Raw genomic sequence first — 72,089 nt, 5'->3', positions numbered from 1 at the left:
ATTTTCAATTACTTTCTATTGGGATGTTGCATGGGCCTAGATGAGAAGTCTTGCCATTGTTACTTGATGATTCTGATAACTGAGACCTGGGATCCTAGGACATGTGTGTCCTGCAAAAGAATAATACCTTTTAGACATCATATCAGCAAAATTTGCGTATAATCAGAAATATGGAGAAAAACATTTTGGAACCAGTGAGTTAAAATAATAAACAGAGCAGCAGAGTAAATTCCCTTATAGATTAGAGGAAAACAAATTTTTTTTTACAATGTGAATTCTGAAGACCAAGAACACTTAGAACCTATCACAAGTTTATACAGAAGACATTGCATTGATACTTTTCATATTCTGATATATATTCTAAACCTAATTATTTATATTCCAGTCTATTAATTGTAATTTATATGTATTTGTCAAATTATCAATTATTTCTGGTAAGTTTCACAGTGTGAAATAAAATATCAGCATGTATAAGTATAAAATATATAACTATATAAAATATAAGAAAAAGGCACATGTTTTGCAATGTTCTGATATGGTTAGGGTATCAAAAGCAACTGTGTTTTAATGTATTATTCCATTATTTCTACCTCAGTGTTTGGTAGAGCTGGACCTAAAGCTTTATCATTTGTAGATTTACAGCCTAGAGACAAGAGGAAACACTGTGATTAAAACATTACCAATTTAAGGCCTAATATGGAGGAGAAACATATAGACTTCTCTTTTAACTATGAAAATATTTGGTGAATGAAAGGCAGTAGTGTAGATTCCTGCCTGGTAGTATGGTAGATTAGCCATGACATTAGGTAATCATACATATGAAAAAATTTTCACCTTCTTGGCTTTAGCTACTTTTGAAATGTTAGGTATAAAAAACAATTATATTTTGATAAAGTACCTTCTAGTCTAAACGATTCTATTTTAACTGTTCATCTCTCTATGATCCCTTTTAACTAAGATTAGTTTTGTTCCAATAAGAAAATCTATGCTGTCAGGGTAAGATATTCTGGTTGGTCTGTTGCTACATGGAAGAAGAGTAAAGGGTCAGGTAGACATTTTTGCCAGTAAGACCTCATTTAGGAAATTTTAAGCTACAGAAGTTTAGAAGTAGCTCTTAAGCAAGGTTTAATTTGAATCCATTAGCTCCACAAAGCTAACTAAGTTGATAAATAATTACTTGTAAAGCCATCACCTTTGGACCTAGCTATAAAGACTTCAAAGTATGATCAAATTTAAAATGAAAAATACTTAAAATTGTCATTGACAAAAAATTGCAAATGTGAGCATTTGACCAAAAAATATAAGTTTTTTCCAATCTACCCAGAATTTTAGAGAAGTAAGATCAATAGCATTTTTAGGAACAATAAGGTTTCCTAGTTACAAACAGTCAACCAAGGATATATGCCTGTATAAAGACTGCATCATTAACTACTTAAATTTACAGGATACTACATGCTTCAGCAGCACGTTTACCCAAATTACAATATAGAGATTAACATGGCAATTGCACAAGGATGATATGAAAATTTAAGTATTCCATATTTGTCATTCTTCAGATGCAAGAAATTAAAAACAGTTATTAAAAATTAATTACACAGAGGTTGGGAAGATGGCGACGGGGCAGTAGGGAAACGCCACAGCTCTCTCCAACCAAAAAGAGAGTTCGAGTTCCAACCTTTAATCTCCCCAAGAGACCGACAACAACAAAAAGACGAACACTCAGAGAAAAACCAGAGGTGGAAAATAACAAAAAAAGAAAGAGAGGAAAAGAAGAATTTCAGAACAGAGAAGAGCGAAGACCCCTCCCCCAACCTTTACTGGCCGCGCGGCAGTGCGCCAAGCCGCCAGCCAGCCGGCCCGGCAGGGGCTGCCGGAGCCACAGAGACACAGGGGGCTGCTTGCAGATCACCAGGTACCGGATTGCAGAACAGCGGATCGCCAGGAACAGAGAAACCTACCAGCCGGGAGTCTCCAGGAGGATCCCACCCCACCCATCACTCTCCACCGAAGCGGAGAGGCTCCATCCCGCCAAAGCCGCCCGGCACCAGCAGCGCCACAAAGGGACCTGTCCGCAGACCACCCGCCCAATGGCGATCGCAACGACCCGGCGGGGGGCCGCCCAACCCAGCCCGCAACCACCCCAACTGAACTCGGACTGCAACAACAACTGACGGACTGCAACAACAACTGACGACCTACAGGGACAGCAAGCTCACCTCAAAAGCCAGCAGCCACGCAGGGGAGAGCCCCAGTGGGAGCAAAGCAGGAATGGAAGACAAAAACTACATCCAAGGGTTGCTGGAGGCAATGACTCAAGAAATAAAGCGAGAAATGGATCAGAAATTGAAAGAGCACAAGGATGAACTATCAAAAGATATACAGGATATCAAACAAAAATTGGATGCAAAAATAGAAGCTGCACAAACCTCAGTAAGAAGTGAGATAAACGCCAAATTAGAGGTAATGCATACTGATATCACCTCATTGAGAGGTGAGATCAGTACTCTGAGAACCAACATTGAATCCATAAAGGGATCCATTTCCACCATGCAAACCACAATAGAAGCCACGGTCAACAGAGTGAATGAAATGGAAGGTAGAGTGTCAGATACAGAAGACAGAATACACCAACTGGACCAAAAAGTGACAGATATGGAAAAATCACTCAAATTAAACCAAAGGGAAATTCAAGAGCAAGCAGATAATGCTAAAAAATTTAACCTTCGCATAATCGGAGTGGACGAAGGTGAGGAATTCCAGAGCAAGGGAATGCAACACCTATTTAACAAGATAGTCAATGAAAATTTTCCCCACCTCAAAAATGACCATCTTAACTACATCACAAAAGCTTATCGAACCCCCAACAAGCAAGATCCCAGGAGAAACACTTCTAGGCACATAATAGTAACAATGATGGATCTGAATAATAAGGAAACAATCCTGCATGCAGCAAAAATGAAGAAGGAGCTATACTACAACGGGAAAAAAATTAGAATCACTGCAGATCTCTCCACACAAACAATGAATGCAAGAAAAGCCTGGGAAAGCACCATACGAGCCCTGAGAGCCAATAACTGCCAACCCAGACTGATATACCCGGCAAAGCTAGCATTCACATTCGATGGAGAACTGAAAACTTTTAATAGCAAAGAAAAACTAAATGAATACATAAACATTAAGCCAGCATTACAAAGAATTCTAAGAGGGGGGACACAACCTGAAGAAAGCAACCAGGAACTGGGACCTGCCCCAAACAGGCATTACTCAAAGTCTAACTGAGCAAGCACAGGAGGAAAGGAAAGAAGAAAAACTTAGGAAAACGGAATGGCAGGGACAACAATGCATCTCTCTATACTTTCTCTTAATATAAATGGGCTGAATTCGCCAATTAAAAGAAAACGAACTGAGGACTGGATCAGAAAACAAGACCCATCCATCTGTTGCCTTCAGGAGACCCACCTCTCAGCCAAACATACAAACAAACTCAGAGTGAAGGGGTGGAAAAGGATCTACCAATCAAATTCCCCCAATAAGAAAGCAGGTGTAGCTATCATGATATCTGACAAAATAAACTTTTCATTAAAATCAGTACAGAAAGACAAGGACGGACATTACATATTAATAAAGGGAACAATCCAAGAGGAGGATATAACCATCATCAACTTATATGCCCCAAATATCGGTGCACCCAGATATGTTAAACAAATGCTCTCAAACTTACAGAATAAAATAGATCCCAATACGATAATACTAGGAGACTTTAACACGCCACTCTCACCAAAGGACAGGTCTACCAACCAGAGGATTGGCAAAGAAGCTACCGAATTAAGTGAGGCCATACTTCAAGCGGAATTAACTGACATCTACCGAGTATTTCACCCTAAAACAACACAGTACACATTCTTCTCAGCAGCTCATGGAACTTTCTCCAAAATAGACCATATCATAGTTCATTCAAGGAACTTAAGCAAATACAAAGGGATCGACATAATCCCCTGTATCCTATCTGACCACAGTGGAATCAAGCTAGCTCTCAATAACAAAGCATACCGCAGAAATTTCTCTAATACATGGAAATTGAACAGCACACTCCTTAACAAGGCCTGGGTAACAGAAGAGATCAGAGAAGAAATAAAGCATTTCCTAGAACTCAATGAAAATGAAAACACCTCACAAAGAAACTTGTGGGACACAGCAAAAGCAGTCCTGAGGGGCAAATTTATTGCCCTCAGTGCCCACATCAAGAGAATGGAGACAGACCAAGTAAATAATCTCATGTTGCAACTAAAACAGCTAGAAAAACAAGAAAAAATGGGACCTAAAGCTACTAGACGAAGCCAGATAACCAAATTGAGAGCAGAGATTAACCAATTAGAAAATCAGAAAACCATAACCAAAATAAACCAAACAAAAAGCTGGTTCTTTGAAAAAATAAACAAAATTGATGGCCCGTTGGCAAGATTAATTAAAAAAAGAAGAGAGGAAACCCATATTAATAGGATTAGGGATGCCACGGGAAACATCACAACACGTACCCAAGATATCCAAACAATTCTAACAGACTACTTTCAAAAGCTATACTCTCTAAAGGAAGAAAATCTGGCGGAAATGGATGCATTTTTAGAGAAATACAAGTTACCCAAACTGAGCAAAGAAGAAGTTAACCAATTAAATAAGCCAATATCCTATAATGAGATACAGGAAGCTATCAAAAGTCTTCCAACAAAAAAAAGCCCAGGACCAGATGGATTCACAGCAGAATTCTATAAGACCTTTAAAGAAGAACTAATACCCATACTCCTCAAGCTCTTCAGAGAAACAGAGAAGGAGGGAGCTATCCCAAACTCATTCTACGAAGCCAATATCACACTCATCCCCAAACCAGGCAAAGACCCAACCAAAAAGGAGAATTACAGGCCAATCTCCTTGATGAACACAGATGCAAAGATCCTTAACAAGATTCTAGCTAACAGAATCCAGAAACACATAAAAAAAATAATACACTATGATCAGGTAGGCTTCATCCCAGAGACACAGGGATGGTTTAACATACGTAAGTCAATAAATGTAATCCAGCATATCAACAGAGCCAAGGTCAAGAATCACATGATTATCGCCACAGATGCAGAAAAGGCCTTTGATAAAATTCAACATTCATTCATGCTAAAAGCTCTGGAGAAAATAGGAATAGAAGGAACATTTCTAAAAACAATAAAAGCCATTTATGACAGACCAATAGCCAATATTATACTTAATGGGGAAAAGCTACAACCAATCCTCCTAAAAACAGGAACAAGGCAAGGATGTCCACTGTCTCCACTCCTCTTCAACATAGTCCTAGAACCCTTAGCCAGGGCAATAAGGCAAGAAAAAGACATTAAAGGGATCCGCATAGGGAAAGAAGAAGTGAAACTATCCCTTTTTGCAGACGACATGATACTATACCTCCACGATCCCAAAAACTCCATCCCCAAACTTTTAGAAATCATAAGTCACTTCGGCAAAATAGCAGGATACAAAATAAACCCACAAAAATCAGTTGCCTTCCTATACACTGATAACGCACAGGAAGAGAGGGAAATAAAGGGAGCAACCCCATTCACAATAACCTCCCAAAAAATAAAATATTTAGGAATTAACCTAACCAAAGATGTAAAAGAACTATTTAATGAGAACTATAAAAAGTTAAAGAAAGAAATTGCAGAAGACACTAGGAAATGGAAAGACCTCCCATGCTCCTGGATAGGCCGACTTAATATAGTAAAGATGGTGATACTTCCAAAATTAATATACAAATTCAATGCAATTCCTATTAAAATCCCAATGACGTACATCACTGAAATACAGAAAACAGTCCAAAAATTTATATGGAACAACAAAAGACCTAGAATAGCCAAAACAATTCTAGGGGATAAAGACAATATGGGAGGGCTATCCATGCCGAACTTCAAACTCTACTACAGAGCTATAATCACAAAGACAGCATGGTACTGGCACAAAAACAGACCCGAAGACCAATGGAACAGAATAGAAGATCCAGATATAAATCCACAGGCCTACAGCCAGCTGATATTCGACAAAGGAGCCAAAGACATACAATGGAAGAAACACAGCCTCTTCAACCGCTGGTGCTGGGAAAACTGGGCAGCCACATGCAGAAAACTAAAAGTGGACCCCAGCCTATCACCATGCACCAACATCAACTCAAAATGGATTAAAGACCTTAACATTAAACCTGAATCTCTGAAACTACTGCAGGACAGAGTAGGAGAGACACTTGAACTAATAGGCACAGGAAGGAACTTCCTGAACAGAGTCCCAGGGTCACAACAAGTTGGAGAGAGACTCGACAAATGGGACTACCTTAAAATAAAAAGCTTCTGCACAGCTAAATCTATCGCAACTAAGCTAGAAAGACAACCAACTAATTGGGAAAAAATATTTACCAGCAATATATCAGACAAGGGGTTAACATCCTGTATATACAGGGAACTCAAGAAACTAATCCCTCCCAAACCTAACAAACCAATTACTAAATGGGCAAGGGAACTAAAGAGGGACTTCTCAAATGAAGAAATAAAAATGGCAAAGAAACACATGAGGAAATGTTCATCATCCCTAGTGGTGAAGGAAATGCAAATAAAGACAACCCTGAGATACCACCTTACCCCAGTCAGAATGTCCCACATCCACAAATCAGCCAACGACAAATGCTGGAGGGGATGTGGAGAAAGAGGAACCCTATTACACTGCTGGTGGGAATGTACACTTATACAACCACTTTGGAAAGCAGTCTGGAGGGTCCTTAGAAAGCTAAAGATTGACCTCCCTTACGACCCAGTCATACCACTTCTAGGCATCTACCCTGAACAACAGGAACCAATATACAAGGACACGTGCACCTCCATGTTTATTGCAGCACTGTTCGCAATAGCTAGGATATGGAAACAACCTAGGTGCCCCACCACAGATGAATGGATCCAAAAATTGTGGTATCTATACACAATGGAATATTATGCAGCCATTAGAAATGACAAAATAATGGCATTTGCAGGGAAATGGATGGAGCTAGAAGGAATCATGTTGAGCGAGGTAAGCCAAGAACGAAGAGACAAACGGTACATGGTCTCCCTCATAAGTGGATGCTAAATCCAAAAGGTTAGTGATACGACAAAACTAACAGGACTTAAGAAACAAAGAACTCCCGCTCATCTGGTTGAACCACTACTAAATATCCTCATGCTGCTGATCACAAATATGGTATATAACATGTGAACACTGTTATATATTACAGACTGTGGTAGACAATTTGCTCCAGGGAAGTTAGAATGAACTTGTGACTTTGAAATTATGTAATCATTTAATCACAATCAAAAAAAAAAAAAAAAAAAAAGAACCTCGGGGAAGGGAGGGAGGGAGGGGATGGTAGGGGGAAAACAATGGAGGGGGTAACAATGTTCAAGAGGAAGTGTACTCATAACCTCACTCATGTAACTGTGACCCTCTGTATAGTAGCTTTACAATAAAAAAATAAAATAAAAAAAAAAAAAAAAAAAAAAAAAACAGAAGGGGTGGGCCAAAGGGGATGAAAAGTGATAACACAGATCAAGATGTATTATGTACACATACTGCTTAGCTAACTGGCTAAAATAATTCAATATATATCCTACAAAATTAAGAAAAGTGAGGGAAGAGGTGGGTTGGGAGGGCAGGGTGAGAAAAAAAAAAATTAATTACAAAAATACAAATGTAACAATAAATGAAATTCATTGAACTGAAAGTTAGTTTGACATCAGTGTACTAAATCCTCAACTTAGAAAAACCTTTACATAGCATAATCTTTACAAAACTTTTCAAATTAGATATCATTGTCATTTTATCCCAAAGAAATAAAATACTATAAGGACCTAGGAAAAAAAGGAATCTTAAACTGTTTCTATATGGAATGCTATCTGAAATAGCACATTTAATCGTGAACCTATATATTATAAAACAATGTAGAATTCAAAGTATTATATCCAGGAACAAATGAAACACATTATGGACATTATACAAACAAAATACAGATTATTTTAAAATATAATTTTTTCATACAAGCACCAGAAATATCTTTAGTTTTTGTACTACTCATTTCAACAGATAAGTTAAAATGATTTCTGATTTAAATAATCACAAACCCAGCAGAAATCATTATAGATGTATACAAACAAATCTTGAATACATTTTGACATCAAAGTCAGGCAATTCACTTGAAAAATACGATGTAATCCATGAATTTTTAAAGTAAGATATTGCAGTTGCTTTGTATTGTGAAAATATTTTGTATGGACACAAAGATGGATTGGCATTTTTGAAATTTAAGAAACTTAACCAAACCATTATGACTTAGGAGAACAATTTTTACAGCCTTCCACAACTTCAAAGAGGTAGTGATACATATTTATCCTTTTGGCAATATCAAATGCAGTTTCTTCCAAGTTCTACAGACCTGGTTTCATATATGGTTCAATAGAAGGAGATCCAGCATATCTTTGCTATTTCTATTCCAAGCAGCAAGATGCAAGGGGGTCAAGAGGACTTTAGTTTGGGCATTGGTATCTGCATCATGATGAACTAAGAAGGAAGCCACTCTGGTATTATTCCACATATCAGCACTGTGCAGGGGTGTCCAGCCATTCACAGTTATTGCATGAATATCTGCCTTGAGCCACCAACACATGGACAATGTCAAAGTGTCCACTTAGGCTTCCCGATGAAGAGAGGTATACTCATCATCATCCCTAGTATTCACATGAATGTCCTTTTTGGAAAGTAGTCTCTGTACTGTAGTAAGCCAATTATTTTCAGCAGCCCACAGAAAAATTTGCTTGAATACTTCTCCATTTTTTTTACAAATGATATCATTCCTCACTTTTTCATCTTGTTCCTTGTCTTCATCAGAATTGCCTAACCAGAGACAATGAGTACCAGTGAGAATGGGGTGTATATGTATTCCCCAATAGTTCACGTTGGTTGAACTGGTCAGAAAAATCCAGTGAATTTTCTACATCTGTTATTTCACCATGATTTTTTTTCACTTTTTCCATTTTTACTATTCGAAATTATTCTAACTGGTGAGTAGGGAATTGATAGAGAGCAGAGGAAAGGTTTTCCTCCATATTCAAAGGTACAGACTGAAAATGAGGACCAGTGGTGTCTTCATGTGCAGCTATTCTAGGAATGAGAAAATATGAAATAATGCCTTCTATGTAAATGATTTGGGAAATGGCAGAGCAGAAAGTGAAATGATGCAACCAAAAATATAAAAGCAAAATAAATTAGGATAATTATGGATCAGTCATATTATCTATGAGAACCATGAAAGGGAGAGAGGAAGTGAAAGACAGATGTGCAATCACCTAGCTAGCCACAAAATCCATGCCTCTGATCAATTTATAGAGCAAACAATTTTATTTTTTAAAAATAGAATTTATGTATTTATTGAAATTAGTACAGAAATTTTAATAGCCTACATAAAGAGATATAGCTTTTACCAAATTACAGACAAGAATCTAAATCCCTGATAATTCTAGTAACAGATCTGACTGAAATCAGTTGTATCACACTTTTCCTGTAGAGTGAAGGAATAGGTCCAGGGTAGGAAAGCAGCCAGAGAAGGCAGGCCAATTGTCTCTGTGACAAAACTTTGTGGAAAATGGTATCAAGGATTAATTACTGGTGATCCACTTGCACTGGAAGTGTGAATCTGAAATATTGTTTGCTTATTCTGAACTATTGCTTTTATCATTATATGTTCCAAGAAGAAAAGGTGAGATGTAATTGATAGCAAAGGATTAGTAATACACTTTGACTTCTCATTAACCACATGAAAATCACATGAAGACAATAGAGAGGCCTACTTTTTTAGATGAATACAAGTGTCTTTAAAAACAAGGTAATTAAGCATTCCTACAAAGGACTTCTATTTTACTACTGCATTATACAGATGTTGGGTAACAAATAATGGATCTATTAGAAAGCTCTTAAAACTTGTATGTTCAATAGTGAGTTATCTTATATTATATCATGGTATTTTTGTTTATGGTTTTAAGAAGAAATTCACTAGCTTAAATTTCTGACAGGACAATGTCATCACTGTACAACTTGCTTCTATACTCTAAGTTTTAAATTACTATCTAAGTATGTGCATTAGATAGCTATAGAGGAAAATCTAGACGCCACACTGGTGGCTCATGTGTTTATCTTAGCTAATCAGAAAGATGAAATCTGAGGATTGTGGTTTGAAACCATACCAAGCAAAAAAAAAAAGGTCCATTAAATTCTGATTTGAAAGTAACCTGCAAAAGCTAGAAATGGAGCTGTTGGACAAGCAGTAAAATTCTAGGCTTGAGAAAACTAAAACAAAATAACAACAAATTCTGGGACAGAGCCAGGCCCTGAGTTCAAGCCTAGTATTAGCACCAAATAAATGAATGAATTCATTAATTAATTAAAATAAATTAAGTGGTCACGTGTGGTGAAGCAAGTAAAATGTAACACCCATGGTGACTGGATTGTGTATTACTTTGTAATAAAGCAAATTAACGTTTGTCCTAATCACTAATATTTTATTTGTACTAAACCCTGAATTTAGCATGTAAGCATATGTGTGTACATGTGCACACATGTGTGTATGTGTATATGTGTGCATGTGCTGTTGCAATGTTGCTTTCCAATGTGGACAGGGTGAGGCTGAAAAGAACTAACTGTGTTGCAATGTATTTATTTATCAGTGTTCTTTCATGTCATTTCTTTGGAGCCACCCTTCTGAACATTTTATTTGTCAAATAATAACATTATCATAATCAAAGCATATACAACATTTAGTTAGATAAAAGAGAGCACTTTCAGCTCTTATTATATGATAGGTAAGAAGATACAGATATAATTAGGTAATAAGTTATTGCTGTAAGATGACTGTCAGTACAAAATATGTATTTGACCTCTTAAATTGCTTATACTTTTAAGATATACTCATGGAGTGAGTTTGACTGACTTGACCAAACAGGCATTACTCTCTGGTTATTCTTGTGAAACACAAGGTGGATAAAGTCTTTCTGGATTTCTATTGAAAATAATTTTCTTTGTAACATCATATCTATTCTCACTAAGATAATCAATCCTGTATTTATTAGGTTTGAATATCCCATCATATTGACGGAAAATCAGTATTGTGGATATGATTGTTAGATATACCTTTCAAAAGCAAACAAACAAAAAGCATGTGTCACCTCCAGATTGTGGATGCATTTGAAGTTGTTTTGTACATGCAATGGGATCTTCACTAATGGCTCTTTTGTGGGAGTAACTATCACAATTCTAACAAATAAGGCTTTTCGAATATCTTTTCCAATATAAATAACAACCCAGAGTGAGTCTTGCAAATTCTGAAAAGCCTTTGAATATTTTAGTATTATTTCAGTTCATTGACTATAGAGTTAAAGACATTTCTGAAATAAATATTGTTAAGATCTGAAGATGTAAGTGGGTATATAGGCTTTTTTATGCATCATTTTATGAAAACCAAGTTTTTTTGAAAGTAAATGAATTAGAATAAAAGAATGTAAGTGAATTTGGATGCGGGTGAGCGAATTCTACTCAACCCAGCAAGAACTGACAAGAAGCAGACATCTTCATCCTGCAGTTCACAGACAAGGGACAACCCAGGAACCAAGACTCGGTGTGAGTAGAAGCCTGACATCCTCATTCCTTCTCAGGGAGCAAAAGAAGGAAGGCCACCCCTTCCGCCCACTACCAGAGATCTCCATCTTTGATACTAACAAAGGCCAGGCTGAGTTGGTAGCTCCAACTCAGGCCTTGGAAGAAAACAAGAGTCATTTAGCAGGTCACAGGAACCTAACCTGACCTGCTAGACTCAGCTCCACCCAGCGAAAAGTCACCCAGCCTGGGCCGAGCAAGCTCCGCCAGCCCAAGGAGTGGATTTCTTCACTGGATAAGCAGAGCCAGAGGCTGCCCCTCCCTACAGCAGCCTTGACAAACAATTGAAATTCAGTAAACTTAAACCCTGAGAAAGGCTCCAGGCTGGGCCCTGTGAGTGTCTCACAAGCTAGTCCCTCAGGGAAAAGCTACTGTTTGCTGAAAGGCCTCAACTCTATCCAGAACCTAGCCTCATTACAGCTTCTCCAAACTAGAGGAAACAGCCATCTCCCACTTTTGTGATACTCACAGCAGATCTCCCTGCCATTGAACCAGCATGGGAGGAGGAGTACAAAACCCTAGGTAAAGCAGAGCATTTTTCTGCCTGCTCAAACTACCGACTTTAGAAACCAAGCAAGCCACAGGAAAATCAAACACCACAAACAGACCAGACTCCAACTAGAGACTGGTTAATGACACAAGGGAGATACAGGATCCTCCCATCCCCCCCCAAAAAAATCAAAGAACTCTTTATTAGTTTTTTATAAAAAAAATTTCCAAAACCTTTTTTTAAATTTTTAATTTTTAACATTTTTAAAAAAAATTGTTTTCTATTAAAATTTTTTCTTCCTCTTGTAATTTTTATTTTCATGGTATAAGTGTGTGTGCTTTTTTACTTGTTTTTTTTTTCTTTTCTCTTTTTATAAATTTTTTTGTTTAGCTCTACTGACCTTTTGATCCTTTTTTTCTTTCCTTCTCATTCTTTTCACCTTTTCTTCTCTTTTGTTCTTCTTTACATGACTTAATTGCTATTCTGCTCATCCTCAGATATACCCATAGTCGATTATTAGACCTTATCACCCATTGTGTACACACTTAATCCAGGAATTTATTACTCAATTCAAAACCTTTTAGACTTAAATTCCTTAATACCAGTACTACTTCTTTATATCTATATAGTATTTTAAGCATTTCTATTTTTAACTTTTTCATATCTCCTTTCTATCCTACCCTTATCTTATCCTATACAAATTCTTCTTTGAATATTATTTTTGTATTTTGCATAATTTTTAAGTTTTTAAGTGTTTCTCTTTTTAATGTTTAATATTTGTTCTTCTATTTTTTCTTGTCTCATTTTTTCTTTCTTTTATCTTTTTTTCTCTCTCTCTACTAACATTCTATTCAACCTATTTCCCGCTTTGAGATTAGGACTTACTTAACTCACCCTCTGCCTTTCCACATCCCTGTATTCCTATTTTTACCCACATCTCTCCCTAACCCTGATAATTTCAGGTTTGCCAAATTCTTCTTTGCAGTTCGTAGCCCATTAATACATAGTTGTTAGATGTTGAATAGATATATCTGTTGAACTAGAGTGTATCTTCAGACTTTTAACGCTGCAACTACAGACTTTGTTTGATGATGCTTACTTTAAGACAGTGTTCTAACACAAAACTGGTGTTACTTTCATCCCAAATGGGCAGGACAAGCCATAAAAACACAAGAAAAATGGCAAGTCCGGGTATCCTACTCCCACTCATGATACTCAGGGGACAGAACAGATAATGAATAATCCATTGGACAGTTCCCAAAAAGCTCTACAAACACTACTGGTAAACATGGTAAATGAAAAGATTGAAAACCTGCAAAGGACTCTGTATGAGCATGATAGGGAGAGAGATGAGGCAAACCAAAGTTCAATAAAGGAATATCATGGGTGTGAAGAAGGTACTCAAAGATTGATATAAGAATTGTGTGAGCAGCTTGAGAACACTCAAAGAGAAATAAAGGAATGGCATGCGCAGGTTCAGACCAGTCAAAGAGATAGACAGGAATTGGTGGAGCTGGCTGAGAACAGACAAAGAAAAAGTCAGGAATAGCATGAGCAGGCTAAAAATACACAAAGAGAGCAACAGGAATCACGTAACTTGAGGAAGCTAATCAAAGAGTAATACAGAAATTGAGAGAGCAGGATGAGAATACAAAAAAATCACTAAAGGCAATCATGGAATCCATAAATAGAGAGCTGAAAGAACTCAGGAAGTCCACAAAGGGAATGCTGAATGCAAACCAACAGAAGGAATGGGAGTCCAAGGAAACCATAACCATAACCAATCAACTAGGTGATTTGAGAATAAACACTGAACACCAAATTAAGGAAGTAAAGAATTTCATACAAGATCTAAAACAAAACTCAAACAAAGAATTTGAAGCCATCAAAGCCAACCAACTAGAAAGAAAAGAAATAAAAAACAATATAGAAAGTCTTGACAGTAGGTTAGACCACGTAGAAGATCAAATCTCGGGGATTGAAGACAGCCTAGATATTATAGAAAAAGAACATACATCCATCCAAGACAAATCCAAGAAATATGATAGATCTATTCAACACTTGGAAGACACCATCAGAAGGCCTAATCTGAGGACAATGGGTGTAGAGGAGCACTTAGAGACCGAAGTCAATGGTCTAGGAAATTTGTTTTATAGCATTCTAGCAGAGAACTTCCCATATATGCAAAAAAGTTAGGACTATTCAGATACAAGAAGCTTTTAGAACTCCAAATAGGCCAGACAAGAACAGGACATCCTATTGTCACATTCTAATCCGCACTGGATCAATTCAGACCAAAGAAAACATCCTTAAATCTGTCAAGGAGAAAAGATCAATCACTTATAAAGGGAAACCAATTGAAATCACCTCAGATATCTCAGCAGAGACAATCAAAGCAAGAAGAGCCTGGAATGATGTATGCCATGCCCTAAAGACAAACAACTATCAACCAAGAATACTGTATCCAGCTCTATTCTCCTTCATAACCTAAGGTCACTAAACACCTTCCATAGCAAAGAAAAATTGAAACAATATATCTCTACCTAACCAGCCCTACAAAAGATTCTTAAAGATGTCCTACACATAGAAAACCAACAAGACCACAATAGAGGCCAAGAAACTGCACCCAAACTGAGAATCCAAGAACCATAGGAAGAACCCAGTTGCCGCAGCCCCCAAGAAAGTGGATAAAATGGCAGGAACTCTCAAATACCTCTCTGTCCTATCTCTACATTAACGAACTTAACTCTCCAATTAAGCGACATAGACTGTCTAGCTGGATTAAAAATCACGATCCTTCTATCTGCTGCCTTCAGGAGTCACATTTTGCCCATAAAAACAAACTCATTTTCAATGTGAAAGGGTAGAACAAAATCTACCAAGCAGATGACCTCCATAAACAGGCGGGAGTTGTAATCCTAATATCAGATAATATAGATTTCAAATTAAAATTAGTAAGAAGAGATAAAGAAGGTCGCTACATAATAATTAAGGGATCTCACCTTCACTAGGATATTAAAATTCTAAATATCTATTCAACAAACAACGGAGCACCCAAATTTATCCAAGAATCATTACTTTCGCTCAAATCCCACATAGATCCAAGGACATTAATTGTTGGGGACTTTAACACATCACTTTCCTCACCAGATAGATCAACTCGGCAAAAACTCAACAGAGAAACCGCAGATCTAAACAACTGCATAGATCAACTATATTTAACAGATATCTACCGAATATTTCACCCAACAGCTTCAGAATACATGTTTTTCTCAGCAGCACATGGAACATTTTCTAAAATACACCACATTTTAGGCCACAAAGCAAACTTGTCCAAATTCAGAAACATTGAAGTTATACCTTGCATTCTCTCTGGTCACAGGGGAATAAAATTAGAACTCAACACCAGAAGCCACCAAAGAAAGTCCGGTAACACCTGGAGGCTGAACAGCACACTGCTGAATCACTAGTGGGTTATGGAAGAGATTAGAAAGGAAATTCAAATGTTCATGATATTCAACAAAAATGAGCACACAAATTACCAGCTCCTCTGGCACACAGGAAAGACAGTACTCAGGGGCATGTTTATAGCTCTGAGTTCCTACATCAACAAATTGGAGAGATCTGAAACCAACAATTTATTGAGATATCTGAGCCTCCTTGAAAAAGAGCAGCAATATAAATCCCAAAATTAAATCAATTAAATGAATTAGAATCCAAAAACACATAGAAAAAGTCAATCAAACAAAGAGTTGGTTCTTCCAATAAAACAAAATTGATAGACCCTTAGCAAATATTATCAGAAAAAGAAGAGAACACACCCAAATAAATAAACTTAGAGATGAGAATTTAAACATTACTAGAGAAACAACCAAGATTCAGAACATTATAAGGGAATACTTCTCAAAACTTTATGCTAATAAGTTTGACAACGTGGCAGAAACGGACCTTTTCCTAATGAATATTGACATGCCAAAACTAAAACAAGATGAATTAAATCATCTTAACAGGCCCATATCAAGTATTGAAATAGAAACATCAATAAGAGACCTCCCATCTAAGAAAAGCCAAAGACCAGATGGTTTTACTGCAGAATTATACAAGGCATTCAAAGCAGAGCTCACACCAATTCTCCTCCAACTCTTCAATGAAATTGAAAGAGAAAGTTCACTACCGAATTCATTCTATGAAGCCATCATAGCCCTCATCCCAAAACCAGGCAGGGACTCATCAAAGAAAGAGAACTATAGACTCATTTCTTTGATGAACATTGGTGAAAACCTTCTCAACAAAATTTTGGCCAATCGACTTCAAAATTTCCTCCAAAAATCATACACTATGATCAAACAGGATTCATTTCAGGGAAGCAAAGCTGGTTCAATATACGCAAGTCTATTAATATAATTCATCACATCAATAAGAGAAATTATAAGAACCACATGGTTATTTCAATAGCTGCAGAAAAAGTATTTAACAAGATCCGACTCCCCTTTATGATGACGGTTCTCAAAAAATTAGGAATCCATGAAACATTCCTCAATAAAGGCTGTATATGACAAACCTACATCCAGCATTGTATTTAATGGTGAAAAACTAAAGCCATTTCCACTTAGCTCAGGAATGAGACAAGAATGTCCAATCACTCCACTGCTCTTCAATCTAGTATTAGAATGCCTAGCTACAGCAATGAGACAAGATTCAAACATAATATGGATCCAAATAGGGAAAGAAGAAATTAAATTCTCCTTCGTTGCAGATGACATGATCTTTTATTTAAAGAATCACACAGACTCCACTCCTAAATTACTCAAGCTGATTCAAAACTTTGGCAAATTAGCAGAGTATAAAATTAACTCTCAAAAATCAATGGATTTTCTTTTCTTTTCTTTTTTTTTGGAGTCCGGCATTGGGGTCTGAACTCTGGGCCTGGGCGCTGTCCCTCAGCTCTTCAGCTCAAGGCTAGCGCTCAACTACTTGAGCCACAGCGCCTCCTCCGGCTTTTTGCTTATGTGGTGCTGAGGAATCGAACCCAGGGCCTCAGGCATGCAAGGCAAGCACTTTACCACTGAGCCATCTTCCCAGCCCAATCAATGGCTTTTGTGTATGCCAACAATGGCAAAAGTGTGGCTGGAATTAGGAAAGCAAGTCCATTCTTAATAGGTCCACAAAAAAAATGGTATAGAATTGAAAAACCAGAAATGAACCTACAGAGCTATAGCTATCTAATCTTCGATAAGGGAGCTAAAAAAATAGAATGGAAGAACGACAGCCTCTTCAGTAAATAGTGCTGGCTAAATTGGTTAACTACTTGTAGAAAACTAAAGCTAGATCCTTATATATCACCCTGCACCAGAATCAACTGCGAATGGATCAAAGACCTCAGAGTCAAAGCAGACATTCTGAAATAGGACAAACCTATTCCAGACATTCTGGAATAGGACAAACCTTAGGTCTCCTAGGCACAGGCCAAAATTTTCTTAATAGAGACCCAGAAACAACACATCAAAGAAAGGTTGGACAAATGGGATTGCATGAAATTGCAGAGCTTCTGCATGGCAAAGGACATAGCTAGCAAGATCAATAGAAAGCTCACGGATTGGGAGAAGATCTTCACTAGCCATACAACATACAAGGGTCTCATATCTAAAATATAACTGGAACTCAAAAAAATTAAATTCCCCAACAACAAATTTTCAAAGGAACAACTGCCCAATAAATAAGTAGGCTAAAGACTTACAGAGAAATTTCTCTGAAGAGGAAAGAAGGATTGCCAATAGACAAATGAAGAAATGCTCAACCTCTCTCGCCACAAAAGTAATGCAAATCAAAACAACATTGAGATATCGCCTCACCCCAGTTAGAATGGCTATAATCAAGAACTCTAATGAACAGATGCTGGAGGGAATGTAGACAGAACGGAATATTACTGCATTGTTGTTGGGAGTGTAAACTTATTCAACCACTTTTGAATGTAGTATGGAGGTTCCTCAAAAGACTCCACATAGATCTCCACTATGACCCAGCAATCCCACTTTTGGGCATTTACCCAAATGTTCTCAAACAAGACCACACTAAAGCTACCAGCACGACTATGTTTATTGCAGCCTTATTTACCCTAGCTAAGATATGGAACCAACCCAGATGTCCCTCTGTAGATGAATGGATCAAGAAAATGTGGTATATATACCCAATAGAATTCTATGCCTCCATCAGAAAGAATGATATTGCCCCATTTGTTAGGAAATGGAAATACTTGGAAAAAATTACATTCAGTGAAGTAAGTCAGGCCCAAAGAAACTTAGGCCCCATGGTTACCCTTATTTGCAATAACTAGTATATGTCTGAGTCAAGTAGAAAAAGTCAAATAAGTTGATGTTATGGAAATGAACCCCAAGATATGTATTTCGATGTTTTCTTTTTCTTTCAGGTGATTGTTTCTACACATTTATAAGATTGTTTCTTTGTTTCTTTGTATGTCCCTCCCCCATAGTATAACCCCTGCTTTCACTGTATTTGAGGTTGGTATAATTTGTGGAGGGGAAGGAAAAAAACAAATCGTTTAAATAGGTATACAGGTGGATCTATTTCAACAATTAGATGTACAAGTTGTTAATTGGAAAAATGAACTTACAACTTTGGTGGGGGGTGAGGAAGATTGGGTGCGGGGACGGGGAGAAGATGGGAAGGGGAAACAAAGGAGGAGGCTACAATGCTTGATAGGAAATATACTCATTATCGTTCCCGTATAATTGTAATCCCTCTGTACAGTATTTTCACAGTAAAAATTAAAATTAAAATTTAAAAAAATTAGCTAATGATTATTATAGTATTGTATTCTGATTTATTACTTTACTTTGTAACAGTTTTTAAACTTTTTGCTTCTCTGCTGCAATTTATGTATTTAAATATTATCATCAAAGTATTTCCTTTGGGTACTTGGGGCAGATTTTACAAAGTTTTTAAACAATGGCATTTAAGAATTCTTTATTGGTATATTATTTGTTTCATTTTTAATTTCAATTTAATTTTATTGTGAAGGTAATGTACAGAGGGGTTACAGTTACATAAGTAAGGTAATGAGTACATTTCTTATGGAAGGAACATTGTTATCCTCTCCAATGATTTTATTTGTACACTCAAAGAACTACTGTACTTTTGCTTTCTTTGTTCATGTATTTTCATTATAAAATTGATATACAGATGGTTTGCAGTTATTTAGGTCAATTAAACAGTACAATTCATTTCATTTTCTAAATTTCAAATTTTGAACTTCTTTTGTTTCTTTAGGGTAATTCTTTTTTCATTGTTAATGGATTAGTTAATTTAATTTTGCCTGATTTTAACACATGTAAATTATTCAGACATATATTTTGCTTTTAAAATATTTAACATGTGAATATTTAAAATTATTTCCTTAATTTATTTATGGTAGGTGAATTTAAATAAATTTATTTTCTTATATTTTAAACATATTTTCCAGGAAACAAATACTTACTATATTTCCAAGAAGCACATACTTTATTAAGAAAGACTTCATAATTTGGTCACTTTTTTGTAAATATTTGTACTTGAATTTAAAAAAAAGTTTGAGCTGGGCATGGTGATTTGTGGCTTCTATTTTCTAGCTATGGTAGTATCTGTGAATAGGGTTTGTAATTCAGGAGAGCCTGAGGAACTTAGACCTCATTATAAAAATATCCAGATTGAAATGATTTGAGATATAGCCATTCCTAGTGAGATATAGAGCAGCTGATTATCACCAGTAACATCAATCTTTTGTTAAAATAAAAGGATAAATGTTTCAAAATGTTTATTATTTAAAACTTGTTTGCAAAGGTTCTCATGTCTTCAATTTCTTATTTTTCAATTAACTTAATCTATAAGAATCCAAGTATATTGTGACTATTTTATTTCTACTAAACTTTTAAATAGTACAAGCAATATTATGATTTCCTATATTAAATTACTTTTACTAGTTGTGGTAATTTCTTTTGTTTAATATGATAATAATAATCCAATTGTGTGTATGTGGTATGTGTGTGTGTTTATGTGATTTTAGTGTGTGTATACTTTGTGTGTACTTTATAATGCTTGGGATATCACAACATTTTTTCACATATGCTAGACCAAGTTTTTACCACTGAAATATATTGTGCAGTTATAATGTAAATAGTGCCTTAAATTATGACTTCTAAATTTTCATTCCTAGTATTTTCAAAATTGTATATGCTAGAATGTGATCCATATTCTATCCATGTTAGCAATTGTTATTGTTATTTTAATGTTATTTAGAATATTTCCACTTCCAAACTCTTGCGTTTGTGGATAAAGGTTTTACTTTGCTTCTTTTCTCTCTTCATTCTTTTTGCCTTTAGAGTTTACCTATTCTTTCTCTTATTTCTTTGGTAATTAATTATCATATTCTTATTACAATTTCTTTCCATTGTAACAGGTCTATACAATGCTTTATTTTCTATTTTATTTTTCCCATCTTCTCTGACTCTCAGTCCACACTATTAGGTGGATTAAAAAGAACCTTGATTCAGGACACTTTAATTATTTTCCTCCTTCTCTTCTCTGAAGACTTTCTGTTTTTTGAATCACAAAACCAATGACATACAGCTCTATGCGGTCCATCATTCTATTCTATCCCCTCTCACTCTCCTCTCTAGTACAGCTCAAGTCATTATCATTCTGGTTTATTGTGCTATAGTGTTATCTAAATTTTAACTCATTCCTAAATTAATTTTAGTTGTTTCAAGCATTCTCTTAAGACATTTTACTATATGTAATATCTGGGATCATGTGTTTTCTCAAAGTACAAAATATGAATGACTATCAAACATCTCGATAACTCTGTAGAATATTGGTTCACCTGCTCAATAAACTTGTAGGTAAATTCAAGGAATACAGGTCAGTCCGAACAATTTTGTAAAATGGTGTAGCTTGAGCTCTCATACTAGATTTGAATCTTATTACCATGTTTAGTAGTGAAGACAACATTGCTCTACTATAAGAACAGACACATAGAAGAATGTACCAGATTTATCAAAAATATATTCTTAGTTTTATGGTTAACAGATTTTGAAGAGGATGACATGACTTTATGAAATAAAAATAGAATCTTAAATGGGTGTATTGGCACTATTGCCTCTCTAGATTTAAAGAATGAGCTTAGACTACTTCCTCAAACCTTATACAAAATTTTAAAATAAAATATGATTATCAAACTAAATGTGAGATGTAAAAACCTATAAAACATAAATGTAAAAATTCATAACATTGGATCAGTAAAGGTTTCTGAAAATTTAACATAGAAAGCATTACTGGCTAAAGAAAAGAAGAATATACTGGTTAATATCAACTGATAACCTTTTATAATTCTATGAAAGAAGTGAAAACATATCCAACAGATAGAGGGCACATATTTGTTAATGCTACAATGTTAATGCTACAATGATCCCGAGTCTTAAGTACTTTTATATCTTCTAATTCTATATAATTTTTCCTGAACAGGGTATTTCTTTAAAGAACATATGTAAATTAATACTCAAAAGGAGGAACATATGAAATAAGCTCCTCTTTAGTTTCTAAGAAAAAATAAAATGAAAACTCACTAGTATGACCATAATATAAAAAGATGATGCAAAATATAGTAATGCATTTGTGGAGAAATTGATATACTCCACATAGTAGATTGATTTGTATAATACTGCAATCATTTTAGCAAGCAAATTCAAAGGTCAAAAAGAATTGTATATGATTCAGCCATTACACTTCTATGTATGTATTAAAGAGAATTAAAAAAACTTGTTTGGACATAGAATGTAGTTCATTGACAGTGCACTTGAATAGTCTGTGTGAAAACCTTTGAAATAATCCCCAAAAACGAATTTTGAAGAGACACACTATAGAGAATGTATGCTGGACAAATTCTTGTAAGTGAATTTTATATCAATTTTAATGTCTGTTCTAAAATTTACAGCATTTCTATTTGAAGACATGCAAGTGAAAATTAGGCTTGGAAAATCTATGTTTTTACAATTCACTTCCAAAGCACTAAAATGTATACTATAGAAGGAGATAATATGTGGCATGTAAATTACATGTCAACAAAAAAAAAACTATTGTTAAAAATACTTCACACAAATTGCAGAATACCTGAAAAGATGTTTTCGGTGTTGGCTAAAAACTATTTGTAAAGTACAGCTTTTAGAACAAAGATTTGATTTCTGTTTATTTTGACTTTTTTTGATCTGTTTATTTTAGTTTTGCAGAGATAACTCAATAAAAAAGTGTATGTGATACATGGAATACCTAGGAATTATGCATCACTTATAAGTAATTGATAACCTTTTCTGGAAGAAACGTTTAGCAAATGACAGAAGACCCAAATCTGTGCACCTGCGTTTTATGAAAGTCATATGTTACTTGCTCAATCCAATTGCTTTTCTCTACTTTGTTAGGAAAAAAAAAAGTATTCTCAAGATAAGAGCCAATAGCAATGAAAAGAAACAAAATGCACAATAATCTTGATTTATTTGTGAAAATAACAAATGAAATAAAGCAATTCCATTTAAGGGACTCCAATATTAGTATTTTTGAAGATGTTCCTGAATGCCAACATCCACTGAATTTTTGGAATTTTTATTTCTACCAACATATGAAAACTAGAACAAGAAAACAAATACAGTCTTAGAGTAACCAACCTTGGAATAAATTTTTTAATTGTTTTGAAAACGCAAAAGAATTAATACCATTAAAAAATGATTCTTTCCTATGGAAATCATTTAAAAATGTTTAACACTTATTATAATTCTACTACCAAACAAGAGTAATTTTACGTAATCATTACAAATATTATTTTATTACAATCATAAAATAGAATAAAAGACAAGTCTCAATATGTTATCATTATTCTTAATTCCTAATCATTACCTAAATATCTTAAATAATCTAAATAGTCAGGTATTTAACATAGATGTAAATATCCTATACTTTTACTTAACATTTTCCAGGGGCAAGAATTCATGTGTCTAAGAAATGTTCACAGCAGTTAAAAGATGCTTTTGTGAAATTAATGTAATATATTTTGTTGCTGTTGCTGTTGCTGTTGTTTACAAGGCCTGTGCATTGTCCCTAAGCATTTTTATGCTCAATACCAGAACTCTACAACTTGAGGCACAGAGCTAATTCCTGTTTATAGTGCTTAATTGGAGATAAGAATCTAAAAATACTTCTCTATCTGGGCTAGTTTCAAAAACAAATCTAAGATCTCATTACCCAGAATAGCTCCATTTATAGGCGTGAGTTACTGGCACTTGGTTTGATGTATTTTTTAAATTTTAATATGTTTTAAGATCTTTGTTTCATTATAATGTACATTGTTCTACACAGAAATTTAGATATACGTATATATTTCTGATGACAAATTATTTCTAAAAATGTGTCTTTCTATGCACATACACACACACACACACACACACACACACACACACACACATATATATATATTTCTGAAGAAAGACACCTTCTAAAACTTTATGCTACTATTTTTTGACCTTGTTTCATTTCAAATTTACACAGTCTATTTTTCCAAAAGTTTCCTAAAATAAAATGACTAACCTTCAATAGAAAGTAGTTTATTACTTTCAAGGGAATTTTAGATATACACATGATATTGTAGTAACATTTACAGTATATTACTTGAAATGATTCTGTTCAAACTCTTAAATATTTGTGTGTAGTGGTGGGGAGAGAGGAAGTGAATTCATACTGGTTAGGAATCATATCAAGTGAAAACGGGATATATGTAGGGGAAGAACATAGAAGAGAAACCAAAAAAAATCACATAATACATTTTAGATATATTAAAAAAATAGCAAGAAAGAAACAACAAGATGTGTCCCTATCTTGGGGTTCATTTCACTTAACATCATCTTATATGGCCATATGTACATTAATAATGTTTTTATAAGCCATTTAAATTCCATATTTTGTCTTCACTAAGTTGCCTCTGAAACATGTGTTACCTCATGTCCAACGATGTCTTTGTGCTATTTCAATGAAGCCAAAAAACATTCATTTTACCTGGATCAGCACAATAGATAGTTACTGAATATAACTGGAAGGAACTGTTACTGCAAGTGGAAACTGATCTCAAGAGAGGAATTGAACATAGAGAAATGACAAAGTTCAAGTTAAGAAAAGAATGCAAGGCTTGAAGGAAACTCTGTCCTGGGCTTATTCGAGTGTGTTCTTTACTCATAAAACTTGTCTGTAAACTTGTAGTTGAGAGTATTACAAAAGGAAACAATATACCACTTGAAGGCCATCATAGGAAAAAAAATAACTTTGTTTGAAAAGTGTTCTACTGCAAAGAAACAAAGACACGTAGGTTTTAAAGTGTCTTATGGAAGGATATTTCACTCCTGAGATGATTTTCTTATTGCGAGTCAGTTATCAATTCCTTTTCTGTGGTCCTGAGTTCTCCATAACAATAAGGATTCTAAAAAAGCAGAATAAACTGAGTATGATCAGAAAAAGGAGCCTCTTCTCAAACCAGTGCTTTAACGATGGTCCCAAAGTAATATGTGGGGTTTTTTTTGCTTGTTTGTTTGTTTAGTTGGTGCTGGTTCTGGGGCTTCAACTCAGAAGCTGGACCCTGTCCGTGAAAAATTGTCTTCCATGTCCAACTGCCCCCAAATCTAGTACTCTACTGCTTGAGCCAAAACTCCACTTCTGGTTTTTTGGTGTTTAATTACAGATAAGAATTTGACAGACTCCCCTGCATGCGTTGGCTTTGAACTGAGATAGTAAGAAAGCCAAGTGACATCAAACGTATCAAGGTTTCTGTTTTGAACCAAGAAATACTAGATGCAGTTTACTATAAAACTAATATTTGACAATTTTTAAAAGAAGAGAATATGTCCAGCAAAGAAGCCATAACTTAAATAACTCAGCAAAAGTAGGTGCACTGAATCATTTTGGAATTTTTTCTGATTGGGAAGATAACTATTGACTTCATAGTTCCTTTTGGGGAAATTTAAGTCATATTTGCATTTTTTTTGTTGGCCATATGGCTTGAACTCTGATCCTGGGTGCTCTTCAGCTCCAGTTGAGTACGCTACCACTTTAGGTACAGCACCACTTCCAGGTTTCTGGTGGTTAAAGGAAGATAAGTGTCTCGTGGACTTTCCTGACCAGGCTGGCTTTGAACCACAATCCTCTGGTCTCAACCTCCTGAGTAGCTAGGATTACAAGCATGAGTCACCAGCACCCAGCTCATATTTGCATTTATGTGCAGGTAATGACACTATGTAGACAAAGAATGGAAATTCGAATCAAATGATGACATTGTAGGTTTTCAGAAAAATTGAGTTAGCAATAAATACGTCCTCCTTTTCCATGCTGTTACATTAATGACTCACGAGGTATGGAACTCTTACATTAGCATCCTCTGCTGTCTGCGTATGCTGACTTAGCAGCAGAAATTGTTCATAGGGAAATAGAGACTGAGATTTTTAGAAAGGAAATAGATCAAGTATGAAAGAAGGAAATAAAACTTATCTCACAGGAATTAAGAACTAGCCAAAGAAATTTAGAATGCCAAAGGCAATAATAACTAGTTCTTCAATAACCAAAAATGGTTCCCTAGAACTGTTTTTGGTATAAGTTATTATTATAATTTATTCCTTCCATCTGGAGTTATTCCTTCTCTTCTGTCAAAACTATTCATTAGCCTCTGCTTTTTTGGTGCCATGCCTGACAAAAAGATTTCCAAAATCTCACTTAGACTACCCTTCTCATTGTGATTAGCATTGAGCACTCAAAAGCCTGGAATCTTTGAATTTCCAGGATTAATCTTCACCTGATATCTAAAACCTGATATCTAAACACATTCCTGTCATTATTTGCCATGACTTATTAACAAAAATTTTTGTTCAATACAGATTTCTAATATAGTTAAAATATATGAATTAAGGACTATTGTCAGGTATCAGTATGGAAGGAGCAATTATATATTCCATGCATTGGTTATTTTGTGTTTACTAACTAAAAGATTTTTTGCCAGTCCTGGAGCTCGAACTCAGGGCCAGGGAACTGTTCTTGAGAGTTTTTTTTTTTCTCAAGGCTAGCACTCTTCCACTTGAACCACAGTACCATTTCTCATGTCTTTTTCTGTGTAATTGGTACTAAGCAATGGATCCCAGGGTTTCATGCATGCTAGGAAATAACTGTACCATAAAACCCCATTCCCAGAGCCCTAAATGACTTTAAGATGGCATTACTTTTTCATTCCATTACTATGTATTATAATTTTGGCCAGGTCATATAAAAAAAGTGGAAAACAATACTAAGTTCAGTATGGCTGGCATTCCTAACACATCACTAATGAAATACAGTGTTAAAACCTGCAGGACTGACCAAGATGGCGACGGGGCAGTAGGGAAACGCCACAGCTCTCTCCAACCAAAAAGAGAGTTCGAGTTCCAACGCTTAATCTCCCCAAGAGACCGACAACAACAAAAAGACGAACACTCAGAGAAAAACCAGAGGTGGAAAATAACAAAAAAAGACAGAGAGGAAAAGAAGAAATTCAGAACAGAGAAGAGCGAAGACCCCTCCCCCAACCTTTACTGGCCGCGCGGCAGTGCGCCAAGCAGCCGGCCAGCCGGCCCAGCGGGGGCTGCCGGAGCCCCAGAGAAATAGGGGGCTGCTTGCAGATCACCAGGTACCGGATTGCAGAAGAGCAGATCGCCAGGAACAGAGAAACCTACCAGCCGGGAGTCTCCACGAGGATGCCACCCCCACCCCTCACTCTCCACCGGAGCAGAGAGGCTCCATCCCGCCAAAGCCGCCCGGCATCAGCAGTGTGACATAGGGACCTGTCGGCAGACCACCCGCCCGATCGCAATCGCAACGACCCGGCGGGGGCCGCCCAACCCAGCCTGCAACCACCCTAACTGAACTCGGACTGCAACAACAACTGACGACCTACAGGGTGAGTACCCCACAGGGGACAGTGAATCCCTCAAGGGAGACCAGAGCTGGAGGGAATCACCAGACCCTGACCTAGACTCCCTACCCCAACACCCGGACCACAGGACCCACTAAAACTGGGAACAGTTCGAGAGCTCCACCAGCCGGTGGAGCACACTCTGCTGGCCAGGCCAGAGCAAGAGTGCCCCTGGAAGGGAGCTTAAATGCCCAAGCCAGGAACAGCGCCCCTGGGTCAAGACTACCAACAGTAGAAGAAATTTGAACTGTGTCCTCCAGGCTGCATAACCTAGGTGGTAAACACATTAGCACAGGCCTAACTAGCGGGCTCCATGCTGGGGCCGGAACCAGGTCCGGGGACCAGCGCCTGAGCAACACAACCAACTCCTCCCAACTGAAGTAAAAAGCTGAGCATACATCTCAACAGAGGGGAGAGAAACAGGGAACAGCACTCCCCGGGAAACACGCCTGTGACAAAAGACCTGGAGGCTCAGGACAAGAGAAGCCCAAACCCCACCAAAACTCCACCCATATACCCTAGGCTGGGAATTGGGCAACACAGGCTGCCAGCACCTGATAGTAAGCAGGAGCTCAGGCTGATAAGGCAGCTCAGCAATAGAGTGATAGTCTTGGAAGTATGAGGCCCTGGATCTGATTCCTCAGCATCACAAAAGCAAAAAGGGTCAGAAGTGGTGCTGTGGCTCAAATGGTAGGGTGCCAGCCTTGAGCTGAAGAGCTGAGGGACAGCACCCAAACCTAGAGTTCAAGCCCACAACCAGCCCAAAACAAACAAACAAAAACACATCAGGAGCCCATAGCAGACTCCAGTATTTGGGAGAGTGCATCCAGAGCATCTGATCTTCCCAAGAGCACCCGCAGGAGCAAACACAAGCAGTCTAGGCTGCTCAACCCTTCCAAAGGCGGGAATTGCCAGCAATCTACAGCAGAGAGCTGAGAATCCTAAGTAAGTCAGAATAGCAGCTGGAAATAGGCTCCCAACAGAATCCAGATCAGGCACAGACTCTCTCTACCAATACAGAATCAGCAACCAAGCAAAGACAGACACACCAAAACAAAATTGAAGAGCAGTCTCCTGAAACCCCATGCGAAAATCACAGAGAAAAATCATAAGGTTTACCACTACCCACGACAGCAAGCTCACCTCAAAAGCCAGCAGCCAAGCAGGGGAGAGCCCCAGTGGGAGCAAAGCAGGAATGGAAGACAAAAGCTACATCCAAGGGTTGCTGGAGGCAATGACTCAAGAAATAAAGCGAGAAATGGATCAGAAATTGAAAGAGCACAAGGATGAACTATCAAAAGATATACAGGATATCAAACAAAAGTTGGATGCAAAAATAAAAGCTGCACAAACCTCAGTAAGAAGTGAGATAAACGCCAAATTAGAGGTAATGCATACTGACCTCACCTCACTGAGAGGTGAGATCAGTACTCTGAGAACCAACATTGAATCCATAAAGGGATCCATTTCCTCCATGCAAACCACAATAGAAGCCACGGTCAACAGAGTGAATGAAATGGAAGGTAGAGTGTCAGATAGAGAAGACAGAATACACCAACTGGACCAAAAAGTGACAGATATGGAAAAATCACTCAAATCAAACCAAAGGGAAATTCAAGAGCAAGCAGATAATGCTAAAAAATTTAACCTTCGCATAATCGGAGTGGACGAAGGTGAGGAATTCCAGAGCAAGGGAATGCAACACCTATTTAACAAGATAGTCAATGAAAATTTTCCCCACCTCAAAAACGACCATCTTAACTACATCACAAAAGCTTATCAAACACCCAACAAGCAAGATCCCAGGAGAAACACTTCTAGACACATTATAGTAAAAATGATGGATCTGAATAATAAGGAAACAATCCTGCATGCAGCAAAAATGAAGAAGGAGCTATACTACAACGGGAAAAAAATTAGAATCACTGCAGATCTCTCCACACAAACAATGAATGCAAGAAAAGCCTGGGAAAGCACCATACGAGCCTTGAGAGCCAATAACTGCCAACCCAGACTGATATACCCGGCAAAGCTAGCATTCACATTCGATGGAGAACTGAAAACTTTTAATAGCAAAGAAAAACTAAATGAATACATAAACATTAAGCCAGCATTACAAAGAATTCTAAGAGGGGGGACACAACCCGAAGAAAGCAACCAGGAACTGGGACCTGCCCCAAACAGGCATTACTCAAAGTCTAACTGAGCAAGCACAGGAGGAAAGGAAAGAAGAAAAACTTAGGAAAACGGAATGGCAGGGACAACAATGCATCTCTCTATACTTTCTCTTAATATAAATGGGCTGAATTCGCCAATTAAAAGAAAACGAACTGAGGACTGGATCAGAAAACAAGACACATCCATCTGTTGCCTTCAGGAGACCCACCTCTCAGCCAAACATACAAACAAACTCAGAGTGAAGGGGTGGAAAAGGATCTACCAATCAAATGCCCCCAGTAAGAAAGCAGGTGTAGCTATCCTGATATCTGACAAAATAAACTTTTCATTAAAATCAGTACAGAAAGACAAGGATGGACACTACATATTAATAAAGGGAACAATCCAAGAGGAGGATATAACCATCATCAACTTATATGCCCCAAATATCGGTGCACCCAGATATGTCAAACAAATGCTCTCAAACTTACAGAATAAAATAGATCCCAATACGATAATACTAGCAGACTTTAACACGCCACTCTCACCAAAGGACAGGTCTACCAACCAGAGGATTGGCAAAGAAGCTACTGAATTAAGTGAGGCCATACTTCAAGCGGAATTAACTGACATCTACCGAGTATTTCACCCTAAAACAACACAGTACACATTCTTCTCAGCAGCTCATGGAACTTTCTCCAAAATAGACCATATCATAGTTCATGCAAGGAACTTAAGCAAATACAAAGGGATCGACATAATCCCCTGTATCCTATCTGACCACAGTGGAATCAAGCTAGCTCTCAATAACAAAGCATACCGCAGAAATTTCTCTAATACATGGAAATTGAACAGCACACTCCTTAACAATACCTGGGTAACAGAAGAGATCAGAGAAGAAATAAAGCATTTCCTACAACTCAATGAAAATGAAAACACCTCACAAAGAAACTTGTGGGACACAGCAAAAGCAGTCCTGAGGGGCAAATTTATTGCCCTCAGTGCCCACATCAAGAGAATGGAGAAAGACCAAGTAAATAATCTCATGTTGCAACTAAAACAGCTAGAAAAACAAGAAAAAATGTGACCTAAAGCTACTAGACGAAGCCAGATAACCAAATTAAGAACAGAGATTAACCTATTAGAAAATCAGAAAACCATAACCAAAATAAACCAGACAAAAAGCTGGTTCTTTGAAAAAATAAACAAAATTGATGGCCCGTTGACAAGATTAATTAAAAATAGAAGAGAGGAAACCCCTATTAATAGGATTAGGGATGCCACCGGAAACATCACAACATGTACCCAAGATATCCAAACAATTCTAACAGACTACTTTCAAAAGCTATACTCTCTAAAGGAAGAAAATCTGGCAGAAATGGATGCATTTTTAGAGAGCAAAGAAGAAGTTAACCAATTAAATAAGCCAATATCCTATAATGAGATACAGGAAGCTATCAAAAGTCTTCCAACAAAAAAAAGCCCAGGACCAGATGGATTCACAGCAGAATTCTATAAGACCTTTAAAGAAGAACTAATACCCATACTCCTCAAGCTCTTCAGAGAAACAGAGAAGGAGGGAGCTATCCCAAACTCATTCTACGAAGCCAATATCACACTCATCCCCAAACCAGGCAAAGACCCAACCAAAAAGGAGAATTACAGGCCAATTTCCTTGATGAACACAGATGCAAAGATCCTTAACAAGATTCTAGCTAACAGAATCCAGAAACACATAAAAAAATAATACACTATGATCAGGTAGGCTTCATCCCAGAGACACAGGGATGGTTTAACATACGTAAGTCAATAAATGTAATCCAGCATATCAACAGAGCCAAGGTCAAGAATCACATGATTATCGCCACAGATGCAGAAAAGGCCTTTGATAAAATTCAACATTTATTCATGCTAAAAGCTCTGGAGAAAATAGGAATAGAAGGAACATTTCTAAAAACAATAAAAGCCAATTATGACAGACCAATAGCCAATATTATACTTAATGGGGAAAGGCTACAACCAATCCTCCTAAAAACAGGAACAAGGCAAGGATGCCCACTGTCTCCACTCCTCTTCAACATAGTCCTAGAACCCTTAGCCAGGGCAATAAGGCAAGAAAAATACATTAAAGGGATCCGCATAGGGAAAGAAGAAGTTAAACTATCCCTTTTTGCAGACGACATGATACTATACCTCCACGATCCCAAAAACTCCATCCCCAAACTTTTAGAAATCATAAGTCACTTCGGCAAAATAGCAGGATACAAAATAAACCCACAAAAATCAGTTGCCTTCCTATACACTGATAACGTACAGGAAGAGAGGGAAATAAAGGGAGCAACCTCATTCACAATAACCTCCCCAAAAATAAAATATTTAGGAATTAACCTAACCAAAGATGTAAAAGAACTATTTAATGAGAACTATAAAAAGTTAAAGAAAGAAATTGCAGAAGACACTAGGAAATGGAAAGACCTCCCATGCTCCTGGATAGGCCGACTTAATATAGTAAAGATGGTAATACTTCCAAAACTAATATACAAATTCAATGCAATTCCTATTAAAATCCCAATGACGTACATCACTGAAATACAGAAAACAGTCCAAAAATTTATATGGAACAACAAAAGACCTAGAATAGCCAAAACAATTCTAGGGGATAAAGACAATATGGGAGGGCTATCCATGCCGAACTTCAAACTCTACTACAAAGCTATAATAACAAAGACAGCATGGTACTGGCACAAAAACAGACCCAAAGACCAATGGAACAGAATAGAAGATCCAGATATAAATCCACAGGCCTACAGCCAGCTGATATTTGACAAAGGAGCCAAAGACATACAATGGAAGAAACACAGCCTCTTCAACCGCTGGTGCTGGGAAAACTGGGCAGCCACATGCAGAAAACTAAAAGTGGACCCCAGCCTATCACCATGCACCAACATCAACTCAAAATGGATTAAAGACCTTAACATTAAACCTGAATCTCTGAAACTACTGCAGGACAGAGTAGGAGAGACACTTGAACTAATAGGCACAGGAAGGAACTTCCTGAACAGAGACCCAGGGTCACAACAAGTTGGAGAGAGACTCGACAAATGGGACTACCTTAAAATAAAAAGCTTCTGCACAGCTAAATCTATCGCAACTAAGCTAGAAAGACAACCAACTAATTGGGAAAAAATATTTACCAGCAATATATCAGACAAGGGGTTAACATCCTGTATATACAGGGAACTCAAGAAACTAATCCCTCCCAAACCTAACAAACCAATTACTAAATGGGCAAGGGAACTAAAGCGGGACTTCTCAAATGAAGAAATAAAAATGGCAAAGAAACACATGAGGAAATGTTCATCATCCCTGGTGGTGAAGGAAATGCAAATAAAGACAACCCTGAGATACCACCTCACTCCAGTCAGAATGTCCCACATCCACAAATCAGCCAACGACAAATGCTGGAGGGGATGTGGAGAAAGAGGAACCCTATTACACTGCTGGTGGGAATGTACACTTATACAACCACTTTGGAAAGCAGTCTGGAGGGTCCTTAGAAAGATAAAGATTGACCTCCCTTACGACCCAGTCATACCACTTCTAGGCATCTACCCTGAACAACAGGAACCAATATACAATGACACGTGCACCTCCATGTTTATTGCAGCACTGTTTGCAATAGCTAGGATATGGAAACAACCTAGATGCCCCACCACAGATGAATGGATCCAAAAAATGTGGTATCTATACACAATGGAATATTATGCAGCCATTAGAAATGACAAAATAATGGCATTTGCAGGGAAATGGATGGAGCTAGAAGGAATCATGTTGAGCGAGGTAAGCCAAGAACGAAGAGACAAACGGTACATGGTCTCCCTGATAAGTGGATGCTAAATCCAAAATGTTAGGTGATACGACAAAACTAACAGGACTTAAGAAACAAAGAACTCCTGCTCATCTGGTTGAACCACTACTAAATATCCCCATGCTGCTGATCACAAATATGGTATATAACATGTGAACACTGTTATATATTACAGACTGTGGTAGACAATTTGCTCCAGGGAAGTTAGAATGAACTTGTGACTTTGAAATTATGTAATCACTTAATCACAATCAAAAAAAAAAGAACCTCGGGGAAGGGAGGGAGGGAGGGAATGGTAGGGGGAAAACAATGGAGGGGGTAACAATGTTCAAGAGGAAGTGTACTCATTACCTCACTCATGTAACTGTAACCCTCTGTATAGTATCTTTACAATAAAAAAAAAACCTGCAGGACTCATAGGGCTGTTACATGTGACATTATTATGTAAAGCACCATTAACAGTCATCTCTGACATCGATAACATTCTGCTTCCACTTTCAAGGTCAAGAGCTAAACATCTATGACTATTTATTGATTGGGTGTGTTTCCTAGGAAGGAAGAAGGAGGATATGGAAGGTGATGGTGGAAAAATATATATATTGGCTCCCTGTCCACATATTTTGCATTTTTAAAAAGTGCTACTGATGAACTCCCACATACATCTAATTGACTATGCTATCTGCAAAAGATGCAGATAAATTAAGGCATTTATTCTGGTGGATAGTCACATATGTTAACAAAATCCATTTCTGGAAAAAAAGATACTAGGTAAGAAAGTATAAAGTATCTATAAAATGATTTCTTCTCCTAGAAGAACAAAATGAAATATTGAAATGATTAATCCAGCTTTCTTTGAGATTTTATGCTGTCTCAGTATCAAAATGTTCTCTAATTCCTGTAACATCCAAGCATAGAATCATGATTTGAAGTTCTCAGTATTTTTAGAAACAAAGGTACATAATAGCTTCCTTCCTGCAGAGACATGTGATGGCAAGTATGATTGATTGTATTATAGTTCTCTTCTTTTTCCCCTTTTCTCAAGTGTTGTATTTCTTGGCATATTTCTCTGTCCTGCATCAGCTTCCTGTAGTTGAGATTTACCTCTACTCTGCAATGTCAACATGGGTCATGTCACTTACTTCAGCTTACAAAAATAAACCAGAAGTGGTCAAAGGGTATTTCTAGGGGAAGATTTCTAATCCATTGTCTGTGTCTAGCAGCTGACTTGTTTTCCCTTAGCCATAAAAATAGCATATTTCTAGAGGTAGACTTCTTTCAATTTATATACTGGAAGAATATAGCATGTGAAATAGAGGCAAAACTCAAATACAGACACACACACACACACACACACACACACACACACACACACACACATAAAACAGGCAAAACTATGATAATACTAGAATAAGATATCAGTTTTTACCATTCTTGTATATGTTTATGATAGTTGACTATAGCACACCAGAATTTAACAAACACTAAAGAAGAACTAAACAAATAGATAACATTTCCTGTTTGATGCTATACATTTTTTTTATAAATATGCATTCTCCATGTGATCACTTGTGGGGTTATCTTTTTCTATACATGTGTTTAATCACTATACACCACTGTATCTAATATCCACAATCATAATCCAGACCTTGCCATTGAGATGAGGAAGAAAAAAATGTTTAGGTTTCTCCTTCTCATTTCCTCTTCTCCTTTTTCTACTGTGAATTCTCATCCTTTTGCCAAATTCTCCTATTAATAAATTAAGAATGACACATTGTAGATATCAAGCAAAAGGCTTCAAAGCCAGAATTTCATTCTTTAAGAAATAGGTGAAGTAAATCAGAGTGGCTCGAAGAAGAATAAAAATATGATTTTTTCCTTGTCTGGCTTCCACTATAGTGTGGGACCATGACTCTAAATATCTAATAAACCATTTGCCTTGGCTAATTTTTTAAAATAGTTTTTTAAAATAAATAGTAATTTTTTAAAAAAATGTTAAAAATAATTTTTAAATAAATAGTAATTTGTTGTTTGCTTTTGGCCGGCAATAAATAAGACTGCATTAACATTTTGTGAGTTGAGAGGCTAAATGTTATCAGAATCTAAACATAATGAAAAATAAATGATTTTAAGATAAATAGCTGTTAGATACATTTTAACGTGACATACACACAGAGAAAACTTTTTTCTTCTTTTCCTCTCCACACTGACTCAATTTCAATAAGCAGTTCATGTAATTCAAATAACTGTGTTTCAGAAATAGATGACACAAAAAGTTAGAAAAAGAGAACCAGTATTGGGCGGTATAGTCTTTAAAAATAGCTGTCAAGTAAATATTAACCATAATTCCAAAATAATAGCAGTCAAATGCTCTTGAAAAGAGAAGATTTTAAACAGAATGTATAAAAAGTGCCAGTGCCAGCACTGCTTCAGGAGCTGCTCTCTGGGATTTAGATTAATTGCTTTCAGGGACTAAATTTATTTTACTTATATTTCATAGAAGAAATATGTTGTTCAAATATAATGAAAGGATAACAGTTTATAGTAGAAAGAATGCTACACACTTATTGTGGTAGCAATGAAATACCTTCTCAAAATATCATCCCCAAATATCTAATTCCTCAAATGTAGATTTGCATTTTATACATATGTATGTATGTATGTATGTATGTATATGTGTATGTATGTATGTATGTATGTATGTATGTATGTATGTATGTATGTATGTATGTATCTATCCATCCATCCATCCATCCATCCATCCATCCATCCATCCATCTATCTATCTATCTATCTATCTATCTATCTATCTATCTATCTATCTATCTATCTATCTATCTATCTATCTATACAAGTTTGTAAAATAATCACCTTTCATTACTCAAGGAGCACAAATTTGAATAATTATCAGATGGGGGATGTATATTCAAATGGGTACTTAAAAGTCCCAGCTGTAGTGGGAAAGGGACATGATTAAGGTAAGAACCCTCAGAATGATGTAAAGATGCTACATTAGAAGATAGAGGAAAAGACAACGACCCAAATTCTGAAGTATCTGGAAAGCAGAACAAGAAGTAAATGCCGTTTTCACTAGAATCATCTGAAAAGTATTTCACCTCTGTCGGTGGCTCGATTTTAATCTAGTGAGACTTCTTTTAGATTTCTGTCCTTTAGAACTAAAATGATAAATATGGATTATACAAGCCACTTAACTTGTCGAAATTTGACAGATTTGATAGATTAAACCAAGTCAACTACAGCCTTTTACTGATGCAACTACAGGGACACCACATGTCCTAGTTTCTGAGAATAAGAAAAAGTTGCCACTGGCTTTGTATCCATGTATGATGTACATACTACTAAAGGCCTTGCATTAATGAAGTCTTGAAATTCTAAATAATATCTAAGTAAGGAGCTCCCTATCTTTATTTTCACATTTGGGGATCACTAATTACTACAGTTATGTAGAAAGCTAAGGTAAGAATATGGAAATGAAATCTGTCTCCTAATATTATAAAGATAATTTATGTCATTTTGAGTTATAGGTTCTAAAGTAATGAAAAATAAAGTAAAACAGAAACAGAAACTCAATTTTCTATCCTTCCTAACTTTCCAACAGAAATTAGAGAATCCAGTAAAGATACAACAATCCCAGAATGGTATAGGATGTTATAAGATCACTAGATGGTGAAAAAGAAGATAACAAAAATGGGTCCCTTGGAACAATGGGAAACAAAATCTACACCTACAGATTGTGATATAGCTAGAAAATAGTTTCCACTATTCTGTCTTTGATATTTTAGGTTTGTTTACACAGCAACTTTCCTCTCATAGGAAATGACTCATTATTAATACTTAAGGGCTTGCAGCTTATAACCCAGCAACAAATAATGCTTCTAAATGTAAAAAAGAATGATGCTAAGAGAAACCAAGTCTACTTGTGTTGCTATAGCTAATAAATAAGAATGATCTTTGGGAATAGTCAAACAATCTTGATCTTTTTCATACCTTTCCTCTTCTCCAACAAGAGAAATCCTAGTCAAGATATGTAAAACATTAATAAAGGATTTTTATTTTTTTATTGTTCACACTAAAGCAAATACACTTTTAGTCTTTGCAAGCCTGATTTTGAAAGAGTCAGACCCTCACAATTATTTTATAGACAAAAGTTTATTGCTTTGGCTCAGGTGTTTTCCTGCCTTTGGGCATTGCTCTCTATTATTTTGGCAACTACACAGAAAAACAAGATGAATCCATTATGCTTATTTTGAATTGTTCAAAGTCAAGCTGTCTTCAAACAAAGTTTTCTGTTCCCTTCTACACTGCTAATTAAAATTTAAATTTCAGAAATTTAAACCAGTGAAAACAAGAGTGTCTGTTATTGCTTTTTAAAATGTTTTCAAGTATTTTCCTTGGCTATTTTCATTATTGCCTTTGTTCCAGCCTCTAATCAGGAACAGAGAGTTTCACAAAAAGATCTTTCTAAGGAATAGGATGTTAGTCAAAAAATAGGTGTATAATTAAAGATTTTCATCACTTAAGAGATTGAATAGCTCAGAAGACATTTTGCTATTACTGGTATGGTTCTTAAACTAAGTGAAATGCATGTAAATGTGACAGTTGTTCCAAACAATGATGATGGCTTATACTTTTCTGCTTCAATGAGATGAGTAACTTTACTGTAAATGAAACCTCTGGCAAGATTGGAGGGCATATAAATTTTAGGGTAGAAGGGTTAATGTTAGAAAGTCAAGAGAGATTCCATAAACAGCACTGGCTATCACTTATCAGTGAATTATACTTATGACATATAACTATATAAACATACATATGAATTGAGTGAGAAATGTGTGATTTACAAAATTGATTCAATGACAACTAAGGCCACAAAACACTTCCCTACATTTATGTAAACTATTATATCTAGTGAAGATTTAAAGAGTTTTAGAATATATATTTTAACATTTATGTAAAAATATTTAGTTTTACCTGTTTATTATTATTTTTGGAGGTTATGGGGTTTGAAATCTGGGTCTGGACACTTTCTCTCAACTTTTCAGCTCAAAGCTAGTGCTCTACCACTTGAGCCACTGCCAGTTTTTTATTGGCTCATTGGAGATAAGAGCCTCATGGACTTTCCTGCCTAGGCTGGTTTTGAACCATGACTCTCAGCTCTCCGAATCCTTAGTAGCTAGGATTACAAGTACGAACCACTGGCACCTACTTCAGAATTTTTTTACACATTTATGAAGTATGGAGTTGTAATCCCATTCATTTATATCTTGTGTAATGATCAAGCTATATCATATCCAATAGTTTCTGAGACATTTCTCTTTAGTGAGACTGCTCAAAACATTGTCTTTTGGCTATGATGAAATATCTATTCTTAACTATAATCACGTTGCTTCTTATGGTATACAATTAATATATTAACTTTTAGTCATGGAAGTCTGCTAATTAAAGTTATATAAAGTATGAATTGTAAAGTGAAAGAAATTCATGGTTCCATTACTTGTTTTAGGAAAACAATTATGCCTTTTGTTTTCAATTATATTTCTGTGAGAATGTGTAATATTCATTGATTTAACTGTTAAAATTGGTAACAGTTACATTATAACAAGTTGATTCAAACTTGTATTTGAAAATTGCACACTTAACACAAATATACTTTCACTTTCTTCTACCACATAATTAAAATAACAGTAAGGCAAAGATTGGTGTTAGCGGCTCTTGTGTAAAATCCTAGAAACTCAGGAGGCTAAGACCTGAAGATTTTATTTCAATGTCAGTGCAAACAGACAAAAATGTGAAAATTTATCTCCAATTATCCAGCAAAAAGGAGAAGGTGAGGATGTGGCTCAAGGAATAGCGTCATCACCTATGAGCAAAAAAATACAATGGAGACCATTAAACATTGAGTTCAAGCCATAAAAATGGCATATACACAGAAGACAACAATAAAAAGTACTATGAACATCAATAATGAAGACAAAATAGTAGAAAAGATCATGAGAAATGTTGAAATTCATGAGAGGGAAAAATAACAGTCTCATTTGTACAATCTCTTTGTACTAATTTGTGTTGAAACCTGGCTTTTGGGTAGCATGTGAAAGAGTAGATTGTATAACCTGACATAGCAGACATTGCCTGTGAATATGCACCATCCCACTCTGCAAAAATTTAAACTCCTTCTTGTTAATTTAAATAAAACCTCATGTTAGAGACTGTTTGATTCACATAGACAAGGGTCTTATTTTGAGGCTTCAAACCAGAGCTTTTGTTTATAACCACTCCTGGTTTACCCCCGTTCCCTTGCCTTACTTAGCTAGCACCAAACCAAGTCTTTGAACTAGACCCCACTGCTTTAATCCCTCCCTTTCTCAAGCTACAACTCATTTCACATGCTATCTATGTCTTAGCATTAGTTGTTTTCTTTCTAATCCCCACAGAAAACTCTTATATTCATGTAAACCCACTATACATAACCTAGTTAGAAAAGGGATTAAATGTTTAGCATTGGCTGATGCTCTCATCTGTAGGTTTGCTCCCTAATAAATCTGTGCTACACTATCAGTTTTTTTCTCCATGGCCTTTGAATGTGACAAATGATTGATTTGGTTTGATGTAATCCCATTTACCCAGACTTTGATTTGTTGTGCTTCGTGATCTTTGGAAATTTTGACCTATGTCAAGGGGCCCTCATGTTTCCCCTAACCCTTCCTGTAACATTTTTAAAGGTATCTGGACTTACATTGAGGTCTTTGATCAATTTGGAATCGATTCTGGTGCAAGGCGATATATAAGGATCTAACTTCAGTTTTCTGTGTACAGCCAATTCTACCAGCACAATTTTTTGAAGAGGCTGTCTTTCTTCCATCCTGTGTTTCTGTCTCTTTTATCAAAGATTATGTGCCTATAGGAGTGGATTCATTTCTGAGTCTTCAATTCTGTTATATTGATGGAATTCTGTGCTTTTATTGGAAAGAATGGCACTACCGCATTCCTGAGGATAAAGAGAGACTGGAAAAATGATATTTATTGAAATAAGACAGATCCAATTAAATATATGTTGCATTGTTTTCCACGTTTGTAATAACTAGAATATGTCCATAAATCTACAAGTTAATCCAGTAGGTAGTAAAAGACAAATAATTATACTTGGACATGATTAACTAACAGCACTCTAAGCATTCACATGGTGAAAACAAGGGAAGCTATTCTGAGGAGAGGATCACAATGACTCAATAACTATGTGCATATGACCATATTGCAACGAACACTAAGAATCAATCATGCATGTGAAATACATATATCTGTATATAATTTTAATAGATGTCATAAAATAGCCGATTTCCCTCTTATCTCAAAGCAAAATTCTAAGTTATACAAGATAGCTGGGGTAGAGCTCAGTTGGAGGACTATAGTAATATGTACAAAACCAGGTGTTCAGTCTGTAAGAACGCATAATAACTTAATAAATGGTAATAATAAAATAATTACTAGAAATAAATCCTTTCATGTTAGAGAGGCCTAAATCCTAACTCAGTATGCAAATTACTCTCAATTCCTGTATTCAATGACATGAAACTACAAGAATAAAAAGGAAATAGTTTTCCTTTTCTATCCTTTCCTTTAGTTTTCTGTCTTCTTCTTCTCTTTTTTTCCTTTGGCACTACTGGTGCTTGAAGTTGCTAAGGCTCTGACCACTTTAGATTATTTTTCAGATGAGGTCTTACTTTTTAGCTAAGCCTCTCTTGAGCAATAATCTCTTTCCTATGGCTTCCACAAATGTGAGATAACAGGGAAATTACACTATATCTAGCTTTCTTTGTTTTTGTAGTTTCTCACTATTTTTTTTGTCAGAACTGGCCCTGGATTTCAGTGTTCTAAAGTTCTGCCTTCTAATTAGCAAGGTACATTTCATTCCAAGTTTGGACTCAGAATATTTTTCAATGTAAATATTCAATATTGACTTCTATTTTCTGTATATCTTTACATTCTATTGAGGTTAGTATGATTCTTTATGATGTTATAATAAGAACACAGAGAAATCCCTTGAATATTTTCCCATTTCTTTAAATATTTATAGGTATGATATGGTAAGTCGGATATTAATATTTCACAAGTACCTTATGCAAATTTCAGTTGTTTTAATTATTTTGTGCAATATTAAGTCCAATATAATTTTATCAACTCTATATTAATGTATCATATTTACAGATACGTTTCTTTACCAAAAATGTGTCTGTCCCATGTTTCCCTTTTATAATTAAACCCACTACTTCTCTTTGTCCCATCCAAAACCTGTTTCATACTGGAAACCAACACATTTTTTTTGCTCCGACATCTAGATCAGGCAATAAATACGCTTTTAAGATTGCCATCAAATCTATGGTAGATTATTGCCAGTTGTTGTATGCCTTCATATTGTATTGTATTCCCACGAGTTGCCTTTGGTTCTGTCATTATAGAATGTAGCATAATTCGTTTCCCATCACCTAAAGAAACCCTGAACTGATTTCCATTTCTTTGACTAGAGGAAATTATGCTGCTATAAACCTCTGTGTTTTGGCCATTGGGTGAATGTAACATATTATTTCCATGAGACAAAGACTGAAGAGCTCAATTCCTGTGCTATACTGTGGGTGGTTGCATATTTCATATTCTAGGAAACTGTCAAAATGTTTTCAAAAGTAGCTTTCCCATTTGACATTCCTGCCAACATCCAGTTTCTCTGTTTCTTGATCCCATTTAGTATGGACATTATTGTATTATGTGAAGTAATTCTCATACATGTTTTATGATGTCATGTTAGTTTTAATGTGCATTCATTTGATTACCAATGATTATTTTCTTGTGCTTATTTTTCACAAGAGGTATTTTGATGTTGTCTAATTGATTTTTTTAACATTAGGTTTTGAGAGTTCTATGTAGACTCTAGATTTGAGGCAGTCTTCAGGTACAGGATTTGTAATTATTTTATCCTTACTATGGGCACGTTTCATCATCATCATCATCATTATCATCATCATCATCATCACTATTAGTATTATTACTATTACTTTTTTACATGTATGTATGGTCCTGGGGATTGAACTAAGGGCCCCTGAGATTTGTTGCATTTTGTTAACAATTTACCATTTGAGTCATGCCTCAGTTCTACATTTTTTACTGATTAAGCAGAGATAAGATTCTCAGGAACTTTATTTTGTGGGCTGCCTTCAAACAGCAATACTCAAATCACAGCTTTCCAAGTAGCTAGGATGTGATACATGAGCCACCGGCTCCAAACTTCTATTCACTACTTGTATATGAGATTTTACAGACTAAATTATTTTAAACTTTTATTGAGTTTCACTATATCAAGTTTTCCTTTCCTATAATTTTAATGCCATATTTAAGTATGCTTCATCTCCAAAATTGTCAAGACATCTTCCTTTATTTATATTTACATCACTTTTTTGTTTTATATGCCACCTTCAAAACCTGCTTTAAGATAATATTTGAAAAAATTGTTATATTTAAGTCAGCATTCACTTTTTAATTCTCCCTAATACTGTCTAATCTATCACCACTATTAAAGAGAATGTCATTCCACAAGAGATTGGTTTTACACTTTTATAAAATATTCCTTGATAATATTTATGTGGCTCTAATCTGGTGCCCTAGATACCCATTGAGCTATATAATCTTTCCTCTACAAATATGACAATTTTACACTAACAGCTTTAATATTGGACAGAGAAATATATTCCAGTTTATATTCCTTTGTCAATGAATCAAAGAATGTTGGTCAGGTGTTTTAAGAAATTGTCAAAAACTTATAAATAAAATTGTGAAGCTGGGTGCTGATGGCTCATGCTTATAATCCTTACTGCATAGGAGACTGAGATCTGAGGATTGTGGTTCAAATCCAGCTGGAATGGGAAGGTCTGTGAGACCCTTATAGCCAATTAACCACGAGAAATCTAGAAGTGGCAAAGTTGCTCAAGAGGTAGAGCACTCACTTTGAGGTGAAGAGCTGAGGCACATTACCCAGGCCCAGATTTTAAGCCCCAAGAATGACCCAAAAAAAAGGGAGAGGGGGGAGGAAGCGGGAGACAATATGCATCCTCCAATCCATAAAAATTGTATGTCTCTATTTATATAGAATTTAGTCTTTATATTCAGCATGGTATAATTTTCAATGATGGTGGGTGAACAAAACTGAAATACATTTTGACTATGTGTGGAAATAACACAAATATATTCACAGAAAACCATTGAAAAATAAAGGGCTATGGGAATGGAGAAAGACAGAAACAGGTTAATCAGGCCCTTGATAAATATGTGAGTGTGCAAAATATTTCAATACGATTTCTTCGTAAAATTAATATACACCAATTAATAAATATCTTCCAAAGGCATTGGTACTCAAATATGACATAAAGGATAAATACAGATTCTGTAGTGAAATGAAACAATGATAGATGAGAAAATACGTAATTATAATAATTGTGTAAACAAACTAAGAAATTTAGTCAACAGTCGGTGGGCTCATGGCTTATTAGAATAGAATGCCATTGGTGTCTAAGATAATACTAAAATTTTAGACTTGAGCCTATATTTAAGACGGCTTAATGCTAAAGTCAATAAAGGACATGTTTGGCAAATAAAGTAAAATGATAGCTTACGGACAAATGAAAATATTAATATACATATATGTCTATATACATGTATGTATACATCTGTATATTCATTTATGTGTATACATATATAGTTATTTGTATATATACACATGTAAGTATGAATATATGCATACGTACACATAGTATGCATACATAAACGCTTATTTAAAGAGACTTGAATCAGAAATATATTAAGAGCATATTAATGCCAATGAAAAACATTACCTTCCTGACTAAGTTATCAAAAAGTCCAAATACATATCTCTGTAATAATATATCAACAACCACATAACATATGGAAAGATCATAACATACCTAGACATTGCATACATATAGAGATTAGTGGAAATAAACAAATCCTCAAAGAAACAACTACCCAATAAATAAGTGGGCTAAAGACTTAAAGAGAAACTTCTCTGACGAAGAAAGAAGGATGGCCAATAGACACATAAAGAAATGCTCAACCTCCATAGCAATAAAAGAAATGTAAATCAAAACAATATTAAGATACCACCTCACCCCAGTTAGAATGGCAAAAATCAAGAAAACTAATAACAATAGATGCTGGAGGGGATGTGGACAGAAGGGAACCTTACTTCATTGTTGTTGGGAGTGTAAACTTGTTCAACCACTTTGGAAAGTAGTATGGAGGTTCCTCAAAAGACTCCACATAGAGCTCCCCTATGACCCAGCAATCCCACTTTTGGGCATTTACCCAAATGTTCACAAACAAGACCACACTAAAGCTACCAGCACATCTATGTTTATTGCAGTATTATTTACTATAGCTAAGATATGGTACCAACCCAGATGCCCCTCAGTAGATGAATGGATCAAGAAAATGTGGTATAGGTACACAATGGAATTCTATGCCTCCATCAGAAAGAATGCCATTGCCCCATTTGTTAGGAAATGGAAATACTTGGAAAAAATTATATTAAGTGAAGTAAGCCAGGCCCAAAGAAACATATATCCCATGGTTTCCCTCATTTGCAAAAGTTAGTATATGTATGAGTCCAGCAGAAAAGGTCAGATAAGATGATGTTAGGAAAATGAACCCTAAGATATGTATTTAAATGTTTTTTTTCCTTTCATGCATTTGTTTCTAATGCATTTATATGATTATTTCTTTGTTGCTTTGTATGTCCCTCCCCGACAGTATAACCCCTGCTTTCACTGTATTTGATGTCGGTATAATTTGTGGAGGGGAAGGGGAAAAACAAGTCGTTTAAATAAGGATACAGGTGGACCTGTTGCAACAATGAGAAGTACAAGTTGTCATGTCGAAAATGAACTTTACAACTTTGGTGGAGGTGTGGGGGGAGGTTTGGTTGGGGGGAGGAAGGCTTGGAAGGGATAGGAAGGGAAAACAAAGGAGGAGGCTACAATGCTTGATAAGAAATGTACTCATTATCTTGCCCATGTAATTGTAACCCCTCTGTACAGTTTTTTCACAATAAAGAAAAGATACAACAAGATCGGTTTGCACAACCACTATGTAGAGATTTGAATCCTTATACATTGGTGTTTAGCACTTAAAATGATATAGTCAGTTTTTAAACATACTGACAATCTTTAAGATATTATACATATAGTTGCTCTATTATCCAGCATTTTGAATCATAATTTTATATACAAAACAGATTTCAACACATGCCCAATGAGACACATGTACAAGAATATACATAGCAAAACCTTTTACAACAAATATAAAATAAAATATTGAAATGCCCATTGAGGACGTTATACAATTATACACATGCATACAAAACAATATTGTCTATCCTTGAGAAAAATTTACATGAATTTACTTGGGAAACACTAATATTATATGAGAGAAATGGATAAAATAAACTTCATTTTCTAATTGAATTAGCTTTTTAAAATTGGCACATCTGTAGTGGTAGACTATGAAGTAATGATTGGTCAATGGGTGGTAGGTTGAAATGATGACAGGAAGTAACTACTAATAAGTATTGGAGTATTTTGAGAGGGTTGTGATGATAAAATGTTCTAGAACTCAAGGTGATGTTCATAGTCCATATCTAACTTTCTATGAATCATTGTACTTTATCGAAGAATTACGGTTTGCATTTGCATTAACCTTAGGAAAATTTTAGAATAGTAGTGGGTGAATCTGAGTGATATTTTAGAAATTAAAATCACAGAATTCTGTAATGCATAAGTTTCGTACGTTGATGAATCAATAAAATATGATCTGTTGCATATCCTCTAAGTGACTATATATGATATTGTGAGTCAGTGAATATTCTACAAAATTATGCAAATTGAGGGATGAGTTAGGATTGAGAAGGATGAGGGAAAATGATGATCAAGATACATTGTACTGGGCTGGGAATGTGGCTTAGTGATAGACTTAGTAGTAGTGTGAAGCCCTCGGTTTTATTCCTCAGTACTACATAAACAAAAAATTCTGGAATTGGCACTGTGATACAAGTTGTAGAGTGCTAGCCTGAGGAAAAGAATCTCAAGGACATTGCCCATTGTCAAGACTCTAAGTTCAAGACCCAGGACTGGCCAAAAAAAAAAAAAAGGAAGCATTGTATTAAGACAGGCACTAGTGCTTCATGCCTGTAATCCTAAATACTCAGGAGGGTGAGGATTGAGGTTTGAAGCCATCCCAGGCAGGAAAGTCTGTGAGATTCTTATCTCCAGTTAAATCTCAGAAAAATTTGAAAGTGCTACTATTCCTCCAGTAATAGAGTTCTAGTGTTCATCCAAAAGAGCTTAGGGGCAGCGTCCAGACCCAGAGTTCAAAACTCATGAGAGAAAAAAGAAAAACAAAATAACTCACTAAACACTATTTATAAACTGCATGGTCAAACAGCAACCCCCAATCTCGTACTTAAAGTTAATTAAAAATATGATTAGAATAAAATACAAGTCATTTTAGGGACAAAATATAGATAGAATTCAAAGGTTGTTTACAGGAGCAAAGTAAAATTTTGCCTCTTGTTGAAGTACATGTGATATTTTAAAGTTGATTTGCCCTACCTTCATATTAATTTAAGCAATCATTTCATTATGGCGATGTTGGTCAGATTTTTTTCCAGTAAATCTTATCCCTTATAATAAATGAGAGCATGCTATGTCAGTCTCCTATTTATATGACAAAATATTTTATAAAACCAACCTAAAAGGAAGACAGATTAATCTTGGCTTCTGATTTTATACATTTCAGTTTATGTTTCTTATCCTCATTGCTTTGGGTGGGTGGTGGCACAGTACCCCATATCAGGAACATGCGATGGAGTATGTGAATTTATGGAAGCGAGGAAGTAAAGAAGAGGAGGAATACGAGTGGGAGAGGGAGAAAAAAGAGGAGGAGGAGAGGTAGAGGAAGAAGGAAAGGGAGAAGGAGACAGAGAAGAAAAAGAAGGAAGAGGAGGAAAGGACTTTGATTTTATTTTCCTCATTGATCACAAGTCCTCAGTTACTAAATCTCTACAACTGTGTCGACTTGAAAATGTTCACCACCTCTTTATGGCAGCATAGTGAAAACTAATTATTAATCTCAATCCTTTATGATTTCACATTTAATTTCTAGAGTGGTGGGTAGATATTTCTGTACAATTGTGATAACTTCTGTTCCTAAATATTTACTTGAATTAATCAGAGGAGATATTTGGCTTGGAGTTGGTTAGGTTATACAATTGCTGGAGAGACCAATGAAATATTTTGAGTGCAAATACATTTTATTTAACAGATAAGGAAGCGTCAAGATATTTCATTTTTTATCTTCAAAAATGACTATTACATCTAACTCATAATGACTTGAATTATTCATAATTTTATGGCATTTTTATTCAAGTTTTTTTTCATCTATAGTGAGGTTCATTCTTTCAAGTTGAAGAAAAATGAATACTATCACTTTTATAGAGAGTAGGTATAATATGATTTTCCTGCTATTCAACAATAAGTTATATTCAGAACTATAGGAATAATTGGATAAGTCATGTAATATCTTGCTTTAGTTATCTCATATTTAGATTGATTCAATTTCTAAAAATCAGTGTTGACATAAAATACATGAAATTAACCTCTGAAATGACTTGGTACTTGAACCTCAGAAATACATGACCAGTGCCTAAGATTTCTGCATACTCAAGAATTATATGAATCTACATTTTTATGTCAAAAAATTTCAGGGTAAAAAGAATAGAAAATCATGTAGCCACAATAGATAAAATTTAATGTTAATGACAAATTGCTTCATTCAGCCTGACAGAGCCTATTGATTTTACCTTACATGAGACATTTGATTAATGTTCCTTTTGTAGCTTTTGAACAATAAAGTATTTCAATTTGTCCAAAGATTCTGTCATTTAAACCTTCGAGTGTATATTTTTTCATAAAAATGAAAAGTATTTTTCCACAGTGCAGTTTCAGATTTAATAACTAAATAAATATCTAAATGTTAATTTGTTAAATTGACCTCTGGAATTCAAATAAGAAATTTGTTTTATTTTTAGATATATTATATCTAAAAGCTTCTAATCCTGGGTACTCTGGAAGCTGGGGTTAAAAGCCAGCCTTGGCAAGAAATTTTGTGAGACACATCTCAATCACACACACACAGAGAGAGAGAGAGAGAGAGAGAGAGAGAGAGAGAGAGAGAGAGAAAGCCAGAAGTGGAGTTGTGGATCAAATGTTAGGACACTATCCTTGAGTGAATAAAACTAAGGGATAGGCCTTTAGTTCAAATTACAAGAGCAACACACACACACACACACACATACACAGAAAGACAAGTACAATATTATGTCTAAATTCTTATTTTAGTTTGAAGAAATAAACAATATCACGAAAAGTAATATTTGTTATATATACTGCAACTTTTGTGAAGTGGTTTTTAGTAAAATTTGTTTTAAGATATAGCATAGGTTATTAAAATTAATGTTAATCTAGTTAATAGTCATAATTCCTCATAACACCTTGGAGTACAACATTTGGTATTTCTTCTATAGTCTTAAGAAGTATTCTGAGTAAACGAAAGAAAGGAAGAATGGAAGAAAGAAAGAAGAGAGAGAGAGAAAGAAAGAAAGAAAGAAGAGAGAGAAAGAAAGAAGAGGGAGAAAGAGAGAGGTAGGGATGGAGGGAAGGAGGGAGAAAGGAAAGAAGAAAGAAAGGAAGGAAGGAAGGAAAGAAAAAATGAATGAAGGAAGGAAGGGACAAAAACAATTTAATTTATAAAATCTGCTATTTAGCAGAACATAAATTTCATGTAAGTTAACCCTTTTGTAAATGCAAGTTTGTAATTGTCACTTCTCTGCCTGTTCTCTATGCATGAATGAAACTAACAAATGAAGGATCAGAAATAACCAAGTGAATATGTTTTTCATCTGTAGTAAATATGTACACAAAGCTTTTTCTCATTTTCTATACATCATCAAATAACTATTTACAAACAATATAAATTTAGATATAAATATTCTAAAAATTGATGCAACCAAAGGATGTAAATGTATTATATAATGTGAACACTAGTATTTATAATGCTAATAATATTACAATCCTCATGTTATATTAATTATAACAATTATGTATTTTATCAGAGAAATTAGCATCCTCTAATTTTGGTGTCTGTGGGAGTCCTAATAGCAGACCTTATTAAAATCAAAGGAGATCTGTATTTCTGAAAGCAATTAACTCAATGGAGATTGTTCAAATACATCAGAAGGGCCTTAGAAAGTTCACGCCATGTTTACATGATTACCCTTGATGTAGTTCAAGAGCCACAAAACAATCATACTTCGCTTTGCAATCACTATAATTATTCCCATTGTAAGAAGAATCATTCACATACTTTACTTGTTATAGGTTTGTCCTTAAGTTATTATTTTCTATGAAATAATATCAAAATGATAAACTACACTGAGTTAAAGCAAAAGTTGCACAATATATTGGACGATGTAACTCCTCCCAAATACACATTTTGAAATCGTATTCCCCTGTCTGGTGACATTAGAATCACCCTTTCAGAGATGACTCTGAAATAATGATCCTGATAAAAGAGGCCCAATATAACTACTCTGCCATGTGGACATTCAGCAAATTAAGTATAATGAACTAGAAAGTAGACCCCCATAAGACAAGGAATTGATTTGAATAACCATTTTTATAATCAATGTTCAAGCTCCTAGAGTATGAGTAATATACTCCTGATGTTTTTAAGCCACTTACTTTGAAGTATTCTCTAATAACAGCCCAATGGTTGACAAAAAGCAAAGTAGTTTTGATTTAAATTTCAAATTTTCAGAAAACAAGATTCATAATGTTTTATAATTTGAATTTTATTCTCCAAAACTCCAGGTTAAAAGTATTTTTAAATGGGAATTGAATTGATGTGCAACTCTCTATTCAACTATCATAATTAATTTTTTGAATATTTTAATATCTCTAAGTAGTTGTACAAAGGAGTTGCCATTCACTGAAACAGTTTATGGATGCAGTGCATCTTGGTCAATGTCACCCCTTTCAATATCCTCATCCACTCGTCCCAATCAACCCGAGTCTTTACGTATCTCAATATAATGTTAAGCAATTACTTGCCATTTAACAAAGCAGTTTATGTGTACAATGTACCTGGAATTGTGTTACCACTTCAACATCTTCACTCAAATTTCACACTACCCCTTGCTTTGTATATTTCAATTCTGGGAAGTATGTAATAGTTTAATGCCTGTATTCTATCCTTTTCCCTTTCAATTTACTACCCCTCTCATATTGCCCCCCATTGTCCTCTCTTGCAGTACACATTTACTGGTATTTATTTTGTGGGGCTTTGACTCAATCTTTTAAGAGAATAATAATAGTATTTTCACTCTCCATAGACACTGATACTTGAGATAATTCATTTGTACCTGTTTGTATACCATCCAGTATGTTTAACCCCCACAGTATAACCCCCGCTTTCACTGCATTTGATGTTGGTATAATTTGTGGAGGGGAAGGGTAAAAACAAATCATTTAACTAGGGATACAGGTGGACCCATTGCAACAATGAGATGTACAAGTCGTTATGTCGAAAAACAACTTTACAATTTTGGTGGAGGGGGGAGGATCAGGTGGGGAGAGGTGGGGATTGTATGGGAAGGGATGGGAAGGGGAAACAAAGAGGAGGCAACAATGCTTGATAAAAAATGAACTCGTTATCTTTCCCATATAATTGTAAGTCCTCTGTATGGTATTTTCACAATAAAATTAATTAATTAATTAATTAATTAAAAAACAATTTTACATTTATAAGAACCTTCTATCTACCACAAATGAAGAAAATCATGCAACCGAGGTTTCTCTGAGTGCAGTTAATTTCACTGAATATTATTATTTCTACGTATTTCATTTTCCTTAAGAATGGTGCAGTATTATTCTTTATGATGGAATAATGGAATTTGATTATTTATATATATGTATATATGTGTATATATACATACATATATACTTATTTATAGGGATCAATAAAATTCTATATATGTCTTGTATATATATGTACATATGTATGTATGTATGTATGTATGTATATATGTGTGTGTGTGTGTGTATGTAGGTTGCCTGATTTCCCTCATTTGTTGTATTAGAATGTGCCTATAATTCTACAAGTAAACACACTTGGATGGTAAAATAGAAAACATTAGACTTGGACAAGATAAATTATATGTGATTCCAAAAATTTATACAGTGAGATCAAAGGAGGAAGTCCTTTGGAGAAGATCACAAAGGCTCAATAGCTATATGAGTATTATCATATAAAATAATATTCAGCAAAATTATATCCAAGAAATGATAATGAGAGTTTTATTATTTTGCTTTTTCCTCCTATCTTCTGTTGCTGTTTTGATTTTTGTTCCTTTGGTCTTATATGTAAGTTTAGAAAGGGCAAGGGGAAACACAGAAATGGTGGGGCAAACGGTGAACAAATGTAGCAGTGCTACTCAATAAACACTACATTGAAAAATGAACTATACAACTTATGGGAGAGGGAGGTTGAAAGGGTAAATCTGGGAGAACATCAGGGAAGAGGTGAGACTGTTCAAAAGAGTGTCCAATATCTGATTATGTAATTGTAACCCTTCTGTACATCATCTTTTTTTATTTGAAAATACTTTAAAGAGGTGATACAATTACATGGGCAAGATATGAGTACATTTATTATCAAGCATTGTCGCCTCCTCCTTTGTTTCCCCTTCCCATCCCTTCCCATCCTCCCCGCTCACTGAATCCACCTCCCTCCCTCCCCTCCTCACCAAAGTTGTAAAGTTCGTTTTCGACAAATCGACTTGTACATCTCATTGTTGCAATGGGTCCACCTGTATCCCTACTTAAATGATCTGTTTTTTCCCTTCCACTCCACAAATTATATCAACATCAAATAAAGTGAAAGCAGGGGTTATACCGTTGGGGAGGGACATACAAAGCAACTAGGAAATAATCTTATAAATATGTTGGAAACAATTGCATGAAAAAAAACATTTGAATACATATCATAGGGTTCACAAATTAAAAATGGACTTCATAAACAGGCTAGAGTAGGTATAAAAATATTAGATAAAATAGGCTTTAAATCAAAATTGGTATGAAAGTAAAAAGAGACAAAAAAACGGTATTAAATATTGACAAAGAAAGCTCTCCATCACGGGGATATAACAATTCTAAATATCAATGCCCTGAATCCTAGAGCTCCCAAGTTCATCAGACAAATGCCACTTAAGTTAAACATATGCATACATCCAAACACATTGTTGGTTGTTTGAGCACATCATTCTTACCTCTGGATAGGCCAGCCAGGTAAAAACTTAGCAAAAAAAAATCTTCAGAGCTAAGTAACTGTAATGACAATATATTCCTAGTTTATAACTAGTATATATCTACAGATTTTTTCACCTAGCAGCATCAAAATATATATCTCTTTCAGGAGCCCATCAAATGTTCTCCAAAATATATATCTTCAATCACAAGGAAAATCTGTGAAAATTCAAAAATAAAAATGAAATTACTCCTTGCACCCTGTCAGACTATGTTGGGACCAAATTAGATATTGACATCAAAAGGCATCACAGAAAAGTCTGAAACTCACAGAGACTGAATAACACATTGCTAAATCATCAGTGAGTCACTGAAGAGATATGGAGGGAAGTTCCAACGTTTATGGAATTCAGTGGAAGTGAACACACAAAATACTACCTCCTCTGGGATACAACAACACAGGCAATACTCAGAAGAAAATTTATAACTTTGAGTATGTACAGCAATAAATTAGAACAATCTTGATTCAGCACTAATGGTGCACCACTAGGTACTTGAAAAACAAGAACAAGCCAAACCAAAAACCGGTAGACAGAAATACTACAAATTAGATTAAAGCAATAAATAAATCAGAGTTTCAAAAAAACATACAAGCAATCATAATTGACTTTTATCTACTAGTAACTCACAAATTCACTCAATGAATGTCAATGTAGCTATTTTCAGAGATAGACTCAACCAGCTCAAACCAGTGAACAAAAAACTTCTAGAACTCTAAGAAGCAATATTCTGTCTGACTTTAAAAAATTTCTCTGTTATTATTATTAAGATGATTTATAGAGGGATTACAATTACATGAGTCAGGTAATAAGTACATTTCCGTTTATGAAATATCTTTGGTTCCCTCACTTGCTCCTAGTCCCTCCTTCCTGTCCCTATCCAATTGTAAAATAGTTTACTTTCATCAATGTTCAATGAAATCCACTGCTGCAATATTTCACCCTTTTCCCTAAAGCTCTCTGCCCACCCCTCACCTTCCTGAAGACGTACAATGAATATACCAGACATAAGATAAAGACAGAATCATCACAAACTATAAAGAACAACAAACACAAAACAAAAAAGGAGACTTCTGTTTCCATGTCTCATCGTTTGTTTGAGTATGTATATCATGTTATATAAATATAATTGTTTTAATCATAAAGTCATTTTAGGGACTAAGGTATGATAACTTACAATGTTGCTTTCTATTTAATAATGCTTTTTATTTTAATATTAAATTTGTAAGTAACACAATTCAAGTCCTAGTGAAATTTGAAGGTTCGGGTTTAAAGTTAAATTTTGAAAATGTCTAAGCGTTCCATTTTGGCAACCAAAATGAAAACCAGGGATGTTTTTTTCCACAAGAATGTCATTATTTCATGTGTAATAAAAGTAAATAAATGTAATATTAATCCAGTGGAAATTAGAAATCAAATACTTTTGCAATGAATCAATTCCATAGATTATGAGATCTATTGATAAAATTAATAAAACTAGTAAAGATGATTTTTAGACATAACTTCTTGTACATCTCATTGTTGCGATGGGTCCGTCTGTATCCCTATTTAAACAATTTATTTTTTCCCTTCCACAAATTATACCAACGGGGAGATGGGAAGGGATGGGAAGAGGAAAAAAAGGAAGAGACAAAAATGTTTGATAAGAAATGTATTTATTTATTTCCTAGCCCATGTAATTGTAACCCCTCTGTAGGGTATTTTCACACTTTAAAATAATATATATATATATATATATATATATATATATATATATATATATATATATATATATATATATATAACTCAGGACTGGGAAAAAATATTTTAAGAGAAAAAATTCAATACAACTTGTTTTAAGTAGATTATTTAAGACAGGAAGCAAGTGATAATTTTCATTTCTAGGTGGTTTATATAAAAATCAAACCCAAAGATTCAAGAGTTCTGTGTGCTTAATACGTGTCAATTTACACATATACTTGACTCATATCAACACTATATGAAGATAACTGAAAATAGGACTAGAATAAAAAACATCACTGAAATGTTTATTTTATGGATGAATATGTCTTTTTATATCTCTTTATTTTATTTGAAAAATCTGGTAATTTATTTAAGTTACATGAACAATAATGAGAAATAAACAGCCTCTAGCTCCTTAAAAGACAATCAATAAGACAAAAAGGGAACAACAAAGAAGAATATTGAACCTCATTTTGCACGTGGTCTTTGTATATTGTGGTGCTTTGTAATTGTAGATTATGTGCCTATCCCATGGATCTGGGCTCAAATCACTAGGGCTACTGGAAGAAAATTTCAAAATCCAGAGCACCTAACACAGCTGTGCAATTGTTTGTGGGTTTCACTACAGTAGCAGCTGGGCATGTACTGTACAAGGGAAATAATATTTGTGCTTTGCAGGCAAGAATGTGATGAAAAGCATACTGTTTCTTCTTAGATGAAATATGAAGACTACCCTTTAAAAGCTTACTAAATCTTAGGCCTTTTACAGAACAGTGCCATTTTTAAGGAACTCTAGGTAATTCAAGTCCTTCATTCCACCCACAAGCATTGCTGCCATTCACAACTTATTGCCAAAGTGAATTTCCGGTTCTTTTTGATATTTCAAATGGCTTAAGAGTAATATAAACAATTATTCAAGTTGTTGAGAAAATTTAATTTAGAATAATCAAACAAGTCAGAATCAACTCCAAAGCATAACCTTTAGGAAAAATGAACTAAGGAATATGGCATGTCCTTTGTAATTTAATATTAGACATTAGGGCAAAATGCCAGAAACAGACTATGCAAGGAAAAAGAAGTTTTTGATAAGATATATAAAAGATTACACAGGGAAAAGTAATTTTACCTACATTTTCTATTATATGATAACATATTTTTGTCTGCTAATCAGAGAGACTCAAAATTATTTTTAGTTATGATATGAAAAATGCATTGTCATAAATGAATTAAATCAGGGAGTAGATGGTACAGGAGCTGGGTGATTCCCTAACTTGGTGCATGGTCAGTCCCATCTAAGACTGCCATGATGTAGGACATATAATCTAGAGAATCAGAGCCAGATGGGGTATGTTCTGGGAGTCTTGAGTATTATGTTTGAACTTTGAGCTCCCGTGTGCCAACCTGCTTCCTTTTCTTGGGTGGGTCTTTGCTAGAAAAATCTTAAAACTAGGGACTGGGTCTTATCCCTTGTCTTTGATGTTCAAAACTAGCACTCTACCATTTGAGCCAAAGCTTCACTTCCAACTTTTGTGGGCGTTTAATTGTAGAAAAAGAGTTCTAAAGGACTTTGCTGCCAAGGGTAGAATCCAACTGTAGTCCTCAGATCTCAGTCTCCTAAGAGGATAGGATGAAAAGGTTGGAAAATTATCTTTGGCCGGGTGCCAGAAACTCATGGCTGTCATCCTAGGTACTCAGCAGCTGAGATCTGAGGATCACGATTCAAAGCTATCATGGGCAAGAAAGACCCTGAGACTCATCTCCAACGGACCACCAGAAAACTGGAAGTGGTGCTGTGGCTCAAGTATTAGAGTGCTTGCCTTGAGCTGAAGAGCTCAGGGAAGGCACCTATGCCCAGAATTCAAACCCCACAACTGAAAAAAAGCAAGAAAGCAAAACATCTTTGCCTGCAAAGCATGGTGGAGGTGTGTGTGTGTGTGGGGGGGGGGGGTGCTGTGGTTGGGAGACCAGGTGCTGGCTTCACTGTACAGACATTTTTAAGAACTCCCCAAGTTTGCCCCAGTTTGAAGCCAGAGCTTCAAGAGGACTTGGCCTGTGGCAGGCAGGGAGTGGGCAAATGGGTGCAGGGGTGGGATTATTTTGTCTGTATTCTCTCTATTGAAGGATGGATTTGGATGCTGGATGACAAAGTCTGAAGTGGGTTGCAAGAAGTTTGTGGCCTGATGAGGATGGGTTTCCTCTGGGTATGTGAAGGTGGCTGAAGCCAGAAGCTGCTGGTGGCTCACAACTGTCATCCTAGCTACTCAGAAGGCCGAGATGTGAAGACCATGGTTCCAAGCCAGCTTGGGAAAAAAAGTCTGTGAGACTTGATATCCAATGGACCACCACAGAACAGGATTTGGTGCTGTGGCCCAAGTGGGATAGTGCTCACCTTCAGCTGAAGAGCTGAGGGACAGCACCGTGGCCCAGAGTTCAAACTCCACGACCAACTAAAAAAAAGAGGGGGCTAAGTTTTCCGTATAGCAGTGTGTACAGTAGGAACTGCCATGTTGGACTATGAGACATTCCAGATATGTGAGAGGCTTACTGGTTTTTCTATAGTGGGTCTGATGTCGGTAGTGCCACCTTCTTGAGGGTAGGATGTGATCTTAATGGATACAGTTCATGGTTCTGTTCTCAGGGACTGCTGAAGCCTTGGGCTGTGTGTGTGTGTGTGTGTGTGTGTGTGTGTGTGTGTGTGTGTGTGTGTGTGTGTGTGTGTGTGCGTCTGTGTGTCTGTGTGTGTCTTTGTGTCTGTGTCTGTGTCTGTGTGTGTTTGGAGTTAGAAGAAGATCTGGGCCTTGAACTCAGGGTCTAGGTGCTGTTCCTGAGCTTCTGTGCTCAAAGCTACTGCTCTGACACTTCACTTGAGCAACAGCTCCACCTCTGGCTTTTGGGTGGCTCACTGTAGATAAGAGCCTCACAGTCTTTCCGGAATGGGCTGGCTTTGAACCGTGATCTTCAAACCTCAGCCTCCTGAGTAGCAAGGAAGACAAACATGAACCTCCCCTGCAGGTTGTGTGTGTGTGTGTGTGTGTGTGTGTGTGTGTGTGTGTGTGTGTGTGAGTGAGTGTAGAAGTGGGCTGTAACAAGGAGTGATGGATCCTTTGGTAACTTCTGCATGCTTTCTTTGGGGGGTACATGGGCTTTGTGGCTGAGGTCTTGGGACCTGGAAGGGTGAGATGCTTGATGGGGACTCAGCACTGTTAAATTATAAGACCAAGGAATCTGTGTGTCCTGGAGCTGTCTACTTCCTTGGGCCTGGTAGGTGGCAGAAGGAGCTTGGGAGGACCTTGGGGTGGGGCCCACAGTGGGTGGCTCCCCAGGGGGACAAAGAGCATGGCAAAAACTTAGTAAGGATGAGAGCCCTGTTAATATGGAGTGAACTCTCATAGTTCAGACTTTGGGTCTTATCATGATGTCTGATGGGCGAGGCCAACCCTATTTTAAATGTTCATCTGTGATCTTCAGATCTCAGCCTCCTGAGTAGCTAGGATTACTGGCATGAGCCTCTGGCACCGGGGCCTCTGATTCTTTTTGGTATATTAGGGTTTGAATTTAAGGCTTTAGACTTGCCAGTCAGGTCTTCTAACATGTGAGCCAAAACTTTCTGTCTTGGGCATTTCTGAGATAGAGTCTCAATATTGAAGAGTTAAAAATTAGGAACCTCACTTCACCATTATTAACTTGCTAACTGCTGACTTTGCCTCTGTAAATATGCTTGCATTTAGACCCCCTTTAGCCTGGGAGATAATTGGCAGTAACTCAAGTATTGGCCGGCCCAGATGTTCGGATATCAGCCCACTCAGAACAAGAATAGCGGTTATAGATAAGTGCATGTTCTTCAGTTCCAAGTTAATTAAGCCATCCCTGGGACAAACCTTGACAATGACCACCTGGCCAGACCATAAACCGGGTCAAATGTCAACCAATTATAGACCAACCATAAGCCAATTATATCACAAAGAGTATTTTATGCTGATTCTATGATTTTTGCCTTTAAAAATGTCTGTAACCTCTGCTCGGGGCTCCCTGTCTGCTTAGGACAGAGAGTCCGTTTGCGCAAACGTCAAATAAACTCCTCTTGCTTATTGCATCTGCTGGTTTGGAGTCTTGGTTCCTGGGGTGCCCTCCCGTTGAAGAAAGTGTCCCAGTGAGTCTGGGGTCTTTCAAATATATGCTCAGGTTGGTCTGGATCAGGATTCCCCACTGCTACCTTTCTGGCCAGAACCTGGTTATAAGAAAATGAATTCACTCTATGTCTATATTGCTTTGCTGGGGTGTCATTTCAGGGAGTGGGGGTGGTGTGAAAAGGAAAGACCCCAGAACTGACACCTCCTGGGGGACATTTGTTCTTGTGACAGAGCCAAGTCATTGCTGTGTATGACGAGGAAGCCGCCATCAGACTGACCTGGAACAATGCTCAAAGGTATGTAGGTTGGTGAAGTATCAAACCCACCCATGTCTGCTTCCCACTCCCAACAAGGGGATGCAGTGGAGGTGGTCCAGCACTGGCCCTAGGAGATTATAAATGGATGGTGGTGGTCAGGTTCCCGTGGTTCCCGCACATCATCCTGGCTATTGGGGAGTCTGAGGTCTGATTGACGTGACTCAAAGCCAGCTCAGGCAAGAGCCTGTGAGATTCTTATCTCCCATAAACCAACAACCACCCCCCAACACACACACAAAAAAAGCCAGATGTGGTGCTGTGGCTTAAGTGGTAGAGCCTCAGTTTTGAGTAAAAGAAGCTCAGGGATGACACTCAGGCCCTGAATCCGAGCCCTAGAACTCAAAAAATAATGAAATAAATGAATAATGGGCATCTGTTACCTTACTACCAAAAAGGATGGATTCAGTCTTCTCTCTGGTACTTGTATCCAAAGGTAATGAGCTTCTCTTGATGTTCCTCTAAACTTCTCCTTCTCTCCATTATCTTTCCAGGCTTCAGTTTCAGGATAGAATTCAGATCATTCCACTCAATGTGACCTTAGATACGCTCCCCTGCCCGCCTTCCTTGGGGTGAGGATCCTGGATGTACTCACCACTGGGAGGATGAGGCACCGGAGAGATAGGGTAGATATTCCTGAAACTTACACACACACAGACACACACACACAAACACACACACATACTCACCCAGGCCAACTCAGACTAGCCTTTTCCAAAGACATTTCTTCTCCTTGGATTAACTGACCTAGGAGAGGAACTTGATCCCCTGTAACTGAGTATTTTAACTAGGGTGTGTTACTTGACATGAGATAAACAGAAGCTCAAAAGAAAGGCTCTGGTGCCCATCACCTCTGGCTCAGGCTCTCACCTGATATCCTGGCTACTGGGAGGCAGACATCTGAGGATCAAAGATTGAATCCAGCCATAATCTGGAAATCTGGGGAGACTCTTCTCTCCATGGAACCACCAAAAAGTCAGAAGTGGAGCTGTGGCTAAAGTGGTAAAGCACCAGCTTTGAGCACAAAAACTCAGTTGCAGCTCCCAGATCCTCAGTTCAAGCCCACACAAAGAATGGACCCATCTCGTTGCTCCCAGACTGGCTGGGCCTCGAGTGCCCTCTCATGGAGTGTGATACAGCACCGATCCCTGGGTAGTGTATCAGAGCCTTCAGAAATTGGGTGTTGGAATCCAGGCTTTCCCCTTCATGTGTTTTCAACCCAAACCAGCAGCAAGGGAGAGCGTGACAAGGCCAACAGCCTGCAGAGCAGAGAAGACCCCACTCTGCCAGGGTGATTGGAGCAGGCTTCTTAGAAGCAGAACTTGAAAAGGGGTCTTGCTTAACAAGGAGTATCTGACAGGAAGCACGGAGAGCAAAGATGCTGTATATAAAGGACAACATAGAGGAGCATGTTCACTTCCAGCCAGAGTTGCTGCTGAGAAACTTGGTATAGATGTGCAAGACTGTCCTGAGACATGCCCGAGGGGTTACAGAAGAACAGCTATCCAGGGTTGGGATTGTGTCTTAGCAGTAGTGGGCTCACCTAGCACACAGGAAACGGTGTGTTCAATTACTAGGTCTCACATACACAGAAAAAGCTGGAAGTGGCACCTTGGCTCAGGTGGAAGAATACTGGCCTCGGTCAAAAGAAGCTTGGGTACAACACCTGAACCCTGAGGTCAAGCCCCAGGACTGTCAACATAAAACAGCACTCCAAGGGTCCTTGGTGACAGGTGGATGGCTATGCCCGGTAGCTCTTAATAGATCCATCCATTTTTATGTGTCTCCTTCTTTGACAGAGGGGAGCTGGACACTTCTTCTGGGCTGGCATCCCCTGGACACAGTTATCAGCAACTCTCCCAACATCTTCATTCCACCAGGACATGGAGCAGCTGGCCCCAGAAATCCTAAGATACCGGTTGGGTGGAGCATGGGGATACAGGGCAGGCCCCAGAAGTCCTAGTGAGTCTGATCTGACCCAGATGACTAGGCCTTCCAGAGGAGACAGATGAGAGGTTAGAGAGGGGCAGTGATGTGGAAAGGGCACTTTAATGCTTATGGCCCTACCCAGATTCCGAACATACCTTTGCTGTCCCTAAGGTATCTAGAGGAGTGACTAGGTGGGAGTGTCTAGAGGACGACTAGTTGGAAATTCTAAAGACTGAGACACCATAAACCATGCGCAGATGGCTCATGCCTGTCATCCTGGCTACTCAGGAGTATCTTGTTTCCCCACACATGCAGGAGAGTACCTTGTTTCCCCAGCACAGACAGGAAAGTCCCTGGAGAGTCTCATCTCTAATCTCTAACCAGAAGTGGCACCATGGCTCAAATGGTAGAGCACTGGCCTTGAGCAAAAATCATCAGGGACAGTACCCAAGCCCTGAGTTTAAGCCCCTTAACCAAAAAAAAAAAAAAAAAACAAAAAAAAAAAACAAGAAAGAAAGACACCCTTGCCTGCAAGAGATGATGAAGGAGTGGGGTTGCTGTGGTTGGGAGACCAGGTGCTGGCCCCAGGGTACAGACATTTCTAGGAACTCCCCAGTTTTCCCCAAAGGTGAAGTTACAGCATGCTGGGCTTTGCCTTACCAAGAACTCCAGAGGTCGTGGCCTTTCTTAAGCAGGGAGTGGGTGAATGGAAATAGGGATGGGAGGCTAGTGTCAATTATATTCTCCCCATCCATGGAAGAATGTTTTTGTATACTGGTGTCAAAGTCTGAAGGGAAGGACTGCATGTGGTCTGTGGCCTGACAAAGTGGGTTTACCCTGGGTTTGAGAAGGTGGCTGAAGCCAGGCGTTGCCAGTGGCTCACAACAGTCATCATAGTTACTCAGGAGGCTGAGATCTGAGGATCGAGTTTCAAAGCCAGCTTGGGCAGGAAAATCTATGAGACTTTATCTCCAGTGAACCACCAGAAAAACGGAAGTGGCACTGTGGCTCCAGTGGTAGAGCTTGCATCTTCAACTGAAGAGCTGAGGGACTGCACATAAGCCCAAAGTTCAAACCTCATGACCAACAACCAAAAATAAGGTAGCTGAGTTTTCTACATAGCGATGTATACAGTAGGAAATGGTATGCTGTGTCATGAGCCATTCCAGACATGTGAGATGCTCTGAGTTTTGTCTACAGTTGGTCTGAGGATGGTAGTGCCATCTTCTCAAGGGTTGGGATGTTCAGGTGCTCAGGGATTGCTGAGGCCTTGGGCTACCTGTGTGGTGTGTGTGTGTGTGTGTGTGTGTGTGTGTGTGTGTGTGTGTATTTTTCCCTCATCTTTCTCTGTCCCCTTCTTTGGTGGCTGTTTGCCTCTTTCTGACCTCTGATGGTGTCCCTCCTGCATTGCAACCTTGCCTTTAGCCCCCTATCAGGGTCTACAATGAGTCTTAAATTGCCAGAGACCTGCATATTCCAGCTTTTTTGGGGGGACCAAGTCTGGTTGTCCATGTCTTTGGCCACCTCCAGGGGATTCTGGGTTAGCAGGGCAGGCTGGCATAGGTTCTCCCCTGACACAGGGTGAGGGGTCGGGGGCTCAGTCATGTGATGTCCTGTACTTTTCCTCAGCTGGGCCTCTGGCTGCATGTCCCTTCCTGGAGGCTGGTAGGGGAGTGGGGGAAGGGTGGTTGCCAGTGGCTCTGGCCAACTCAAGCATGATAGCTGACTGAAGGCCACCCAACCAAGGATCTTCCGGGGCTACATGGGAGGTGAGGCCAAGGTGGCTTGGAAGTATCTGTCGGTGTCTAGGAAATGTCAATGTACCTTACCACAGGAAAGTCTATCTCACGGCCCCAGCTAGGCCTCTCTAGGTCCTTCTAGACAATTCCAGATGCCCAGAATACAGAGGCACAGACTTTAGATTCTAGGGCCAGGGAACTGGGGGATGAAAGACTGGTATGGCCAATACTTCAATGTTCTGGGGCATTAGCCTTGACCTGGCTATATGCCTCTTGTTCAAAGTTCCCTTAATCCAGTGCTGGCCACACACCAGCTTCTTGTGGCAGTGCTGTGGAAGTGGCAGGAGCGGAAGTGAGATCTACGATAACGAAAATCTGGATGTATGGCCCGTGGGGATGAGGATGGCAAAGGGTGTCTATTAAGAAAAAACATCTCAGAGCTAGAACTCAGGGCCTGGCCACTGTCCCTGAGCTAACACTCTACCACTTGAGCCACAGCTCACCTTTCATCTTTTTTAGTAGTTTAGTGGAGAGAAGAGTCTGGTGGACTTTCCTGCCTGGGCTGGCTTCAAGCTGCCATCTTAAGAGCTCAGCCTCTGAGTAGCTGGGGTTGCTGGTATGAGCCATTGGCAACTGCTAAGGATGTTACATGTGTATGTGTGTGTACGTGCAAATGTAAGTGTGTGTGTGTGTATGTGTGTGTGTATGTGTGTGTGTGTGTGTGTGTGTGGGTTTACCAGGGGTTGAACTCAGAGCCTAGGTTGTATCCTTTAGTTTGTTTCCACAAGGTTAGTGCTGTACCACTTGAACTAGGGTAGCTCTGCTTCCCAGCTTTTTGGTGATTCATTGGAGAGAAGAGTCTGCCCAGGCTAGCTTTGAACCTTGATTGATCCTCAGGTGTCACTCTTGAGTAGCTAGGATTATAGACATGAGCCACTGGCACCCAGCTACAAGGATGTCGTCTCATACTCTCTTCTGTTCTAACACATTGACTACTTGCCCTGGCCTAGATCCTCTGACCTGCACATCAGCTCCCAGCAGCCCCTGACTGTGTGGAGAACATAAAGCTCAAACTTGATCCTATTTCTTTGTTGTCAGGGGAGGGAATGTTTCCTCTGAAGCCTGGGTTAGGAGGGGTAGCTGCAGATGGGTACTCGGCTGGGAGAGAGGTACTCTGTTTTAGCCAAGAAGGAAAGTGAGGCCAGATGCTAATAGATGATGCTGTCTTATTCCTAGGTTCTCAGGAGGCTCAGATGTTAGGATTACCATTCAGAGCCAGTCCAGCTACAAAAGTGTGTGAGACTCTCTTCTGCAAATAACCACCCAAAAGCTGGAAGAAATGCTGTGGCTCAAGTGGTAGAGTGGTAATCTTGAATGAAAAACCTGAGGGACAGAGCCCAGGCCCTGAGTTCAAGCCTTAGCACCAAGATGCATGGGTGTGCGTGCACACACGCACATGCTCACACACACACATACACACAGACACACTGACACACACACACACACACACACACACACACACACACACACACACACACACACACACAGAGGAAGGTGTTAATGATGAGCTGAGCTAGAACTGGGGGCAGTCCTGAGGCATAGTCATAGTAAATTCTCAAAGTTGATCAAGTGGTTTCTCCCTAAGTCCTTCTTGGGCTGAGTGGGTCTGGGCCATGGCAGTAAGTTCCATGGAAGCTGCCCCTCCATCCAGGCACAGGGCCACAGGACCAAGGGAAGGACACAATGGATGCTCCTTTGTAGTCAGTCCAAGAGTGCAGACCTTCATCTGTTCCCAAGCAGTGGAGAGGAAAGCAGTGCTCCGAGCCCTGGGACTCCTGGGATAGTGACTGCTACAAGCATCAGCCAGCCAGCTTTGGATTCCTGAGCCTACAAGTCTTTCATGAGCCCAACTCAACACATGTCCAAGGTGTGCGTGACAGAGTCGCAAACTTATGATACCCACATGAGTGAGCATTACCTGCTGTGCCATCTTGCAGCTCCTGGCCCTCCTAAGCCAGAACCATGGTATGAGACATTGGTTTACTGCTTAGATGCACACTGCACCCATGACTGATGCCATTCTGATGACCCGGCTGATGACCTCCATGCCCCAAGGCAGGACCCTTCTCTGATACTGTGGCCCATTGCATACACAAAGGCCGCCAAAGCGACTGCTCTGAAGACACCTAGACATTGGGAGACCTGACCCTCAGGGGCCCATTGGAAAGTACTCTGCCTAGAGCCACAGAGTGAGCTCCAAGCAGGTGTTGGTCATGGGGCTCAAACTCTGGGCCTGGGCACTGTAGCTCAGCTCTTCAGCTTACCACGTGAGCCACAGCGCCTCTTCCAGTTTTCTGGTGGTTCCTTGGAGATCAGAGTCTCCTGGACTTTCTTGCCAGGGCTGGCTTTGAACCACGATCCTCTGATCTCAGCTTCCTGAAGATCAAGGAGGACATGCATGAGCCACATGCACTTAGCTGATCTGGCCTTTCACCACAGTGGGCTAGGAGCTTCTTAAAGCTTTTCTTTATTTTTTTTTCTGTGCCAGTACTGGGGCTTAAACTCAGAGTTTGAGCCTTAGTCTCTTAAATTTTTCTCAAGGCTGGCACTTTACCACTTGAGCCATATTTCCATTTCTGTCTTTTGTTAGGTCATTGGCAAGAAGAGTCTCACTAACTTTCTTCCCCTGAGCTGGATTTGAACCACAATATCTGATCTCAGTCTCCTGAATAGCTAGGATTTACAGGGGCTGAGCCACTGGTGCCTAGAAACTTTTCTTAAGAAAGAGTTCTTGCCTGCATTTGCCCTGACTCATCCATGAAAAGGAGGCCTCTGAGGGTCAGGAGCTGTGAAAAATAGGCTTCCAGCCACTGGAAATGGCTGGGGTCCGTGGTGAAAAGCCAAGCTAATCTTCCCCCTGGGCCCCATTCTAGGTCGCCACCCTCTGCCCTGCCTGTGTCTCAAGTACAAACCTTTACCCAGCCTTGAATGTCCTGCCAGACTTGTCTGAAGCCACAGAACCTTCATTTCACCCACACCACCAGCTCTACACCATACCTCAGGACCTTTGCCAATGCTGTACCTTCTGCCTGAGGCTCTCTGTCCTGTTCCACATCTTAGAACTCCTGTGGAATTTTGGCACTCGTTATATACCTTCTGGAGCAACTCTTTCTTTCCCTTCTCCCTCTTTTTTTTAAATATTGTGTTGCTAGAGATGGCTTGTGCAGGCCAACTGGGAAATGCTCTATCTTGGTGTGTGTTTGTGCCAGTCTGGGGGTTTGAATTCATCACCTTGATAGTATCCCTGAGCTTTTGTGCTCAAGGCTAGCACTCCAGTACTTGAACCACAGCTCTATTTCTGGCTTTTGGGGTGTTTAATTGGAGAAAAGTGTCTCATTATACTCTTTTCTTCTTGTAATTTTGATCCTCAGATCTCAGCCTCTTGAGTAGCTAAGATTACAGGGGTGAGCCACCAGCACCTGACCTCTACCTCTTACTTCTAACCTTGGCCCTCCTCTGAGTCCCAGAAGAATATGTCTCAGCAGGGTCCCTTTTTTGCCAGTCTTGGGGCTTAAACTCAAGGTCTGAACATGTTCCTGAGCTTCTTTTGCTCAAGGCTAGCACTCTATCACTTAAGTCACAGTGCCACTTTTGGCTTTTTCTTTTTCTGTGGTACTGAGGAATCGAACCCAGGACTTTGTGCAATCTAGGTAAGTACTCTACCACTAAGCTACATTTGCAGCCCAAGGCTCACTTCTAACAGGAGCTATGAGGGTGGGATTTATTGGCTAACCATTTCGGCGCAGAAATCACTGGTTATTTCCTATCTTTCCCAGGATTTGGGACCAGCCTGAGACTTTGCAATCAGGAATGATGAATGAGTGATAGGCACCAGGCCCCACATCCTAAAGAATATGGAGCCAGAACCTTGAACAACTCCTACAGCCTAGAAAATGTGGTCTCCCTGGAGGCAGTGGCTGGCTTCTAGGTGTCCTAATGGGAAACCTCACCCACAACATAATGCACCTGTTGCACACACCAGCCCAGGCAAAGCCTTTGGGGCTTCAGTACTTAAATGGCAGCGAAGGATGCTTTGTTCAAGCAGCAGGCTCAGACTTAGTATTGTCTCAGTGCTTGTCCCAGCTTGCCCAGGTTTGGGGGCTGGTAATAGGCAACCTGCTGAATGCCCATCATCCATACAACATCCATCTATACACAGAGACACAGAATTTCTGCCTCTTTTTTGTTTTTTGGCAGGTCCGGGATTGAACTATGAGCCTAGGCACTGTCCCTGAGCTCCTTTTGCTCAAGGGTAGTGCTCTGCCCTTGAGCCACAGCCCCACCCATATGTGTATTTTTTTTCCTGTAGTCTATTAGAAATAAGAGTGTCAGGAACTTTCCTGCCCCAGCTGAATTCAAACTGGCATTCTCTACATCTCAGCCTCCTGAGGAGCTAGGATTATAGGCAGAAGCCACTGAACCTGGCTTTCTTTGCTTCCTGTTCTTTTTTTAATCGTGACAATCTGAAGTCTTCACAGTGCCATTCCAATGGTTTGCATTAGAAGTAAACTACCCTGGCCTGGAGTTCGAATGTTAGGACTGCCCCCTACAAATGGAGGGAGAATCTGAAAAACTCATTCCTATTCATGTGAATGCTAATGGAATGTTATAATAGTAATAATTTGCAGTTAATTCTTGATTCTATTTTAGAATGCCACACACAAATGACTGGATTTATGTCTTCCATTCTAGCACCTAATGGAAGGATATTGACTAATTTTTAACTACACATTTTTTAAGTATTCAACCATAATACTTCATTAAATGGAGGCATAATGTAATCACTAATAATCAGTTATATATATATATATCATCTTCACATTCCCTTTCTGTATATATATAAATATATATATATATGCATATATATATACACACTCACATGTATATATATACACACCTATCTATCTATCCATCTATCTATCTATGTTTCTAACTATCTGTATATTGGGCACTATTGTGGCTTGATCACAGGTCCTCAGAACTTCTTGGCAACTCAGTTTGCCACACGCTGGTCTGCTAAGACTGAGACCCCATTTATGGATTGGGCATTGTGAGTTGAAATCTCAACATGGCCAAAAATTTATTCGTGGGGTAAGAAGCTAATTTTGACACATTTTTTCCTTCTCTGTGACAGTCCTTGGTCACAGTGTGATGTATAATTCATATGCAAATATATCCTAGGTGATATGAGGTAATGAAACATTATATGTGTAATAATACTAAATTAATAAGTGTAATAAACGTCATATGCTATAAACTCATGCAATATAAATAGATCTTATGTATAAATATTAGTTTTTCCAGTGCTGGGGCTTCAATTCGGGCTCTTGGAATTGTTCTGAATTTCTTGTTTTCAAGGACGGTGATCTTCCCCTTCACCCACAGTGTCACAGAGTTACCCAGACCCTGAGTTCAAATCAAAGGCCTGCCAGAAAAATAGTGCAAATTCCAAGTCAGGGCCTTATTATTTTTTTTTTGGCCAAAGAATGGGGCTTAACTCAGGTCTTGGCATCTCTGCCACAACCAACCCTGGGATCCTAGGACCAGAGTTCAAATCTTGGGGCTGGCAAAAAAAAATAAAAAGAGAAGGATAAAAGTGAGATGGGAAGCAGAAACAAAGAGGAGGCAACAATGCTTGATAAGAAATGCACTAGTTATCTTGCCATGTAATTATAACTCCTCTGTATGGTATTCTTACAATAAAAAAAAAAACTGAGTAGTTCAAGAAGGTGGTTTTACTTTTTTCCCCCCCTTTGCATTGTGGCCATCCTGGGTCTAAATGAAAGTGTACATGACCTTGCATTGCTGATGTTTGGCGGGCTATTAGGGAAGCCATAGCCAAAAGAGGCCACTTAGGCCTGGAGTTCGAATCCTGGTACTGCCAGTAATGAATGGTAGGAGATTCTAAGGCGCATTCCGATATACATCCATACAAATGAAATATTATAAAAGTAACAAATTAATTACTAGTGTATGATTAAATTATAAAACTATATAAAACAATTATACTACATTAATTTTCAATTAATACTTTATTTTGTATTCAATCATGATACTTTAAAAAGTAAGGAATAATTTAATTGCCAATAATCAGTAGTAATTTTGTATATGCAATTTCATAATATACAGACATCTCTTTCTTGTTTTAAGCATATACCTCTATATCTATCTATCTATCTATCTATCTATCTATCTATCTATCTATCCACCTACCTACCTACTTAACTATCTATATACCAATCTACACATTTATCTGTTTGTACACTTGTCACTCCTGGGGAACAGTGGTAGTGTGCTCTCCTAAGACATACAAAGCCCTAGGTTTGATTCCTTACTACCACATGCACAGAAAAATCTGAAAGTTGTGCTGTCTCGCTTAAGTAGTTGAGGACTAGCTTTGAGCATAAAAACATAGGGACTGTGTCTAGACCCTTACTCAAGACCCTAGTATTGGCACCAAAAAAAAAGATAGAATGTTCTGACTGCAATGATATAAGGATAGGCTGCAAATACCTCATCACAGAACAAGCTGGGAGTCTGGGGTTGACAGGTGACATCTAACCTGACTTAGCCAGAGATAAACCACTGCAACCCAGCTCCACCAAAACAGATGCTGCTCGCTCACTCACCCCTGTCATCCAAGATACTCGGGGGCTGAGATCTGACACTGGTGGGTTTAGAACTCAGCCCTGGCATGAAGTCTGCGAAACTCTGACCTGTGGCTCAAAGTGGCAGAGCTGTAGGCTTGAGCTAAAATCTTAGTATAGTATCCCCAACCTCTGAGTGCAATCCACGTGGCTGAACCCCCCCACCAAAAAAACCAACCCCTCTAAATCATTGGATGTGAACTTTGTGAGGTTTGTGATTTGTTTCTGAAAGAATGGTGATACTGATGAAAGCACCCTAATTCTAATGACAGCATGTGGGATACAGCTATGTGATGAGTTCTTCATGAGTTGTTGTGTCCTAGTCCTTCACGGGGTTCATTCATCTGGTCCTTGTAAGAGCTCCACCTGAAGATGATTGTGCAAATGGGAAAGTTGAGGCTCAGATATGCCCCCATGTCAGGGCCAAAATGATGTATGTACGAAATCTATTGAGTCGTCTCCTGCAGACAATTATTTTGGTTTAGTTTTTTCCATCGTTTACCTTGAACTCAGAGCGTAGGCGCTGACTTTCATCTTGGGCTCATGGCTAGCACTCTACCATGTGGAGCCAATGACCCCTTGCAGTAAAGTGTCAGAGCATAGGTGTCTTTAGCTGAGGTCTGTCATTCTGCCTACTCATGAAGCTGAAATCTGATGATCTGGGTTCCAAACTATCGCAGACATAAAAGGTCACATGAGACTATTATCTCCTATTCACCACTTAGAAACTTGAAGTGGAAGCTGGGTACCGGTGACTCGCGCCTGTCATCCTAGCTACTCAGGAGGCTGAGAGCTGAGGATCACAGTTCAAAGCCAGCCTGAGCAGGAAATTCCTTGAGATGGCTATCCCCAGTGAACTACCAGAAATCTGAAGGGGCTCTTTAGCACAAGTGGTAGAGCTCTAGACTTGAGCTGAAGAGCTCACAGATAGTACCCAGGCCCAGACTTCAACTCCTCAAACTTATAAGAAAAAAACAACCTGAAGTGGAGTGCTGGGAATGTGTCTTAGGGGTAGAGTGCTTTGCATGTATGAAACCTTGGGTTTGAATCCTCAATGCCACATCACTAGAAAAAAAATCTAAAGTGCTTTGTGGCTCATGTTGTAGAGTGCTGTCCTTGTACAGGAGAAACTCAGGTACAGTGGTCAGGTCCTGAGTCCTTCAGGATTGGTGTATGCAAACACACACACACACACACACACACACACACACACACACACTCACACACACACACATACACAGACCAGAACTGAAGCTGTGACACCAAATGGGAAAGCACTGAGCTTCTGCTGTGAACTCATGGTCAACACCTTCGCCCTGTGTTCAACCCCAAACCTAGCCACCAAGGACCCAACTAAGAGAGGTCAAAGGTTTCAAATCCTGATGAGCTTCACCAGCCCTAGATGACAGGAAGCATTGTGATTTTGCAGATTTAGCAATCTTCCGGAAACCTAGGGAGGCAACACTGCCAATTATGAATCAATTCATTAGATTCATGGCCCTAGTTGTCTGCCAAAAGGATTCTTTAATTAATTGTAGCAGTTTGTCTCAACATTGGAACATAGTATAACAAAGACAGGATGAGTACAGGGAACTTGTCCTGCCACAGGAGGTGACACAAATAAAGACTTCCTGTCAAAACAGAGCACTGGGGGGAGAGATAGCTTGGGGTAAAAGGAGGCCTTTTTCTCCTGGCCTTTAGAGCCCAACCACACTCATCCTCACTAATTTGTTTGCCTGTTCCAACAATGAAGCAGATTTCCTCCAGTAGCCTGGGGTGTGGAGAAAACCTCAGGTTACGCTGGGAACAGTGAGGGGAGCTCTGGAACATGCACTGTCTTGAAAGCTGTGCTATGAAATCATTCTATTTAAAGCAAATTTCCTAGCTGGGTTCCTTTCTTCATAGTGTCTCTGGATGTTCACCGATAGAAATACTTGCATATATACACAGATATGTGGAGTTACTGGCTCTTTTTTTTGCGGCAGGTCCTGAATCTTGAACTGTGAGCCTCGACATTGTCCTTGAGCTCCTTTTGCTCAAGGAAGCATTTTATTATGCCTTAAAACATGATACATAATTAAATGGAGGCATAATTAAATACCTATTAGTTATTAGTAATATATTAAATGTAATTTAATATGTAGACATCTCGCATTCTATAAATATTTTTATATATTTAAATATACAATCGAATAAACCTATAAATCTCTCTCTCCCCAGCCCTCCCTCTCTCTCTCTCTCTCTATGTATGTATATATATATACACATATATATCTTTGCAGCAATTTGCACACCTATCTATTTATATATTGGCGACTCCTTGGGCTAGAAGTCAGGTCCTGGGAACTGCCTGGCAGTAAATTTTTTTGAGGCTGCTGTGCTTACTGACCACTTGAGGAATTGGGCATTCCAGGCCCTGAGTTCAAATCCCAGCAGTGCCAAAACCAATAAGTGGAGTAAGAAGCCAATGTTGAACTGTTTTCCTTTCTGTGAAAATCTTGTGTCCTAGGTACAATATGTAATATCTATGCAAATACATACATATATATGCTATACATTATAAATATATATAAATATTATTTTTGCCAGTCCTGGGCCTGGAATTCATGCCTTGGGTAATATTCCTGAATTTCTTTTCTTCAAGGCGGGTGAGCTCCTATGTAACCCAGATCACAGTAGAGTTACCCAGCCCCTGCGTTCAAATCCCAGGTATGGCAGATAAAATGGCTCAAATTCCAAGTTAATGTGTTAACATTTTTTTGGGGGGG

This window comes from Dipodomys spectabilis, unplaced genomic scaffold (genome assembly GCF_019054845.1).
Source record: "Dipodomys spectabilis isolate Male_0828 unplaced genomic scaffold, ASM1905484v1 ptg000121l, whole genome shotgun sequence".
NCBI classification, from domain to species: domain Eukaryota; kingdom Metazoa; phylum Chordata; class Mammalia; order Rodentia; family Heteromyidae; genus Dipodomys; species Dipodomys spectabilis.
Note: the sequence above shows the minus strand (reverse complement) of the source record.